Source organism: Saccoglossus kowalevskii, chromosome 15, assembly GCF_978046115.1.
Source record: "Saccoglossus kowalevskii chromosome 15, keSacKowa6.1, whole genome shotgun sequence".
NCBI lineage: Eukaryota > Metazoa > Hemichordata > Enteropneusta > Harrimaniidae > Saccoglossus > Saccoglossus kowalevskii.
Window position 1 is genome coordinate 2,474,968 of NC_140655.1, and position 72,089 is coordinate 2,547,056.

The 72,089-nt window shown below is 32.9% G+C and overlaps 2 protein-coding genes across 2 annotated transcripts; one reads left to right on the plus strand and one right to left on the minus strand.

The window, feature by feature from the left end:
- Positions 1-30,607: 30,607 nt before the first annotated feature.
- On the plus strand, positions 30,608-49,857 carry LOC146733856 (uncharacterized). The gene is made up of 2 exons (XM_085490803.1): positions 30,608-30,655; positions 46,407-49,857. The coding sequence occupies exon 2, from the start codon at positions 46,422-46,424 to the stop codon at positions 47,619-47,621; it is 1,200 nt and encodes a 399-aa protein (XP_085346929.1). The 5' UTR covers positions 30,608-30,655; positions 46,407-46,421; the 3' UTR covers positions 47,622-49,857.
- A 6,194-nt stretch (positions 49,858-56,051) lies between these two features.
- Positions 56,052-65,149, minus strand: LOC144347737 (phospholipid scramblase 1-like). Its single transcript, XM_085490804.1, has 10 exons — positions 64,942-65,149; positions 64,180-64,224; positions 63,101-63,227; positions 62,716-62,793; positions 59,858-59,934; positions 59,405-59,535; positions 59,066-59,186; positions 58,147-58,252; positions 57,913-57,971; positions 56,052-57,791 (listed from the first exon to the last, which is right to left on the minus strand). The coding sequence occupies exons 2-10, from the start codon at positions 64,183-64,185 to the stop codon at positions 57,753-57,755; spliced, it is 744 nt and encodes a 247-aa protein (XP_085346930.1). The 5' UTR covers positions 64,186-64,224; positions 64,942-65,149; the 3' UTR covers positions 56,052-57,752.
- Between the last annotated feature and the right edge of the window lie 6,940 nt (positions 65,150-72,089).

Below are 72,089 nucleotides of genomic sequence, written 5' to 3' on the forward strand. Positions count from 1 at the left end.
AGTTAACATTTTCTTTCTACCTTTATCGCATGGTGTGTCCGAAATTTGAGATGTTGCTGGCGTTGCTGTAATTCTAATTATAGATATTTATCATTGATGTTAAATACTAAAATTGTGTGTGGTGTAAAGCGAATAGATTTGCAGGCAATACATCTACCAATTTGCCATTACTCGAGCCCATCATCTGACTGATTGTATACTACATGGTGTTAACAGTTGTCAATTTCTCACGTGGTGAACAGAGTACACAGTGCGAGTAGGCAAATATGAAAACATGTATCGTCAATTAATAACTTTATTTACCACAACTTTCCATTTCTGGAGGGAGAGGTAAAACAAACAAAAAAACATTCAGACAATTGCACAGCAACAAAGTATTCTCTAAGATAGTACATTTGATAAAGGTATGATCTAACCCGGTGAGCAATATCAGATGGAGGATCCATGATAAAGTAGAATGTGGGTGTTGTTCAACATACTAAATGTGGGATAAAAGGAGACAATTGTGTTGAAGAATTTATCCCTTGTCGGGTTGAGTTTGGTACTCTCAGTGACGAAATGATATTTGTACAAAATATATGTATGAAAACTTACAGGGGGATAGAAGGATTATGCCTCATTGCGCAGTTTAGTAAGAATTGCCCTGTGGGATGGGTTTTCAATAGCATTAAGATATTCACTAGGTTTACAGTTGTAATTACAAATATTTCTATAAATCTTTAGTTTGCTCTTGTTTTTCAAATGGGAACTGCAGAGCTGCAAGTACTGGTCTTTCAGTCTATATTTAATTATGTTCAGATAGTTATTCTCATTGAAAGTGCCATTAGTAATATCAGTCGGAATTTTAGACCAGAAACTGCTGAGTCCTAGTTTATGCAACAAAAGTTTAATATTGTGTGCCCAGCTTTTAATCCCTTTTAAGTTGAAAAATGCTCAGAGTTTTTATAAATTTTGTAAAGAATAGAGTCTTGAGCAGAGGAGATTAAACAAACCAATATTTAAAGACATTCAAGTAAATTTTATGAATAATTGGTAAACGACCGAGTTCCATCCTCATAGCAATATTAGATAATCTAATTTTAACTCCTTAATAAGTATTTTTACAGTATTTTAAGTGCAAAATGTCATACTTGATTTTGTCAATATTGTTCATGTTATAATTCTCAAAAGCCCCCTCCCCCAAATTTCAGATGAAGATGAAAGAATAGGTTGAATATAAGAATCAAAGACTATTGAAGAAATTTTGGTTAAATAATTGAAGTCAAAATTAGGCTTTCCTTGATTTCCCTAAAAGATTATTTTTACCTAACTTGAAGGATCCATTATTAGAGAAGATTAAATCTAAGTATGTGTATGAGGTAACCTCCTCATTTGTATTACCTTGAAAAACAAAAGGATTATGCAGTAGTTTTTTTGAAGTTTGGGAAAAAATTAAAATTTTGGTTTTAGATATGTTTATTTCCAATTTATTTTTAAAAGCGATTTCTGCCAGTACATTAAGTTGCTGCTGTAGTGAATTTTCATTCAATGCTAGAATGACAAGATCATCCGCATACATTAATGAATCTTTTTTCTACCTCAGGTACTGACAAAGATTTAGCATTATTTTCAATGGTTCCAAGTATATCATTAACATATAAGTTAAACAAAATTGGGCTCATAGGGCATCCTTGGCGTACACCTGTCTTGCATTCAAAAAATATTCAAAATAAGTTTCACAGATGCAGTACACTTATTGTAAAGACTAGTGAGGAGGTGTAGAATGTTATCAGTGATTCCATATTTATGCAATTTTTCAAATAAAAGATCAAAGGGAACAGAATCAAAAGCTTTTTTGAAATCAACAAAACTCTTAGTGTACTTGTGAATGAGGGAAGTCAAAATAAAGATGTGATCTGCTGTCCGAGATTTAAATCCAATTTGATTTTCATGAATAATATCATAACCATAGCTGTAGTTAGATATTCTGTCTGCAATAATTTGACAGAAAAGTTTGCCAAGACAACTCCCCACAGAGATACCGCGATAATTTGATGGGTTATTAGGATCACCAGGTTTAAATATAGGTGTAATAGTACTAGAGGCCCAAACGGAAGGAAAAGTTTCAAACTTAAAGACCAGATTAAAAAGTTTTTGTAAGGAGGAAGTTCTGTTAATAATGACATTCAACTCATTCTCAATCGTGATTTTGAATTTGAAATACCACTTTTAATATTGTATAATAATAATAATAATAATAATAATAATAATAAAATTAAAATAATTCCAATGACTTTTGGAAAACTGTATTAAGCCACCTTAAAATTTGAACATGTGACGATACCCGGAAACACTGTGTTAGTTACAACGGTATATGGTGGGATGATGTCACTTACTCATATTATGCTTGACGCTAATTATTAAATGGCGAAACAAAGTGAAATATTCTACCAATCACTCAAACCATGGCGCTGGAAACCCTGGTAATCGGCGACAAGTTATGCAAATGAGACAGGGCTCTATGATGTCTTAAAACTCATTTACAAAATTCGAGCTGGGTTTTGTTTTATGGGATAAACAGTAATTTGAATTTGTGATGTGTTGTAGTCTGACCTCCTCCATGCACACAGAGGGACTTGCAATGTTTTCCATCCATCCAATGTTATTGTGGTATGAAATATAATCTCACCATTTAAACCAGTGTAAAATTTTCAAACCTTGTTAACATTTTTGTAATCTATATGGCAATTCTAAATCCTGCCGTTTACAAAGTCTAATTTTAATCATGATATTAAATTACATCCCAGAGTACTCTAATATATATTCAAATTTGTGTCATAAATATTTTTATACCATGAATATTCTTTTAACGTAGGTGTTTGGGGAGGAGTGACACTTTTCGTGTGATATGAAATGATTAATATCACTCGGATTTGAAGCAGAGAAATGAAAGTTCGTTAAAAGCAGGGGACGATAGACCCAACGTGTTGATTGTGTCTATTTCGATGTCAAAATGACCTGTGCTCATGATACTGTCAGATTGACTAAACAATACATGAATAAATGTATGCTATCCTGTTAACCATTTGCTAGGGTTGTACATTGAACAAGTACCGAAAAGGTTTCACTCGCCTCGTCATAAATAACTGTGTTATTTGTGAGATCAAACTAAAAGTACCGGTAAACGTTTTCTATACTTTATTAACAAAACAAATACATTGTCAGTGTCAATGTTCATAAAGATAGTTCTTGACCGATTAATAATTATGCATTATTTATTTGTTTGACAAACTCGTACAATGACATGTCCAGTATACTAGTATACGCTACCAAATCAGACGTTCAATGTCACTTAGATAAAATTCTCAAGACATAATTTCTTTGCAATATTTCAACGCGATTCATAAATGCAACTATTATTGTAACGAGTGAATATTAATGTGTTTGTTTTTTTTCAAAAAGGGTAGTTCATTATTTTTCTTTATAAAGGCTGATTCCCTTACTGTAAAATTTTTCACAAATTCAAATTTAAAGCCTCAATGGCTGCAACTATTGATGTTTTTTCTCTGAGTTATTTTTAATAAAACATTTCTTGTGTCATTAGTGTAACGGCCATCGAAAGTGATGGTTTTTAATACTGGCAACAGAATCCAAAAAAATCAAAATTTCTCAATTAATAACCAAAATATTACTTATACCAGTGGGTGAATTCTGATATTTAGGCACTATATTCACACCAAATGGAAAATTTAAATCAAATTTATTAATGTTAAAAAACAGAGCAATGAAAGCTTTATTCTCTATATGACCAACCATATTAAATCACCAAATGGTGTCCCCTTCACTGTGTTTAAAGTTATTTGACCAACTAATTTCACCAATGTTAATGTACGGGGCAGAAATCTGGGCTTGTGATTTATTAAAAGATGACAATGATCTTGAACACACCTGTAATCAATTTTATCGTTTCATACTTGGTGTAAGTAAAACTACATCAATAATCGGTATTAAAGGAGAACTTGGCAGAACGCCAATAAGAATAAAGGCGTCAACATTAATATTGGTTCAGGCTAAATACCCTACCTGATAACCAAATACTTAAATGTGCTCTCGATGAAGCAGTTAAGAATAATTCTAGCTGGATAAAACATATTAAAAATATAATGGGCCACAATGACTTTGAAACAAAATTAAACCATAAGGTGAATAACATTGATCAAATCTCAAATGTTGTTAAAATAAAACTCACAAAAGATTATGAAAAATTATGGAAAGAAAGCTTAAATTCTCCTCACAGTAAAAATGGTAAAGATGGCAATAAAATGAGAACATATAAATTGTTTAAATCGTTTTTGAAAATAGAAACTTACCTGACCGAAATAACAAACTTCAGCCGTCGGAGAATTGTAAGTAAATTTAGGCTTAGTGATCATAATTTAGAAATTGAAAGAGGCAAACAACAACGACCAAAAATTCCTGCGGATGAGCGATTTTGTGAAAAATGTCATACAAATTCAATTGAGGACGAACAACATTTTATCCTAGATTGTGAATTTCTCGATAAAGAAAGAGGGAAGCTTTTTCAAGAAATAGGAATTAAAAATAAACTAAATAAAACAGACAATTTCATTAAAATAATGACGTGCTTCATACCCCTGGCAAAGTTTCTAAAAAGGGCAAAACAGAAATCAGGTATATGATAGCTATCACCTCTACATTGGGAGAATCCTGTAACTATCATTAATTTGTTTTTCCTATTAAGCTTTTACCATCTTTTATTTTTAATTTTATCTTATAGTTTAGTTACTCTATTTTTTTTCTTATGATTTGTATTTTATTTACCATACTGCGCCCTCTGATGGCATAGTAGAGTAATAAAGTTATTATTATTATTATTATTATTATTATTATTATTATTATTATTATTATTATTATTATTATTATTATTATTATTATTATTATTATTATTATTATATACCGACGTTGCACATTAAATTACTTACAAGTGAAAAACTATGGACGCAGGTTGAGATCCAGATCTCCAAAACAATGGACGCGGGTTGGGGTTCAGATCTCCAAAACTATGGACCGGGTCGGGGTCCAGATCTCCAAAACTATGGACTCAGGTTGGGTCCAGATCTCCAAAACTATGGACGCGGGTTGGGGTCCAGATCTCCAAAACTATGGACGCGGGTTGGGGTCCAGATCGCCAAAACTATGGACGTGAGTTGGGGTCCAGATCGCCAAAACTATGGACGCGGGTTGTGGTCCAAATCTCCTAAACTATGGACTCGGGTTGGGGGTCCAGATCTCCTAAACTATGGACTCGGGTTGGGGTCCAGATGTCCTAAACTATGGACTCGGGTTCGGGTCCAGATCCCCAAAACTATGGACCGGGTTGGGGGTCCAGATCTCCAAAACTATGGACGCAGGTTGGGGTCCAGATCTCCAAAACTATGGACGCGGGTTGGGATTCAGATCTCCAAAACTATGGACGCGGGTTGGGATCCAGACCTCCAAAACTATGGACGCGGGTTGGGGTCCAGATCTCCAAAACTATGAACGCGGGTTGGGATCCAGATCTTCAAAACTATGGACGCAGGTTGGGATTCAGATCTCCAAAACTATGGACGCGGGTTGGGATCCAGATCTCTAAAACTATGGAAGCGGGTTGGGATCCAGATTTCCAAAACTATGGACGCGGGTTGGGATCTAGATCTCCAAAACTATGGACGCGGGTTGGGATCCACATCTCCAAAACTATGGACGCGGGTTGGGATCCAAATCGTCAAAACTATGGACGCGAGTTGGGATCCAGATCTCCAAAACTATGGACGCGGGTTGGGATCCAGATCTCCAAAACTATGGACGCGGGTTGGGGTCCAGATCTCCAAAACTATGGATGCGCGTTGGGATCCAGATCTCCAAAACTATGGACGCGGGTTGGGATCCAGATCTCCAAAACTATGGACCGGGTCGGGGTCCAGATCTCCAAAACTATGGACGCGGGTTGGGGTCCAGATCTCCAAAAATATGGACGCGAGTTGGGGTCCAGATCTCAAAAACTAAATACGAGTCCATGATCCCAAGAAGGAGGGGGAAAACCTGTATAAGGCCGCGCGACCTTGAAATGAAGGAAAGATGAAATCCAATGCCCAAACGAGGGACACGAGCTGCTAGTGGAGCGAAGTGACCCCCATGAAATAAACACATCACATACATATTTATTTATTTATTACTAAATATAAACATTAATAGGCTTGTGTTGTGTAAAGAATAACAACAATTATACGTTTTTGAAACTATTAAAGTCATTTACTTATATGCACAAACCATTAACACGTCGAGTTGACCTGCACATAATAGAATGAATGGCGGCGACAGTGCAGTACACAGCTGCTTTCGTAAGGTCGCAACAATATCACCAGGTTTATTTAGGATAACTTCCGGTTTCCTTCATTCCTCGGGAAATCTAAAATGTATTCGGTCCAAGTTGTTGCTTCTTTAACGAACTTACCACCTATCACATGCTCCTGATATAGTATAATTGAATCGTTGAATGAGGATGCGCGACACAAGTGTATATAATATAATATTGTTCATCTTGAACACCGTTGTTTCCGGAATATAACTCAACCAGAAGTAGCAACTAAAATTATTGTTCAATATTATTTTTATACTGTATTTCTATTTCTTAACAGTGGAATTACACGTAATGTCGCACACATGTTAGATGGCATTTTGTATTGAGGCTCTATGAATAGATTAATAGCTATAAAAATGAATATATTGATGATGGGAAATTAACACCTGTCCAATGATGCGTCATCCATTGATAATGACACCGTGTATATTTCCTTTCGATTACTAAACTTATACAGGTGCAGGGTATGCTACGCACCAAATACATGAATATAGAAAGTGTTTTTATTATTAAAAATACAAAAATCGATATCAATTTATCACTAAATACACAGTATGTCTGCTGACAATGGTGACGTGTGTGAGTATTTTTTCTAATACATATGCTGCATAGACATTGTGGCCATTATAGATGCGTAACATAGACTGCATAGAAAGTGATAATAGACATTGTGGCTATTATAGATGCGTAACGTAGACTGCATACAGTTGGTAATAGACATTGTGGCTATTATAGATGCGTAACGTAGACTGCATAGAAAGTGATAATAGACATTGTGGCTATTATAGATGCGTAACGTAAACTGCATAGAAAGTGATAATAGACATTGTGGTTATTATAGATGTGTAACGTAGACTGCATAGAAAGTGATAATAGACATTGTGGCTATTATAGATGCGTAACGTAGACTGCATAGAAAGTGATAATAGACATTGTGGTTATTATAGATGCGTAACGTAAACTGCATAGAAAATGATAATAGACATTGTGGCTATTATAGATGCGTAACGTAGACTGCATAGAAAGTGATAATAGACATTGTGGTAATTATAGATACGTAACGTAGACTGCATAGAAAGTGATAATAGACATTGTGGTTATCACAGATGCGTAACGTAGACTACATACAGTTGGTAATAGACATTGTGGCCATTATAGATGCGAAACATAGACTGCATAGAAAGTGATAATAGACATTGTGCTTATTATAGATGCGTAACGTAAACTGCATAGAAAGTGATAATAGACATTGTGGCTATTATAGATGCGTAACGTAGACTGCATAGAAAGTGATAATAGACATTGTGGCTATCATAGATGCGTAACGTAAACTGCATAGAAAGTGATAATAGACATTGTGGCTATTATAGATGCGTAACGTAGACTGCATAGAAAGTGATAATAGACATTGTGGATATTATAGATGCGTAACGTAGACTGCATAGAAAGTGATAATATACATTATGGCTATTATAGATGCGTAACGTAGACTGCATAAAAAGTGAAAATAGACATTGTGGCTATTATAGATGCGTAATGTAGACTGCATAGAAAGTGATAATAGACATTGTGGCTATTATAGATGCGTAACGTAGACTGCATAGAAAGTGATAATAGACATTGTGGTTATTATAGATACGTAACGTAGACTTCATACAGTTGGTAATAGACATTGTGGCTATTATAGATGCGTAACGTAGACTGCATAGAAAGTGATAATAGACATTGTGGCTATTATATATGCGTAATGTAGACTGCATAGAAAGTGATAATAGACATTGTGGCTATTATAGATGCGTAACGTAGACTGCATAGAAAGTGATAATAGACATTGTGGCTATTATAGATGCGTAACGTAGACTGCATAGAAAGTGATAAGGTACATTGTGGCTATTATAGATGCGTAACGTAGACTGCATAGAAAGTGATAATAGACATTGTGGCTATTATAGATGCGTAATGTAGACTGCATAGAAAGTGATAATAGACATTGTGGCTATTATAGATGCGTAACGTAGACTGCATAGAAAGTGATAATATACATTGTGGCTATTATAGATGCGTAACATAGATTGCATAGAAAGTGATAATATACATTGTGGCTATTATAGATGCGTAACGTAGACTGCATAGAAAGTGATAATAGACATTGTGGCTATTATGGATGCGTAACGTAGACTGCATAGAAAGTGATAATAGACATTGTGGTTATTATAGATACGTAACGTAGACTGCATACAGTTGGTAATAGACATTGTGGCTATCATAGATGCGTAACGTAAACTGCATAGAAAGTGATAATAGACATTGTGGCTATTATAGATGCGTAACGTAGACTGCATAGAAAGTGATAATAGACATTGTGGCTATTATAGATGCGTAACGTAGACTGCATAGAAAGTGATAATAGACATTGTGGCTATTATAAATGCGTAATGTAGACTGCATAGAAAGTGATAATAGACATTGTGGTTATTATAGATGCGTAACGTAGACTGCATAGAAAGTGATAAGGTACATTGTGGCTATTATAGATGCGTAACGTAGACTGCATAGAAAGTGATAATAGACATTGTGGCTATTATAGATGCGTAATGTAGACTGCATAGAAAGTGATAATAGACATTGTGGCTATTATAGATGCGTAACGTAGACTGCATAGAAAGTGATAATATACATTGTGGCTATTATAGATGCGTAACATAGATTGCATAGAAAGTGATAATATACATTGTGGCTATTATAGATGCGTAACGTAGACTGCATAGAAAGTGATAATAGACATTGTGGCTATTATGGATGCGTAACGTAGACTGCATAGAAAGTGGTAATAGACATTGTGGTTATTATAGATACGTAACGTAGACTGCATACAGTTGGTAATAGACATTGTGGCTATCATAGATGCGTAACGTAAACTGCATAGAAAGTGATAATAGACATTGTGGCTATTATAGATGCGTAACGTAGACTGCATAGAAAGTGATAATAGACATTGTGGCTATTATAGATGCGTAACGTAGACTGCATAGAAAGTGATAATATACATTGTGGCTATTATAGATGCGTAACGTAGACTGCATAGAAAGTGATAATAGACATTGTGGCTATTATAAATGCGTAATGTAGACTGCATAGAAAGTGATAATAGACATTGTGGTTATTATAGATACGTAACGTAGACTGCATACAGTTGGTAATAGACATTGTGGCTATTATAGATACATAACGTAGACTGCATAGAAAGTGATAATAGACATTGTGGCTATCATAGATGCGTAACGTAAACTGCATAGAAAGTGATAATAGACATTGTGGCTAATATAGATGCGTAACGTAGACTGCATAGAAAGTGATAATAGACATTGTGACTATTATAGATGCGTAACGTAGACTGCATAGAAAGTGATAATAGACATTGTGGCTATTATAGATGCGTAACATAGACTGCATAGAAAGTGATAATAGACATTGTGGCTATTATAGATGCGTAACGTAGACTGCATAGAAAGTGATAATAGACATTGTGGTTATTATAGATGCGTAACGTAGACTGCATAGAAAGTGATAATAGACATTGTGGTAATTATAGATACGTAACGTAGACTGCATAGAAAGTGATAATAGACATTGTGGTTATCACAGATGCGTAACGTAGACTGCATACAGTTGGTAATAGACATTGTGGCCATTATAGATGCGTAACATAGACTGCATAGAAAGTGATAATAGACATTGTGCTTATTATAGATGCGTAACGTAAACTGCATAGAAAGTGATAATAGACATTGTGGCTATTATGGATGCGTAACGTAGACTGCATAGAAAGTGATAATAGACATTGTGGCTATTATAGATGCGTAATGTAGACTTCATAGAAAGTGATAATAGACATTGTGGCTATTATAGATGCGTAACGTAGACTGCATAGAAAGTGATAATAGACATTGTGGCTATTATGGATGCGTAACTTCGACTGCATAGAAAGTGATAATATACATTGTGGCTATTATAGATGCGTAACGTAGACTGCATAGAAAGTGATAATAGACATTGTGGCTATTATAGATGCGTAATGTAGACTGCATAGAAAGTGATAATAGACATTGTGGCTATTATAGATGCGTAACGTAGACTGCATAGAAAGTGATAATAGACATTGTGGTTATTATAGATGCGTAACGTAAACTACATAGAAAGTGATAATAGACATTGTGGCTATTATAGATGCGTAACGTAGACTGCATAGAAAGTGATAATAGACATTGTGGCTATTATAGATGCGTAATGTAGACTTCATAGAAAGTGATAATAGACATTGTGGCTATTATAGATGCGTAATGTAGACTGCATAGAAAGTGATAATAGACATTGTGGCTAATATGGATGCGTAACGTCGACTGCATAGAAAGTGATAATATACATTGTGGCTATTATAGATGCGTAACGTAGACTGCATAGAAAGTGATAATAGACATTGTGGCTATTATAGATGCGTAATGTAGACTGCATAGAAAGTGATAATAGACATTGTGGCTATTATAGATGCGTAACGTAGACTGCATAGAAAGTGATAATAGACATTGTGGTTATTATAGATACGTAACGTAGACTGCATACAGTTGGTAATAGACATTGTGGCTATTATAGATGCGTAACGTAGACTGCATAGAAAGTGATAATAGACATTGTGGCTATTATAGATGCGTAACGTAGACTGCATACAGTTGGTAATAGACATTGTGGCTATTATAGATGCGTAACGTAAACTGCATAGAAAGTGATAATAGACATTGTGGCTATTATAGATGCGTAACGTAGACTGCATAGAAAGTGATAATAGACATTGTGGCTATTATAGATGCGTAACGTAGACTGCATAGAAAGTGATAATGTACATTGTGGCTATTATAGATGCGAAACGTAGACTGCATAGAAAGTGATAATAGACATTGTGGCTATTATAGATGCGTAATGTAGACTGCATAGAAAGTGATAATAGACATTGTGGCTATTATAGATGCGTAACGTAGACAGCATAGAAAGTGATAATATACATTGTGGCTATTATAGATGCGTAACGTAGACTGCATAGAAAGTGATAATAGACATTGTGGCTATTATAGATGCGCAACGTAGACTGCATAGAAAGTGATAATAGACAATGTGGCTATCATAGATGCGTAACGTAAACTGCATAGAAAGTGATAATAGACATTGTGGCTATTATAGATGCGTAACGTAGACTGCATAGAAAGTGATAATAGACATTGTGGCTATTATAGATGCGTAACGTAGACTGCATAGAAAGTGATAATATACATTATGGCTATTATAGATGCGTAACGTAGACTGCATAAAAAGTGATAATAGACATTGTGGCTATTATAGATGCGTAATGTAGACTGCATAGAAAGTGATAATAGACATTGTGGCTATTATAGATGCGTAACGTAGACTGCATAGAAAGTGATAATAGACATTGTGGTTATTATAGATACGTAACGTAGACTTCATACAGTTGGTAATAGACATTGTGGCTATTATAGATGCGTAACGTAGACTGCATAGAAAGTGATAATAGACATTGTGGCTATTATATATGCGTAATGTAGACTGCATAGAAAGTGATAATAGACATTGTGGCTATTATAGATGCGTAACGTAGACTGCATAGAAAGTGATAATAGACATTGTGGCTATTATAGATGCGTAACGTAGACTGCATAGAAAGTGATAAGGTACATTGTGACTATTATAGATGCGTAACGTAGACTGCATAGAAAGTGATAATAGACATTGTGGCTATTATAGATGCGTAATGTAGACTGCATAGAAAGTGATAATAGACATTGTGGCTATTATAGATGCGTAACGTAGACTGCATAGAAAGTGATAATATACATTGTGGCTATTATAGATGCGTAACATAGACTGCATAGAAAGTGATAATATACATTGTGGCTATTATAGATGCGTAACGTAGACTGCATAGAAAGTGATAATAGACATTGTGGCTATTATGGATGCGTAACATAGACTGCATAGAAAGTGATAATAGACATTGTGGTTATTATAGATACGTAACGTAGACTGCATACAGTTGGTAATAGACATTGTGGCTATCATAGATGCGTAACGTAAACTGCATAGAAAGTGATAATAGACATTGTGGCTATTATAGATGCGTAACGTAGACTGCATAGAAAGTGATAATAGACATTGTGGCTATTTTAGATGCGTAATGTAGACTGCATAGAAAGTGATAATAGACATTGTGGCTATCATAGATGCGTAACGTAGACTGCATAGAAAGTGATAATAGACATCGTGGTTATTATAGATACGTAACGTAGACTACATACAGTTGGTAATAGATATTGTGGCTATTATAGATGCATAACGTAGACTGCATAGAAAGTGATAATAGACATTGTGGCTATCATAGATGCGTAACGTAAACTGCATAGAAAGTGATAATAGACATTGTGGCTATTGTAGATGCGTAACGTAGACTGCATAGAAAGTGATAATAGACATTGTGGCTATTATAGATGCGTAACGTAGACTGCATAGAAAGTGATTATATACATTGTGGCTATTATAGATGCGTAACGTAGACTGTATAGAAAGTGATAATAGACATTGTGGCTATCATAGATGCGTAACGTAAACTGCATAGAAAGTGATAATAGACATTGTGGCTATTATAGATGCGTAACGTAGACTGCATAGAAAGTGATAATAGACATTGTGACTATTATAGATGCGTAACGTAGACCGCATAGAAAGTGATAATAGACATTGTGGCTATTATAGATGCGTAACGTAGACTGCATAGAATGTGATAATAGACATTGTGGCTATTATAGATGCGTAACGTAGACTGCATAGAATGTGATAATAGACATTGTGGATATTATAGATGCGTAATGTAGATTGCATAGAAAGTGATAATAGACATTGTGGCTATTATAGATGCGTAACGTAGACTGCATAGAAAGTGATAATAGACATTGTGGTTATTATAGATACGTAACGTAGACTGTATACAGTTGGTAATAGACATTGTGGCTATTATAGATGCGTAACGTAGACTGCATAGAAAGTGATAATATACATTGTGGCTATTATAGATGCGTAACGTAGACTGCATAGAAAGTGATAATAGACATTGTGGCTATTATAGATGCGTAACGTAAACTGCATAGAAAGTGATAATATACATTGTGGCTATTATAGATGTGTAACGTAGACTGCATAGAAAGTGATAATAGACATTGTGGCTATTATAGATGCGTAACGTAGACTGCATAGAAAGTGATAATATACATTGTGGCTATTATAGATGCGTAATGTAGACTTCATAGAAAGTGATAATAGACATTGTGGCTATTATAGATGCGTAACGTAGACTGCATACAGTTGGTAATAGACATTGTGGCTATTATAGATGCGTAACGTAAACTGCATAGAAAGTGATAATACACATTGTGGCTATTATAGATGCGTAACGTAGACTGCATAGAAAGTGATAATAGACATTGTGGCTATTATAGATGCGTAACGTAGACTGCATAGAAAGTGATAATAGACTTTGTGGTTGTTATAGATACGTAACGTAGACTGCATACAGTTGGTAATAGACATTGTGGCTATTATAGATGCGTAACGTAGACTGCATAGAAAGTGATAATAGACATTGTGGCTATTATAGATGCGTAACGTAGACTGCATAGAAAGTGATAATAGACATTGTGGCTATTATAGATGCGTAACGTAGACTGCATAGAAAGTGATAATAGACATTGTGGCTATTATAGATGCGTAACGTAGACTGCATAGAAAGTGATAATAGACATTGTGGCTATTATAGATGCGTAATGTAGACTTCATAGAAAGTGATAATAGACATTGTGGCTATTATAGATGCGTAACGTAGACTGCATAGAAAGTGATAATATACATTGTGGCTATTATAGATGCGTAACGTAGACTCCATAGAAAGTGATAATAGACATTGTGGCTATTATAGATGCGTAACGTAGACTGCATAGAAAGTGATAATAGACATTGTGGCTATTATAGATGCGTAACGTAGACTGCATAGAAAAGTGACATACACATAAACACTTATAAAACATGTTTAGACGGGTGTTTCTGTTTGAAACATTGTTTTTTTTTAAGGTGCTTCAAAATAAAGCGGTTTGAAAGAAAAGTGTTTTAGTGTCTTACACTTTAGCACTTGGTTAAACATTTATAGTTGGTGATTTTGCTTTCTGAAGAAGTGAGAATGCTCATTACTTTTAACTCAATTGTGTTAGCACTGCGTGTATAATATTGGTTGCATAAATTAACAAATGTCTTATCAATAAACACTTTAATGACACATTCATGACCCTGTAAAACACTCAGTGTTTTATTTTGAAAAGGTGTATTTGTTAAATTTTCATCAAAAGAGTTTTAAATACTCCGACAAACACACAAAAATTATAAAATACTACTGTTTTCATAGAAAATACACGTGTTTTATAATATAATACACTTGTTTTTAATTTCAACAATGTGCTGTTAATTGAAACAGTGTGTTTTAATTAAAAACATGAAAGTGCTTCCAAAATTTACAATGAAAGAATGCCATATGGAACTGGACGCAGCACGACACTTCAATCACTACCACTATTGTCAAAGTTATACAAAGTGGGTCTTATTAATGCCAGCTAGTTGGCCTCCGGAATTAAAAAATAGTATCACCCACCAGGTACACGGTACTTACGAGTAATACCTTGATGACCATTGTCATTTACGTTTGATATAAAAAGGAAAAATTACATTGAACATATCATCCAACACACTTTGTTATCGACAAATCGCCATTGATAAAGCCTCGATGATTTGATTTAATTCTAAACACCATTGACTACTTCTCGGTTAGTTATTTCTTCATGGTTAAACACTTATAACACGTTTATATCGATATCGCCTAAAACCAAATATGATCTATTGATAACGCTTCTTGCTAAACACTTGTGCAATCGTTATCGCTTCCCAGCTAAACACTGTTTAATTGTTAACGTCGATATCGCCATTTAGTAACAACTCCAAGTCGATATCGACTTTCAGTCTAAACACTTGTTACCCCACCATGTCAATAACGACCCAGTGATGTCGTTATCGCCTAATTAACAGCGTTATCGCCAAACGCTTCTCAATAACGCTGTGTTATTTTTTGCACTAACGGCGCATAAATATCGATAACGATGTTAGGACAACGATAACGACAAATACACATCGATAACGACATTTGGGCATTCTGACTGGGTAATTTTAGTCGATATCGTCTTATATTTTTGTCGTTATTGCCATCGCTTAGTCGATATCGACGCATGCTATTTATTGCACTAATGGCCCACCATAGACGTGTAGTGGCGTGAAGCTAGGCGATTAGGTGCCGTACGCGAGCGCCGGTTCGAGTCACGCACGCAGTACGTGTTTACTATAATTAGACATAGTCTTTACCTTGCCGTTTATTCGGTGTTATTTGCTTACTTGACAAAATGATGCACATTTTGTAAACGGTAGATCAAGTGAGGATAATGATGCAAATTTTACTTGTGTTAATCATAAGGGACAAGTGTGGTTGATGACGTCATTGTCTGTACTAACTAGTTAATATACGGAAATAGTTTAATGTATTGCTGCCTACGAAATCTTATCATTTACCACTAGTGTGCAACTATCAGTGTAGTGGCAGGAGAAATAGATGTTATTGGGGTCCATCATAAAAAATAGACGTGATGGTAAACATGGAAACAAAATGCGCAATAAAAACAATTGAGAGGAAAACAAACCACGCAAACTCTACGCAAGATTCCAAATAGGAGTATAGACAAAGACATGTATATATTGCAATAAATATAGACAAAGACATGTATACATTGCAATAAATATAGACAAAGACATGTATACATTGCAATAAATATAGACATAGACATGTATATATTGCAATAAATATAGACAAAGACATGTATATATTGCAATAAATGTAGACAAAGACATGTATATATTGCAATAAATATAGACAAAGACATGTATTCATTGCAATAAAAAGAGACAAAGACATGTATATATTGCAATAAATATAGACAAAGACATGTATTCATTGCAATAAATATAGACAAAGACATGTATTCATTGCAATAAATATAGACAAAGACATGTATATATTGCAATAAATGTAGACAAAGACATGTATTCATTGCAATAAATATAGACAAAGACATGTATTCATTGCAATAAATAGAGACAAAGACATGTATTCATTGCAATAAATATAGACAAAGACATGTATTCATTGCAATAAATATAGACAAAGACATGTATATATTGCAATAAATATAGACAAAGACATGTATTCATTGCAATAAATATAGACAAAGACATGTATATATTGCAATAAATATAGACAAAGACATGTATATATTGCAATAAATAGAGACAAAGACATGTATTCATTGCAATAAATATAGACAAAGACATGTATTCATTGCAATAAATATAGACATAGACATGTATACATTGCAATAAATATAGACAAAGACTTGTATACATTGCAATAAATATAGACAAAGACATGTATACATTGCAATAAATATAGACATAGACATGTATACATTGCAATAAATATAGACAAAGACATGTATTCATTGCAATAAATATAGACAAAGACATGTATTCATTGCAATAAATATAGACAAAAACATGTATACATTGCAATAAATATAGACATAGACATGTATACATTGCAATAAATATAGAAAAAGACATGTATTCATTGCAATAAATATATACAAAGACATGTATACATTGCAATAAATATAGACAAAGACATGTATTCATTGCAATAAATATATACAAAGACATGTATACATTGCAATAAATATAGACAAAGACATGTATTCATTGCAATAAATATAGACATAGACATGTATACATTGCAATAAATATAGACAAAGACATGTATTCATTGCAATAAATATATACAAAGACATGTATACATTGCAATAAATATAGACAAAGACATGTATTCATTGCAATAAATATAGACATAGACATGTATACATTGCAATACATATAGACAAAGACTTGTATACATTGCAATAAATATAGACTAAGACATGTATACATTGCAATAAATATAGACATAGACATGTATACATTGCAATAAATATAGAGAAAGACATGTATACATTGCAATAAATATAGACATAGACATGTATACATTGCAATAAATATAGAGAAAGACATGTATACATTGCAATAAATATAGACAAAGACATGTATTCATTGCAATAAATATAGACAAAGACATGTATATATTGCAATAAATATAGACAAAGACATGTATACATTGCAATAAATATAGACATAGACATATATATATTGCAATAAATATAGACAAAGACATGTATACATTGCAATAAATATAGACAAAGACTTGTATTCATTGCAATAAATATAGACATAGACATGTATACATTGCAATAAATATAGACATAGACATGTATACATTGCAATAAATCTAGAGAAAGACATGTATACATTGCAATAAATATAGAGAAAGACATGTATTCATTGCAATAAATATAGAGAAAGACATGTATACATTGCAATAAATATAGAGAAAGACATGTATACATTGCAATAAATATAGACAAAGACATGTATACATTGCAATAAATATAGACAAAGACATGTATACATTGCGATAAATATAGACAAAGACATGTATACATTGCAATAAATATAGACATAGACATGTATTCATTGCAATAAATATAGACAAAGACATGTATTCATTGCAATAAATATAGACATAGACATGTATTCATTGCAATAAATATAGACAAAGACATGTATATATTGCAATAAATATAGACAAAGACATGTATATATTGCAATAAATGTAGACAAAGACATGTATATATTGCAATAAATATAGACAAAGACATGTATTCATTGCAATAAAAAGAGACAAAGACATGTATATATTGCAATAAATATAGACAAAGACATGTATTCATTGCAATAAATATAGACAAAGACATGTATTCATTGCAATAAATATAGACAAAGACATGTATATATTGCAATAAATGTAGACAAAGACATGTATTCATTGCAATAAATATAGACAAAGACATGTATTCATTGCAATAAATAGAGACAAAGACATGTATTCATTGCAATAAATATAGACAAAGACATGTATTCATTGCAATAAATATAGACAAAGACATGTATATATTGCAATAAATATAGACAAAGACATGTATTCATTGCAATAAATATAGACAAAGACATGTATATATTGCAATAAATATAGACAAAGACATGTATATATTGCAATAAATAGAGACAAAGACATGTATTCATTGCAATAAATATAGACAAAGACATGTATTCATTGCAATAAATATAGACATAGACATGTATACATTGCAATAAATATAGACAAAGACTTGTATACATTGCAATAAATATAGACAAAGACATGTATACATTGCAATAAATATAGACATAGACATGTATACATTGCAATAAATATAGACAAAGACATGTATTCATTGCAATAAATATAGACAAAGACATGTATTCATTGCAATAAATATAGACAAAAACATGTATACATTGCAATAAATATAGACATAGACATGTATACATTGCAATAAATATAGAAAAAGACATGTATTCATTGCAATAAATATATACAAAGACATGTATACATTGCAATAAATATAGACAAAGACATGTATTCATTGCAATAAATATATACAAAGACATGTATACATTGCAATAAATATAGACAAAGACATGTATTCATTGCAATAAATATAGACATAGACATGTATACATTGCAATAAATATAGACAAAGACATGTATTCATTGCAATAAATATATACAAAGACATGTATACATTGCAATAAATATAGACAAAGACATGTATTCATTGCAATAAATATAGACATAGACATGTATACATTGCAATACATATAGACAAAGACTTGTATACATTGCAATAAATATAGACTAAGACATGTATACATTGCAATAAATATAGACATAGACATGTATACATTGCAATAAATATAGAGAAAGACATGTATACATTGCAATAAATATAGACATAGACATGTATACATTGCAATAAATATAGAGAAAGACATGTATACATTGCAATAAATATAGACAAAGACATGTATTCATTGCAATAAATATAGACAAAGACATGTATATATTGCAATAAATATAGACAAAGACATGTATACATTGCAATAAATATAGACATAGACATATATATATTGCAATAAATATAGACAAAGACATGTATACATTGCAATAAATATAGACAAAGACTTGTATTCATTGCAATAAATATAGACATAGACATGTATACATTGCAATAAATATAGACATAGACATGTATACATTGCAATAAATCTAGAGAAAGACATGTATACATTGCAATAAATATAGAGAAAGACATGTATTCATTGCAATAAATATAGAGAAAGACATGTATACATTGCAATAAATATAGAGAAAGACATGTATACATTGCAATAAATATAGACAAAGACATGTATACATTGCAATAAATATAGACAAAGACATGTATACATTGCGATAAATATAGACAAAGACATGTATACATTGCAATAAATATAGACATAGACATGTATTCATTGCAATAAATATAGACAAAGACATGTATTCATTGCAATAAATATAGACATAGACATGTATTCATTGCAATAAATATAGACAAAGACATGTATATATTGCAATAAATATAGACAAAGACATGTATACATTGCAATAAATATAGACATAGACATGCATATATTGCAATAAATATAGACAAGGACATGTATACATTGCAATAAATATAGACAAAGACTTGTATACATTGCAATAAATATAGACTAAGACATGTATACATTGCAATAAATATAGACATAGACATGTATACATTGCAATAAATATAGAGAAAGACATGTATACATTGCAATAAATATAGAGAAAGACATGTATTCATTGCAATAAATATAGAGAAAGACATGTATACATTGCAATAAATATAGAGAAAGACATGTATACATTGCAATAAATATAGACAAAGACATGTATTCATTGCAATAAATATAGACAAAGACATGTATACATTGCAATAAATATAGACAAAGACATGTATTCATTGCAATAAATATAGACAAAGACATGTATTCATTGCAATAAATATAGACAAAGACATGTATACATTGCAATAAATATAGACAAAGACATGTATACATTGCAATAAATATAGACAAAGACATGTATACATTGCAATAAATATAGACAAAGACATGTATACATTGCAATAAATATAGACAAAGACATGTATATATTGCAATAAATATAGACAAAGACATGTATACATTGCAATAAATATAGACAAAGACATGTATTCATTGCAATAAATATAGACAAAGACATGTATTCATTGCAATAAATATAGACAAAGACATGTATTCATTGCAATAAATATAGACAAAGACATGTATACATTGCAATAAATATAGACAAAGACATGTATATATTGCAATAAATATAGACAAAGACATGTATACATTGCAATAAATATAGACAAAGACATGTATACATTGCAATAAATATAGACAAAGACATGTATACATTGCAATAAATATAGACAAAGACATGTATACATTGCAATAAATATAGACAAAGACATGTATACATTGCAATAAATATAGACAAAGACATGTATACATTGCAATAAATATAGACAAAGACATGTATACATTGCAATAAATATAGACAAAGACATGTATTCGTTGCAATAAATATAGACAAAGACATGTATTCATTGCAATAAATATAGACAAAGACATGTATTCATTGCAATAAATATAGACAAAGACATGTATTCATTGCAATAAATATAGACAAAGACATGTATACATTGCAATAAATATAGACAAAGACATGTATATATTGCAATAAATATAGACAAAGACATGTATACATTGCAATAAATATAGACAAAGACATGTATACATTGCAATAAATATAGACAAAGACATGTATACATTGCAATAAATATAGACAAAGACATGTATACATTGCAATAAATATAGACAAAGACATGTATACATTGCAATAAATATAGACAAAGACATGTATACATTGCAATAAATATAGACAAAGACATGTATTCATTGCAATAAATATAGACAAAGACATGTATTCATTGCAATAAATATAGACAAAGACATGTATTCATTGCAATAAATATAGACAAAGACATGTATTCATTGCAATAAATATAGACAAAGACATGTATTCATTGCAATAAATATAGACAAAGACATGTATTCATTGCAATAAATATAGACAAAGACTTGTATACATTGCAATAAATATAGAGAAAGACATGTATACATTGCAATAAATATAGACAAAGACATGTATACATTGCAATAAATATAGACAAAGACATGTATATATTGCATTAAATATAGACATAGACATGTATTCATTGCAATAAATATAGACAAAGACATGTATACATTGCAATAAATATAGACAAAGACATGTATTCATTGCAATAAATATGGACAAAGACATGTATTCATTGCAATAAATATAGACAAAGACATGTATTCATTGCAATAAATATAGACAAAGACATGTATACATTGCAATAAATATAGACAAAGACATGTATTCATTGCAATAAATATAGACAAAGACATGTATTCATTGCAATAAATATAGACAAAGACATGTATACATTGCAATAAATATAGACAAAGACATGTATACATTGCAATAAATATAGACAAAGACATGTATACATTGCAATAAATATAGACAAAGACATGTATACATTGCAATAAATATAGACAAAGACATGTATACATTGCAATAAATATAGACAAAGACATGTATACATTGCAATAAATATAGACAAAGACATGTATTCATTGCAATAAATATAGACAAAGACATGTATACATTGCAATAAATATAGACAAAGACATGTATTCATTGCAATAAATATAGACAAAGACATGTATACATTGCAATAAATATAGACAAAGACATGTATATATTGCAATAAATATAGACAAAGACATGTATACATTGCAATAAATATAGACAAAGACATGTATACATTGCAATAAATATAGACAAAGACATGTATTCATTGCAATAAATCTAGACAAAGACATGTATACATTGCAATAAATATAGACAAAGACATGTATACATTGCAATAAATATAGACAAAGACATGTATTCATTGCAATAAATATAGACAAAGACATGTATTCATTGCAATAAATATAGACAAAGACATGTATTCATTGCAATAAATATAGACAAAGACATGTATTCATTGCAATAAATATAGACAAAGACATGTATACATTGCAATAAATATAGACAAAGACATGTATATATTGCAATAAATATAGACAAAGACATGTATACATTGCAATAAATATAGACAAAGACATGTATACATTGCAATAAATATAGACAAAGACATGTATACATTGCAATAAATATAGACAAAGACATGTATACATTGCAATAAATATAGACAAAGACATGTATTCATTGCAATAAATATAGACAAAGACATGTATTCATTGCAATAAATATAGACAAAGACATGTATATATTGCAATAAATATAGACAAAGACATGTATACATTGCAATAAATATAGACAAAGACATGTATACATTGCAATAAATATAGACAAAGACATGTATACATTGCAATAAATATAGACATAGACATGTATACATTGCAATAAATATAGACAAAGACATGTATATATTGCAATAAATATAGACAAAGACATGTATACATTGCAATAAATATAGACAAAGACATGTATACATTGCAATAAATATAGACAAAGACATGTATACATTGCAATAAATATAGACATAGACATGTATACATTGCAATAAATATAGACAAAGACATGTATATATTGCAATAAATATAGACAAAGACATGTATACATTGCAATAAATATAGACAAAGACATGTACGACGAGGACGAGGACACTGAACCAAAAATAACCCCTATTAGCAGGCCAAAATTAATTCTCAAAATTAGCAATATCACCTTGTCCGCACCGATATTTTCTCTTAAAATCTGAAAAGTATATATTATCAAAATCCAGTGAATAAGGTATTTTGATATTGTTGTTATAAAGTAACGCAAATGTAATGTGAAAACGAAATTATGACCACATACCATTAACACGATTTGAACTGCATTTCTCTGTTAAATTCTGCGACATTTCTATGATTTTATTTGGTAATGCAGATCATGTCTGCAAGGAAGTTATGCAGTATGGAATTCGCTGGTTCTGTAAATGCATGAACTTCAGTTTAATAATTTGTCCCGTACATAAAGAAATGAATGGAGGCCGCTGCAAATACCAATGCAGTACCTGACGCTAGCTCTATCAATTACACTTTCCACACGTTTCGTAACGGAGTAACAATATACCTTCAGGATTATTTAGGATAACTTCATCTTCCCTTTTTTCCGCAGAACATCTAAAAGTTATCATTCAGTCCAAGTTGTTGTTTTTTAGCGTGTTATAATTATATATTAAAGAAGGTATCTCAAAATATTTGCGAAGTAGTAGCAAACTAAATTATTATTTAATATTTTTTAGTTGTGTCTGTATTTTGGTTCATATTGTATTTATTGTAACAATGAAATTTCTAGATAACAGTTAATCGGATATGTATTATTAGAGCCTTAGAGGAGCTCGTTTAAATTATACCCAAATATGCACTGGTGTGTGGTAATCACATAATTAACATTGAGACTTCGCCAATAGAATTATAGCTATGAGAAAATAAATCTAATGATTAGATCGCAGGGAATTATTGCCTGTACTTGCGTTGTGTCATCAAGCTTACTATCTGAGCATGGATAACAACATCGTGCATGTTTATGTGCATGGGTACAATGTACATATACGCTGTCTTTTTTTCTTTTTTTTTTTTTCTTTTTTTCAACTATTATTGAATGTTGATGCGTTGAAGGCGGAGGGTTACATGTATCAGGAATGTAAGAAGTACCAGACACACACATGTTTTATATCATCGATTGAATCCTTGCAGTTCTATATATTTATAAATAGATTATTTATTTTATTTATACTTAATAGATTGTACGTTGCAAGCACAGCGTATTATTAATGTATTTATTAATAGCTCGTACGCATTGCTTTGTAACATGGGCGTACTAACATTGGCATAGTGCAGCGTATTTATATTTATTTACTAACTCTTTGTTACATGAACGCTGTGTATTTATTTATTTATTTATTTATTTATTTATTTATTTATTTATTTATTTATTTATTTATTTATTTATTTATTTATTTATTTATTTATTCATTCATACGTTGCAAGCATTGCGTATTTATTGGTGTGAGAGTTTAAAACGTTATTAGTAAGTATAATTACAATAAATAATTTAACATAAGTATAAATAACTACTAGGCCAAATCAATAAAAAACTATAACAATTACCGGGGTGTCAAATGGTGACAGACTCTTGCCCACCGTGTATATCTCATACATATTACAATTATCTGATGTTGGAAGTCACAGGATTTTTTAAAATATAGATATCAAAGATACTTGTAATAATGAAAACTATCAGGAATACCTACAATACAACTATAAACAAAATACAATAACCAAGCAATATCACGAGCACCTGTATTTGTGTGCGAGTTTATAAGACGTGGAAGTTCAACATGCAAATACTGAACGTGTTATTTTCTTTAAAGGATTGACATTAGTTTGCTTGACGTTGTACATACCGGTAATACGTGTCGCGTTGTTATGGTAATTCAACTATTCTCTTGTTTTACTAAAATAAAATGTGTAATCATTTTCTCTTCTAGTTACCTTTTATTGATGATTCCACGAACACCTCAAGAATGACCACGTAATATTTGTTTACCAAACATGAAAAAATATTTTCTAAAAATAAGGAATAGTTGATGTCGTCACAAAATGACAAAAAAATATTACAGATACCAACATACCTACCAAGTATTAAATCAATTGAGCTGGTAGTTTTTGAGACGTCGTCGAAAGTAGCTGTTTTGACTAAAATACAGTATAACAGTATAATATGATGAAATTGTTTACACGTATCTGTTGATCGACTTAATTAGCTGATTACTAGCGAATGGCTGTGTTATGTCTGACATCGTTTAGGCCCATGCGAGGTTCTGAACGGAACTTGGTTCAGTGATTTGGAACTAATTACGATATAACCGTCGCTATTCGGACTACTAATTCTGACAGTTTGTATTCGCAGTTACTAATATAGTGAACGATTAATCAAAAGCTATGACGTGTTCAGTACTTAGTGTGATTGGCTGTATGTGTCAGGGGCGGATCCAACAAAATGTATTGGGGGGGGGGTCCAGGCCTATAGGTCGAATACACGAGACCGTGCGATTCGGACGATGCTATGCGTAATCCAGATGCATTTTCATGCGTTTGGAGGGTGACATGGCCCCCTTGGCCCCCTCTGGATCCGCCACTGGTATGTGTGAAGGTTACGCCCTAGAGTCTTTAAACTGCTTTGTAATTGGTTAAGGTTTTGAAAATGAATAAAGTTGTTTTAGTTGGTCTTGGCGAGTACACATAGAGAGAGACAGTCTAGAGTCTAGTCTTGAGACGCAGTCTTGGGAGAGTCTTGGGTCAGCCTTGCGATAGTCTTGGGAACTTTTCCCCAGGGCGCTGTGTCTTATAGAGTGCTCTACTGACTGACTAAAGACGAGAGTTGAAATGTATTTCGTTGCGTGTGTCTATTTGACTGTAAAGTTTAAGTGACGTTCCCGAGATAGAGAGACAGAGACGAGATTCCCCCCTGACACGTGTGGAGAATCCCAGAAGAGAAAATTTTACCCCTGATAATAACACAAAATCTGAGAGAAATCCACAAAAGGTACTTGTATACTAAACATCAAAAAATGAGGCTACTATTTTCCAAGAGAAAGATGAAATGCAATTGTTGACGGTCGGACGAATGACAGTTAGTCAGTATATGATCAGCTTTGTTGCTGTGGCACCTTCGATAACAGCGGAGCAAACAGGTTAAAAATTAGTATTCTAGGGCCAGAATTTTATTATCCCTTGTTTCGCGAACCCGCCGAATGAACAGGAGCCGAAAATGAAATAAAAATAAAATTGTATTTCAGCGTAATTTCTCGCTAAAAAAAAACTTATTTTTATCTTCATTTTTTTTTTCCGCCCGCCGCATAACAAACCCAAGCTGCATTTTCGTGGAAGTGTCATGATCAAAGTACTCGCGCAGATGAGAAACAAGGTTATACATGGAATAAAATTTTATTTCATTTCTTCTCTCCGATCAATGATCTCACTCACAATTCTTTGAGAATCACACAAATCTAATAGAAAAAAAGAATTTATTTTATTTTTTCCGCTCTCCTCAAAAAATTGTCTTATAAAAACTCGAGAAACAAGGAATATAAAAAGTCTGGCCTAGTCGCAAATAGAAAAAAAACTTGTTATAATCAATGGTTATTTTGTCAATGAAATAATGTAAAAGTATATATATATATACTCAGCCAAACACCATTTACGCAGCCATGGAAACATGTCGAATACGTTGTTGTATTGTTTGATTAGAATTGGCTTACTGATAATATATACATAGAGAGAGCAACCACCCACCCTCCATCACAAAGAATATACCGGCAGGAATCAACAAACGATTGTCATATCTTTCATCAGACGAAAAACACTTTGATCTAGCCGCGCCACCTTACCAGACAGCTCTAAATCAAAGTGGATATGATTATCACCTCAAATTCGAACCCCCCACGGAAAGAAGAAGAACAAACAGACCTCGTAACAACATCCTCTGGTTTAACCCTCCCTTCAGTAAAAATGTCACTAACAGCGTCGGGAGAAGATTCCTCACCCTGGTTGATAAGTGTTTCCAACAGGGAAACAAACTCAGGAAAATTTTCAGCCGTAACACCATCAAATTGAGCTACAGTTGTACGAATAACGTGAAGCAAATAATCTGCAATCAAAACAAACAACAGCTTACAGCGGCCAACACCAATACACCCAGTACCGAGATCAACAGATTATGTAACTGCCGTAAGAAATCTGAATGCCCCTTAGACGGAAATTGTTTACAATCGGCCTTGGTTTACCAAGCTAATATCAGACGGCAAGACAACAACAAGTGTGAAACATATGTGGGACTAACAGGAAATGAATTTAAAACCCGGTACAGAAACCACACAGCATCGCTACGCAACCAATCATTGAGAAACGCAACAGAGCTCAATAAATACGCTTGGTCATTAAAAGACAATAACATCGATTACGACATCAAATGGAGAGTGTTATCGCGTGCTGCACCATACAATACTTCAAGCAAACGTTGCAACTTATGTATTAGAGAGAAATATATTATAATTTTCCAACCACATTACTGTAGTTTAAATAAAAGAAATGAGCTTTTTTCTTCCTGTAGACACAGAGCCAAATCGTTGCTATGCAACAACTAGTTTTAATATCGTAAACACACTCCATTGTTATGCAAATCTGTAGCGCTTATAACGTAGTCTGTTTCGGTGGTTTATTTAATAAAGTCTTAACTCCTGATGAGTGAGGTACTCCATGTATCTTACGAAACAGTACTGTAGAGTGAACTTTACTCATGTAGTCGTGTCTTAATTTCTCTGTCCACGTATGTATATATATATATATATATATATATATATATATATATATATATATATATATATATATTATCAGTAAGCCAATTCTAATCAAACAATACAACAACGTATTCGACATGTTTCCATGGCTACGTAAATGGTGTTTGGCTGAGTATGTACATTCAATATTATTTTATCAAAATGACTTACAACAAACCATGATGATCCTTGTTTCGTCATGTATTTCTGTTATTTTATCTTTAAACACATTGTTTTAGCACCATATATTCATTTGTCACTATAAGACTTATTTTAATAACTTGATTATACATCTGCTAAAGTAGTGCACCATTTACGTTCGACAGGACAGTCCCAAATATTCCGAATTTTACAATGACATGTATGCAATAATATCTACACGTTGTGCATATGTCTTCGACAAGCATTATTCTTAGTAGAACACCGGGAAGTATATCACATCGGAACTAATATCGTACGTTAACGTGTAACAATAAATCCTGACTTGATTCGTGCAATCGCGTTACACGTACCCAGAAGATTTGTGGCAGGGGAAGTGTTGCATTGAAATGCTTGCAGCAAAACGCCCTCTATCAGTGCCTTTATGGGCGCAGGTGTAATGCATTCCATGTGCTGAGATTAATCATGGTGGACAACAGTAATTCAACGGTAGCAGTTGAACGGGAATATATTATTTAATGTGTGATATTGGTTGATTCTTAAACACAAATTATCAAATATATTAAAGAACTGTAAAATGTAATTAATGTAAATTGTAAATTTGTTTTATCTGTAAACTGTAAAAACCTATTTTTTTAACTGTAAATCAAAATTTCATTTTATTTCCTTTAAAAACGTAAAATGCTTTTTTTATTTGCTGTAACCTGTACAAGCGAGCGCCATGCCCACCCTCCTTTCACTCCTATAACAATAGCAATCAGTGGATAGCACACTTACATGTATGATAAATGTGATTATTACCGATATATCCGAAACGACACGAAATTAAATGTTTCGACACTGTTTCGAGCCACCCATTCCACTCCCGTGTACGAATCACACAATGGAAAATAGTCCCGATTATATTGTACCACACCCAGCGTTTATTTGTCATGTTGATGAGTGGCCTATTACTTGTTCTAATTAATCTGTTTATTCTGTTTACTATCACGTGATTCATTCACATTATTAGTCAAGTTGGGATAACTAGTCACGACTTCGCGGATTGACACAGGGGGTGAAAGGGAAAAAATTGTGCTGTAGAGTAGGACAATTCACTGACGATGTGGACACCGTCAATTAAACCGAAAGTCGCTTACTAGTCGCACACTATTACCCCTGAGCAGTGTAACTAGATTATCCCTGTGTGTGTGGCATATACAAATTTGGTTGTTCAGGGTTACTTCAAAGCTGAGTTTGTGCTGTTTTCTTGAAATTAGCTATTTTCACCGGTTCTTCGACTGACGTTCGAACAGAGCTCATAGAAATACATGGTACAGTGGTGCGCGTCTTAGCGGCAATGTGAAACGTCTTGTGATGTAGCTCCGCCCCCGAGGATTTACATGTGAAGTTCGCGTTTCAGAGGTCAGCAGTGAATGACATTGCCGTGAGTACCTTTTAACCTTAGTGCGATCAACAAGTGGCGTTACTGTGAATACCTCATGTATATTGCATACATCATGTGTACCTCTTATTTCAAATGAAAGCAAACGAACGTGCATCACGTAATGCAAACACAGCGAACATATCATATTACCGTGATTTATCAAAATACGAACATTCGAGAGAAAAACTAACCACATCACCAAAAGGTAAATGCACATATCTATTCAGATTGAAACAAAATGTATGGTTGAACGCAGTTTTCTTACTATATCCAATCCACCAACTACAACTAGGTTTAAGCTATCCAATAAACGAAAAAACATTGATCGTTCTAAAACACATGACGAATAGAAGGGGACCAACCGGTCAAAGTTGTAAGAAGTGTTCCAAGCTGCGATCCCTGAGAGAGTATTTAAGTGCAATAATCATGAATAATAATGTCAATATGCCACTATAGAAAGACTTGCTGGCTAAAGACATGTGTTGAGCTTCTAAATCTATATAAATTATCAAAATATATGTTTGTTTTGTTCGGTTGTAAAATCTAGAATATGCAGGGAACAATGAGTCGATCGTTTCAATAGTATGCTCTGCTATCAAGAGACTATGCTTCGCGGAAATTCACACCTTAGACAATAGCCGTTTCCAGGCCGGGGATAGAGGGACAGTGGTAAAATACAACCCATCCATATTTGCTAACAAGTTGTTTGTATTAATCGCCGAAGTCGAAGTGCTTGATTGTGTGGTGTGTGACCGCACGTGGACGTCGATATTGCTACACAGTCCTGACATTCCCGTAAGGACCGTTGTGGACATTGTGTACTATGTTAGTGAACTCTTGTTATCAATAATTGCAAGTTGTCAATAATTGCATAGATTAGTGAATTCTTGTTATCAATAATTACATAGATTAGTGAAGTCTTGTTGTCAATAATTGCATAGATTAGTGAATTCTTGTTATCAATAATTGCATAGATTAGTGAATTCTTGTTGTCAATAATTGCATAGATTAGTGAATTCTTGTTATCAATAATTGCATAGATTAGTGAACTCTTGTTATCAATAATTGCATAGATTAGTGAAGTCTTGCTGTCAATAATTGCATAGATTAGTGAAGTCTTGTTGTCAATAATTGCATAGATTAGTGAATTCTTGTCAATAATTGCATAGCTTAGTGAAGTCTTGTTGTCAATAATTGCATAGATTAGTGAATTCTTGTCAATAATTGCATAGATTAGTGAACTCTTGTTATCAATAATTGCATAGATTAGTGAGCTCTTGTTATCAATAATTGCATAGATTAGTGAACTCTTGTTATCAATAATTGCATAGATTAGTGAAGTCTTGTTATCAATAATTGCATAGATTAGTGAGCTCTTGTTATCAATAATTGCATAGATTAGTGAGCTCTTGTTATCAATAATTGCATAGATTAGTGAACTCTTGTTATCAATAATTGCATAGATTAGTGAAGTCTTGTTATCAATAATTGCATAGATTAGTGAACTCTTGTTATCAATAATTGCATAGATTAGTGAAGTCTTGTTATCAATAATTGCATAGATTAGTGAAGTCTTGTTATCAATAATTGCATAGATTAGTGAGCTCTTGTTATCAATAATTGCATAGATTAGTGAAGTCTTGTTATCAATAATTGCATAGATTAGTGAACTCTTGTTATCAATAATTGCATAGATTAGTGAAGTCTTGTTATCAATAATTGCATAGATTAGTGAACTCTTGTTATCAATAATTGCATAGATTAGTGAACTCTTGTTATCAATAATTGCATAGATTAGTGAACTCTTGTTGTCAATAATTGCATAGATTAGTGAACTCTTCTTATCAATAATTGCATAGATTAGTGAACTCTTGTTATCAATAATTGCATAGATTAGTGAACTCTTGTTATCAATAATTGCATAGATTAGTGAGGTATTGTTATCAATAATTGCATAGATTAGTGAGGTCTTGTTATCAATAATTGCATAGATTAATGAGGTCTTGTTATCAATAATTGCATAGATTAGTGAACTCTTGTTATCAATAATTGCATATATTAGTGAACTCTTGTTATCAATAATTGCATAGATTAGTGAACTCTTGTTATCAATAATTGCATAGATTAGTGAACTCTTGTTATCAATAATTGCATAGATTAGTGAACTCTTGTTGTCAATAATTGCATAGATTAGTGAATTCTTGTTATCAATAATTGCATAGATTAGTGAACTCTTGTTATCAATAATTGCATAGATTAGTGAAGTCTTGTTATCAATAATTGCATAGATTAGTGAAGTCTTGTTATCAATAATTGCATAGATTAGTGAAGTCTTGTTATCAATAATTGCATAGATTAGTGAACTCTTGTTGTCAATAATTGCATAGATTAGTGAACTCTTGTTATCAATAATTGCATAGATTAGTGAACTCTTGTTATCAATAATTGCATAGATTAGTGAACTCTTGTTGTCAATAATTGCATAGATTAGTGAACTCTTGTTATCAATAATTGCATAGATTAGTGAGCTCTTGTTGTCAATAATTGCATAGATTAGTGAACTCTTGTTATCAATAATTGCATAGATTAGTGAACTCTTGTTATCAATAATTGCATAGATTAGTGAAGTCTTGTCAATAATTGCATAGATTAGTGAACTCTTGTTGTCAATAATTGCATAGATTAGTGAACTCTTGTTATCAATAATTGCATAGATTAGTGAAGTCTTGTTATCAATAATTGCATAGATTAGTGAACTCTTGTTGTCAATAATTGCATAGATTAGTGAACTCTTGTTATCAATAATTGCATAGATTAGTGAACTCTTGTTATCAATAATTGCATAAATTAGTGAAGTCTTGTTATCAATAATTGCATAGATTAGTGAACTCTTGTTATCAATAATTGCATAGATTAGTGAGCTCTTGTTATCAATAATTGCATAGATTAGTGAACTCTTGTTATCAATAATTGCATAGATTAGTGAACTCTTGTTATCAATAATTGCATAGATTAGTGAACTCTTGTTATCAATAATTGCATAGATTAGTGAAGTCTTGTTATCAATAATTGCATAGATTAGTGAACTCTTGTTATCAATAATTGCATAGATTAGTGAACTCTTGTTATCAATAATTGCATAGATTAGTGAACTCTTGTTGTCAATAATTGCATAGATTAGTGAACTCTTCTTATCAATAATTGCATAGATTAGTGAACTCTTGTTATCAATAATTGCATAGATTAGTGAACTCTTGTTATCAATAATTGCATAGATTAGTGAAGTCTTGTTATCAATAATTGCATAGATTAGTGAACTCTTGTTATCAATAATTGCATAGATTAGTGAACTCTTGTTATCAATAATTGCATAGATTAGTGAACTCTTGTTGTCAATAATTGCATAGATTAGTGAACTCTTCTTATCAATAATTGCATAGATTAGTGAACTCTTGTTATCAATAATTGCATAGATTAGTGAACTCTTGTTATCAATAATTGCATAGATTAGTGAGGTATTGTTATCAATAATTGCATAGATTAGTGAGGTCTTGTTATCAATAATTGCATAGATTAATGAGGTCTTGTTATCAATAATTGCATAGATTAGTGAATTCTTGTCAATAATTGCATAGCTTAGTGAAGTCTTGTTGTCAATAATTGCATAGATTAGTGAATTCTTGTCAATAATTGCATAGATTAGTGAACTCTTGTTATCAATAATTGCATAGATTAGTGAGCTCTTGTTATCAATAATTGCATAGATTAGTGAACTCTTGTTATCAATAATTGCATAGATTAGTGAAGTCTTGTTATCAATAATTGCATAGATTAGTGAGCTCTTGTTATCAATAATTGCATAGATTAGTGAGCTCTTGTTATCAATAATTGCATAGATTAGTGAACTCTTGTTATCAATAATTGCATAGATTAGTGAAGTCTTGTTATCAATAATTGCATAGATTAGTGAACTCTTGTTATCAATAATTGCATAGATTAGTGAAGTCTTGTTATCAATAATTGCATAGATTAGTGAAGTCTTGTTATCAATAATTGCATAGATTAGTGAGCTCTTGTTATCAATAATTGCATAGATTAGTGAAGTCTTGTTATCAATAATTGCATAGATTAGTGAACTCTTGTTATCAATAATTGCATAGATTAGTGAAGTCTTGTTATCAATAATTGCATAGATTAGTGAACTCTTGTTATCAATAATTGCATAGATTAGTGAACTCTTGTTATCAATAATTGCATAGATTAGTGAACTCTTGTTGTCAATAATTGCATAGATTAGTGAACTCTTCTTATCAATAATTGCATAGATTAGTGAACTCTTGTTATCAATAATTGCATAGATTAGTGAACTCTTGTTATCAATAATTGCATAGATTAGTGAGGTATTGTTATCAATAATTGCATAGATTAGTGAGGTCTTGTTATCAATAATTGCATAGATTAATGAGGTCTTGTTATCAATAATTGCATATATTAGTGAACTCTTGTTATCAATAATTGCATAGATTAGTGAACTCTTGTTATCAATAATTGCATAGATTAGTGAACTCTTGTTATCAATAATTGCATAGATTAGTGAACTCTTGTTGTCAATAATTGCATAGATTAGTGAACTCTTGTTATCAATAATTGCATAGATTAGTGAACTCTTGTTATCAATAATTGCATAGATTAGTGAAGTCTTGTTATCAATAATTGCATAGATTAGTGAAGTCTTGTTATCAATAATTGCATAGATTAGTGAAGTCTTGTTATCAATAATTGCATAGATTAGTGAACTCTTGTTGTCAATAATTGCATAGATTAGTGAACTCTTGTTATCAATAATTGCATAGATTAGTGAACTCTTGTTATCAATAATTGCATAGATTAGTGAACTCTTGTTATCAATAATTGCATATATTAGTGAACTCTTGTTATCAATAATTGCATAGATTAGTGAAGTCTTGTTATCAATAATTGCATAGATTAGTGAACTCTTGTTATCAATAATTGCATAGATTAGTGAACTCTTGTTATCAATAATTGCATAGATTAGTGAACTCTTGTTATCAATAATTGCATAGATTAGTGAACTCTTGTTATCAATAATTGCATAGATTAGTGAACTCTTGTTATCAATAATTGCATAGATTAGTGAACTCTTGTTATCAATAATTGCATATATTAGTGAGCTCTTGTTATCAATAATTGCATAGATTAGTGAGCTCTTGTTATCAATAATTGCATAGATTAGTGAACTCTTGTTATCAATAATTGCATATATTAGTGAGCTCTTGTTATCAATAATTGCATAGATTAGTGAGCTCTTGTTATCCATAATTGCATAGATTAGTGAGCTCTTGTTATCAATAATTGCATAGATTAGTGAACTCTTGTTATCAATAATTGCATAGATTAGTGAAGTCTTGTTATCAATAATTGCATAGATTAGTGAGGTCTTGTTATCAATAATTGCATAGATTAGTGAGGTCTTGTTATCAATAATTGCATAGATTAGTGAACTCTTGTTATCAATAATTGCATAGATTAGTGAAGTCTTGTTATCAATAATTGCATAGATTAGTGAGCTCTTGTTGTCAATAATTGCATAGATTAGTGAACTCTTGTTATCAATAATTGCATAGATTAGTGAACTCTTGTTATCAATAATTGCATAGATTAGTGAAGTCTTGTCAATAATTGCATAGATTAGTGAACTCTTGTTGTCAATAATTGCATAGATTAGTGAACTCTTGTTATCAATAATTGCATAGATTAGTGAAGTCTTGTTATCAATAATTGCATATAATAGTGAGCTCTTGTCAATAATTGCATAGATTAGTGAACTCTTGTTATCAATAATTGCATAGATTAGTGAGCTCTTGTTATCAATAATTGCATAGATTAGTGAAGTCTTGTTATCAATAATTGCATAGATTAGTGAGCTCTTGTTGTCAATAATTGCATAGATTAGTGAACTCTTGTTATCAATAATTGCATAGATTAGTGAAGTCTTGTTGTCAATAATTGCATAGATTAGTGAACTCTTGTTATCAATAATTGCATAGATTAGTGAGCTCTTGTTGTCAATAATTGCATAGATTAGTGAACTCTTGTTATCAATAATTGCATAGATTAGTGAACTCTTGTTATCAATAATTGCATAGATTAGTGAAGTCTTGTCAATAATTGCATAGATTAGTGAACTCTTGTTGTCAATAATTGCATAGATTAGTGAACTCTTGTTATCAATAATTGCATAGATTAGTGAAGTCTTGTTATCAATAATTGCATAGATTAGTGAACTCTTGTTATCAATAATTGCATAGATTAGTGAGCTCTTGTTATCAATAATTGCATAAATTAGTGAAGTCTTGTTATCAATAATTGCATAGATTAGTGAACTCTTGTTATCAATAATTGCATAGATTAGTGAGCTCTTGTTACCAATAATTGCATAGATTAGTGAACTCTTGTTATCAATAATTGCATAGATTAGTGAACTCTTGTTATCAATAATTGCATAGATTAGTGAACTCTTGTTATCAATAATTGCATAGATTAGTGAGCTCTTGTTATCAATAATTGCATAGATTAGTGAACTCTTGTTATCAATAATTGCATAGATTAGTTAGCTCTTGTTATCAATAATTGCATAGATTAGTGAAGTCTTGTTATCAATAATTGCATAGATTAGTGAAGTCTTGTTATCAATAATTGCATAGATTAGTGAAGTCTTGTTGTCAATAATTGCATAGATTAGTGAAGTCTTGTTGTCAATAATTGAATAGATTAGTGAGCTCTTGTTATCAATAATTGCATAGATTAGTGAAGTCTTGTTATCAATAATTGCATAGATTAGTGAGCTCTTGTTGTCAATAATTGCATAGATTAGTGAACTCTTGTTATCAATAATTGCATAGATTAGTGAACTCTTGTTATCAATAATTGCATAGATTAGTGAACTCTTGTTATCAATAATTGCATAGATTAGTGAAGTCTTGTTATCAATAATTGCATAGATTAATGAACTCTTGTTATCAATAATTGCATAGATTAGTGAACTCTTGTTATCAATAATTGCATAGATTAGTGAGCTCTTGTTATCAATAATTGCATAGATTAGTGAACTCTTGTTATCAATAATTGCATAGATTAGTGAGCTCTTGTTATCAATAATTGCATAGATTAGTGAAGTCTTGTTATCAATAATTGCATAGATTAGTGAAGTCTTGTTATCAATAATTGCATAGATTAGTGAGCTCTTGTTATCAATAATTGCATAGATTAGTGAAGTCTTGTTATCAATAATTGCATAGATTAGTGAGCTTCTGTTATCAATAATTGCATAGATTAGTGAACTCTTGTTATCAATAATTGCATAGATTAGTGAGCTCTTGTTATCAATAATTGCATAGATTAGTGAAGTCTTGTTATCAATAATTGCATAGATTAGTGAAGTCTTGTTATCAATAATTGCATAGATTAGTGAGCTCTTGTTATCAATAATTGCATAGATTAGTGAAGTCTTGTTATCAATAATTGCATAGATTAGTGAGCTTCTGTTATCAATAATTGCATAGATTAGTGAACTCTTGTTATCAATAATTGCATAGATTAGTGAACTCTTGTTGTCAATAATTGCATAGATTAGTGAACTCTTCTTATCAATAATTGCATAGATTAGTGAACTCTTGTTGTCAATAATTGCATAGATTAGTGAACTCTTGTTATCAATAATTGCATAGATTAGTGAGCTCTTGTTGTCAATAATTGCATAGATTAGTGAACTCTTGTTATCAATAATTGCATAGATTAGTGAACTCTTGTTATCAATAATTGCATAGATTAGTGAAGTCTTGTCAATAATTGCATAGATTAGTGAACTCTTGTTGTCAATAATTGCATAGATTAGTGAACTCTTGTTATCAATAATTGCATAGATTAGTGAAGTCTTGTTATCAATAATTGCATAGATTAGTGAACTCTTGTTATCAATAATTGCATAGATTAGTGAGCTCTTGTTATCAATAATTGCATAAATTAGTGAAGTCTTGTTATCAATAATTGCATAGATTAGTGAACTCTTGTTATCAATAATTGCATAGATTAGTGAGCTCTTGTTATCAATAATTGCATAGATTAGTGAACTCTTGTTATCAATAATTGCATAGATTAGTGAACTCTTGTTATCAATAATTGCATAGATTAGTGAACTCTTGTTATCAATAATTGCATAGATTAGTGAAGTCTTGTTATCAATAATTGCATAGATTAGTGAACTCTTGTTATCAATAATTGCATAGATTAGTGAACTCTTGTTATCAATAATTGCATAGATTAGTGAACTCTTGTTGTCAATAATTGCATAGATTAGTGAACTCTTCTTATCAATAATTGCATAGATTAGTGAACTCTTGTTATCAATAATTGCATAGATTAGTGAACTCTTGTTATCAATAATTGCATAGATTAGTGAAGTCTTGTTATCAATAATTGCATAGATTAGTGAACTCTTGTTATCAATAATTGCATAGATTAGTGAACTCTTGTTATCAATAATTGCATAGATTAGTGAACTCTTGTTGTCAATAATTGCATAGATTAGTGAACTCTTCTTATCAATAATTGCATAGATTAGTGAACTCTTGTTATCAATAATTGCATAGATTAGTGAACTCTTGTTATCAATAATTGCATAGATTAGTGAGGTATTGTTATCAATAATTGCATAGATTAGTGAGGTCTTGTTATCAATAATTGCATAGATTAATGAGGTCTTGTTATCAATAATTGCATAGATTAGTGAATTCTTGTCAATAATTGCATAGCTTAGTGAAGTCTTGTTGTCAATAATTGCATAGATTAGTGAATTCTTGTCAATAATTGCATAGATTAGTGAACTCTTGTTATCAATAATTGCATAGATTAGTGAGCTCTTGTTATCAATAATTGCATAGATTAGTGAACTCTTGTTATCAATAATTGCATAGATTAGTGAAGTCTTGTTATCAATAATTGCATAGATTAGTGAGCTCTTGTTATCAATAATTGCATAGATTAGTGAGCTCTTGTTATCAATAATTGCATAGATTAGTGAACTCTTGTTATCAATAATTGCATAGATTAGTGAAGTCTTGTTATCAATAATTGCATAGATTAGTGAACTCTTGTTATCAATAATTGCATAGATTAGTGAAGTCCTGTTATCAATAATTGCATAGATTAGTGAAGTCTTGTTATCAATAATTGCATAGATTAGTGAGCTCTTGTTATCAATAATTGCATAGATTAGTGAAGTCTTGTTATCAATAATTGCATAGATTAGTGAACTCTTGTTATCAATAATTGCATAGATTAGTGAAGTCTTGTTATCAATAATTGCATAGATTAGTGAACTCTTGTTATCAATAATTGCATAGATTGGTGAACTCTTGTTATCAATAATTGCATAGATTAGTGAACTCTTGTTGTCAATAATTGCATAGATTAGTGAACTCTTCTTATCAATAATTGCATAGATTAGTGAACTCTTGTTATCAATAATTGCATAGATTAGTGAACTCTTGTTATCAATAATTGCATAGATTAGTGAGGTATTGTTATCAATAATTGCATAGATTAGTGAGGTCTTGTTATCAATAATTGCATAGATTAATGAGGTCTTGTTATCAATAATTGCATATATTAGTGAACTCTTGTTATCAATAATTGCATAGATTAGTGAACTCTTGTTATCAATAATTGCATAGATTAGTGAACTCTTGTTATCAATAATTGCATAGATTAGTGAACTCTTGTTGTCAATAATTGCATAGATTAGTGAACTCTTGTTATCAATAATTGCATAGATTAGTGAACTCTTGTTATCAATAATTGCATAGATTAGTGAAGTCTTGTTATCAATAATTGCATAGATTAGTGAAGTCTTGTTATCAATAATTGCATAGATTAGTGAAGTCTTGTTATCAATAATTGCATAGATTAGTGAACTCTTGTTGTCAATAATTGCATAGATTAGTGAACTCTTGTTATCAATAATTGCATAGATTAGTGAACTCTTGTTATCAATAATTGCATAGATTAGTGAACTCTTGTTATCAATAATTGCATATATTAGTGAACTCTTGTTATCAATAATTGCATAGATTAGTGAAGTCTTGTTATCAATAATTGCATAGATTAGTGAACTCTTGTTATCAATAATTGCATAGATTAGTGAACTCTTGTTATCAATAATTGCATAGATTAGTGAACTCTTGTTATCAATAATTGCATAGATTAGTGAACTCTTGTTATCAATAATTGCATAGATTAGTGAACTCTTGTTATCAATAATTGCATAGATTAGTGAACTCTTGTTATCAATAATTGCATATATTAGTGAGCTCTTGTTATCAATAATTGCATAGATTAGTGAGCTCTTGTTATCAATAATTGCATAGATTAGTGAACTCTTGTTATCAATAATTGCATATATTAGTGAGCTCTTGTTATCAATAATTGCATAGATTAGTGAGCTCTTGTTATCCATAATTGCATAGATTAGTGAGCTCTTGTTATCAATAATTGCATAGATTAGTGAACTCTTGTTATCAATAATTGCATAGATTAGTGAAGTCTTGTTATCAATAATTGCATAGATTAGTGAGGTCTTGTTATCAATAATTGCATAGATTAGTGAGGTCTTGTTATCAATAATTGCATAGATTAGTGAACTCTTGTTATCAATAATTGCATAGATTAGTGAAGTCTTGTTATCAATAATTGCATAGATTAGTGAGCTCTTGTTGTCAATAATTGCATAGATTAGTGAACTCTTGTTATCAATAATTGCATAGATTAGTGAACTCTTGTTATCAATAATTGCATAGATTAGTGAAGTCTTGTCAATAATTGCATAGATTAGTGAACTCTTGTTGTCAATAATTGCATAGATTAGTGAACTCTTGTTATCAATAATTGCATAGATTAGTGAAGTCTTGTTATCAATAATTGCATAGAATAGTGAGCTCTTGTCAATAATTGCATAGATTAGTGAACTCTTGTTATCAATAATTGCATAGATTAGTGAGCTCTTGTTATCAATAATTGCATAGATTAGTGAAGTCTTGTTATCAATAATTGCATAGATTAGTGAGCTCTTGTTGTCAATAATTGCATAGATTAGTGAACTCTTGTTATCAATAATTGCATAGATTAGTGAAGTCTTGTTGTCAATAATTGCATAGATTAGTGAACTCTTGTTATCAATAATTGCATAGATTAGTGAGCTCTTGTTGTCAATAATTGCATAGATTAGTGAACTCTTGTTATCAATAATTGCATAGATTAGTGAACTCTTGTTATCAATAATTGCATAGATTAGTGAAGTCTTGTCAATAATTGCATAGATTAGTGAACTCTTGTTGTCAATAATTGCATAGATTAGTGATCTCTTGTTATCAATAATTGCATAGATTAGTGAAGTCTTGTTATCAATAATTGCATAGATTAGTGAACTCTTGTTATCAATAATTGCATAGATTAGTGAGCTCTTGTTATCAATAATTGCATAAATTAGTGAAGTCTTGTTATCAATAATTGCATAGATTAGTGAACTCTTGTTATCAATAATTGCATAGATTAGTGAGCTCTTGTTACCAATAATTGCATAGATTAGTGAACTCTTGTTATCAATAATTGCATAGATTAGTGAACTCTTGTTATCAATAATTGCATAGATTAGTGAACTCTTGTTATCAATAATTGCATAGATTAGTGAGCTCTTGTTATCAATAATTGCATAGATTAGTGAACTCTTGTTATCAATAATTGCATAGATTAGTTAGCTCTTGTTATCAATAATTGCATAGATTAGTGAAGTCTTGTTATCAATAATTTCATAGATTAGTGAAGTCTTGTTATCAATAATTGCATAGATTAGTGAAGTCTTGTTGTCAATAATTGCATAGATTAGTGAAGTCTTGTTGTCAATAATTGAATAGATTAGTGAGCTCTTGTTATCAATAATTGCATAGATTAGTGAAGTCTTGTTATCAATAATTGCATAGATTAGTGAGCTCTTGTTGTCAATAATTGCATAGATTAGTGAACTCTTGTTATCAATAATTGCATAGATTAGTGAACTCTTGTTATCAATAATTGCATAGATTAGTGAACTCTTGTTATCAATAATTGCATAGATTAGTGAAGTCTTGTTATCAATAATTGCATAGATTAATGAACTCTTGTTATCAATAATTGCATAGATTAGTGAACTCTTGTTATCAATAATTGCATAGATTAGTGAGCTCTTGTTATCAATAATTGCATAGATTAGTGAACTCTTGTTATCAATAATTGCATAGATTAGTGAGCTCTTGTTATCAATAATTGCATAGATTAGTGAAGTCTTGTTATCAATAATTGCATAGATTAGTGAAGTCTTGTTATCAATAATTGCATAGATTAGTGAGCTCTTGTTATCAATAATTGCATAGATTAGTGAAGTCTTGTTATCAATAATTGCATAGATTAGTGAGCTTCTGTTATCAATAATTGCATAGATTAGTGAACTCTTGTTATCAATAATTGCATAGATTAGTGAACTCTTGTTATCAATAATTGCATAGATTAGTGAACTCTTGTTATCAATAATTGCATAGATTAGTGAAGTCTTGTTATCAATAATTGCATAGATTAGTGAACTCTTGTTATCAATAATTGCATAGATTAGTGAAGTCTTGTCAATAATTGCATAGATTAGTGAACTCTTGTTGTCAATAATTGCATAGATTAGTGAACTCTTGTTATCAATAATTGCATAGATTAGTGAAGTCTTGTTATCAATAATTGCATAGATTAGTGAACTCTTGTTATCAATAATTGCATAGATTAGTGAGCTCTTGTTATCAATAATTGCATAGATTAGTGAACTCTTGTTATCAATAATTGCATAGATTAGTGAACTCTTGTTATCAATAATTGCATAGATTAGTGAGCTCTTGTTATCAATAATTGCATAGATTAGTGAACTCTTGTTATCAATAATTGCATAGATTAGTGAACTCTTGTTATCAATAATTGCATAGATTAGTGAACTCTTGTTATCAATAATTGCATAGATTAGTGAACTCTTGTTATCAATAATTGCATAGATTAGTGAGCTCTTGTTATCAATAATTGCATAGATTAGTGAAGTCTTGTTATCAATAATTGCATAGATTAGTGAAGTCTTGTTATCAATAATTGCATAGATTAGTGAAGTCTTGTTGTCAATAATTGCATAGATTAGTGAAGTCTTGTTGTCAATAATTGCATAGATTAGTGAGCTCTTGTTATCAATAATTGCATAGATTAGTGAAGTCTTGTTATCAATAATTGCATAGATTAGTGAGCTCTTGTTGTCAATAATTGCATAGATTAGTGAACTCTTGTTATCAATAATTGCATAGATTAGTGAACTCTTGTTATCAATAATTGCATAGATTAGTGAACTCTTGTTATCAATAATTGCATAGATTAGTGAAGTCTTGTTGTCAATAATTGCATAGATTAGTGAGCTCTTGTTATCAATAATTGCATAGATTAGTGAACTCTTGTTATTAATAATTGCATAGATTAGTGAAGTCTTGTTATCAATAATTGCATAGATTAGTGAGCTCTTGTTGTCAATAATTGCATAGATTAGTGAACTCTTGTTATCAATAATTGCATAGATTAGTGAGCTCTTGTTATCAATAATTGCATAGATTAGTGAGCTCTTGTTATCAATAATTGCATAGATTAGTGAGCTCTTGTTATCAATAATTGCATAGATTAGTGAAGTCTTGTTATCAATAATTGCATAGATTAGTGAGCTCTTGTTATCAATAATTGCATAGATTAGTGAAGTCTTGTTATCAATAATTGCATAGATTAGTGAAGTCTTGTTATCAATAATTGCATAGATTAGTGAACTCTTGTTATCAATAATTGCATAGATTAGTGAACTCTTGTTATCAATAATTGCATAGATTAGTGAGCTCTTGTTATCAATAATTGCATAGATTAGTGAACTCTTGTTATCAATAATTGCATAGATTAGTGAACTCTTGTTATCAATAATTGCATAGATTAGTGAAGTCTTGTTATCAATAATTGCATAGATTAGTGAACTCTTGTTATCAATAATTGCATAGATTAGTGAACTCTTGTTATCAATAATTGCATAGATTAGTGAGCTCTTGTTATCAATAATTGCATAGATTGGGGAAGTCTTGTTATCAATAATTGCATAGATTAATGAACTCTTGTTGTCAATAATTGCATAGATTAGTGAAGTCTTGTTATCAATAATTGCATAGATTAGTGAAGTCTTGTTATCAATAATTGCATAGATTAGTGAACTCTTGTTATCAATAATTGCATAGATTAGTGAGCTCTTGTTATCAATAATTGCATAGATTAGTGAACTCTTGTTGTCAATAATTGCATAGATTAGTGAACTCTTGTTATCAATAATTGCATAGATTAGTGAGCTCTTGTTATCAATAATTGCATAGATTAGTGAACTCTTGTTATCAATAATTGCATAGATTAGTGAACTCTTGTTATCAATAATTGCATAGATTAGTGAACTCTTGTTATCAATAATTGCATAGATTAGTGAAGTCTTGTTAATAATTGCATAGATTAGTGAACTCTTGTTATCAATAATTGCATAGATTAGTGAGCTCTTGTTATCAATTGCATAGATTAGTGAACTCTTGTTATCAATAATTGCATAGATTAGTGAAGTCTTGTTATCAATAATTGCATAGATTAGTGAGCTCTTGTTATCAATAATTGCATAGATTAGTGAACTCTTTTTGTCAATAATTGCATAGATTAGTGAACTCTTGTTATCAATAATTGCATAGATTAGTGAGCTCTTGTTATCAATAATTGCATAGATTAGTGAACTCTTGTTGTCAATAATTGCATATATTAGTGAACTCTTGTTGTCAATAATTGATATTTAGTTTACTCTTGTTTACTGTTGGCTGTTGTTTATAATTGTGCATTATTGCAAACTAAAGTGTATGTTGAGGTTGCCCATAGTATCACCCTGTACAGGAATCCGTTTTCCCCATTTACATGCAAGGTTGAATAAATGCTAGTGACCTTTGACATATATCATATTACTCTCGTTCTTGGCCAATCATTGTGGTGTGTTACGCTTCATTGCATTAATTTAGTTATCCAAATATCACATCGGTCGCCCTGTGCTACGTTTCTAAATTAATTTGGGAACTAGTGTCTTTTGTCAACCTACCTTACAACTTATGTGGGTCACATTGTTTTCACATTGTGCATCTCAAATAGCAGACACGTATTACTTGCCAATGCTTTTTGTTTGAACTTGAAGGTTAATTTTAAGTTTTTAAAACTGTTTTAATATGCCTCCAATACATCTCTCAGCACACAGGGGTTCTTTCTAAGCTTTCTTTGATTATTGTTATTCTTCCTGGAAAATTGTGCGCAAGTTTCCTTTTTCTGCTGTATGTAAAGTTTTTTTTTTTTTTTTTTTTTTGGAGTGGCGGGGTTCAATTTGTAGTTGTGCCTCATTTTATTAGAATGTGAAGTGGACAAAGAGGTATTGTATTCTTCGTGAATATATGAGTAGTATTTATGGCTACGCAACAAACAGCTGAGTTTTGCTGAAAATGTACACATCGCAGTGTGTTTGAGACAAGAATGTGTTCATGAACAATATTGCAACAATAATAAACAATAAGTTTGATGGCTTTGTCTGCGCCATTGTGGTGGGAGGCAGTGTGCTATATTTTGAGTATGTGCGGTGTCACACGCAACATAATATTATTGTAATTGGTATAGTACAGGTGTGATGGTTCAAATACCAAAATGGCAACAGTAACAAAAAGACTTCCCTGGCGGCGATGATAACATACGAACACGGAGCCAACAGATGAGGTTTCAACTGGTACTGGTATTATTATACTCTGTAAACATCAAGTACAATAACGCGGTAAAACTCCACTACTCCAATAACTAGATACTTAAACTCCAATACAATTCAACGAGATCTCCGATCTGATCTCAGTGCTGAACAACTCCCCTATATATACCCCCACTGTCTATAAATAGACCATTACATCAGCATACATAATGAGTCTGGAACTTAGTACAAATTTCTAGAATGTTCCATTACCTTCTATTGCCTCCTACAGTGTTCTATTACCTATTCAACCAGTTTCTAAAAAAAAAACTAGAATATTCCACCCAGACACAGTACGGTTCTAGAACATTCTCAGTGACACGGAAGTGGTAAATAAGTCGTATGCGACATGCGGTTGTGAAAGTTGTGAATATAGTATCGACATGTCCCTTATCCGCCTCTATTGTTACAAGTGTTACATGGCGTGGCAAGGCTGCATTGTTGATGACATTTTTTTTATTTGATTTTTTATCGTCAATGACATGCATGTAAACATCCTTTCATGTATGTGAGCAACATACACTTTTCATCATCACTTTTTGTATTGTGGATAACATCATTATCTATTCTTTGTTTTGTTTTCAGAAAGCTACATTTAATATGAAGAGTGTTACTAAGCTAAGCAAGCAAGCGGTACGTGTGGTTGCCATAGTAATTGTTTTGATGTCAACATTATTTCTGGTACGAACTAGAATGTGTAATATTATAAACCATGATGGTCTCCAGCACAAAAACTTTGCAGATGTCCATTTTTACAATGTACCAGTTCAGCAACAGAACAAGACGATAATGTGCACAACAAACACAACAAAAACAACATGTCCTCAAATTTCCACTTGTGGGGCAGCCTTGGAAGTGTATGATACCACGATGGCAAAACAAGGTCACAAGTGGTGGTACTGTCCGAAAATTCATGACATTCTGTGGGCATGCTTAAAACCATCAAGGGAAGGTAGATTACCGCTACCTAATTTCTATCTTGAGAACAAACCAGATCGTCAAGAATACCTCAAAGCAAATTTAGCTTTCATACACATACCAAAATGTGGGGGTACATCAGTGAATAATCTCGTGTATGATGCTGCGCATTCGCGTAATGTGAAAGACATAAGACATTGTGATCAGTTTAGACAACTAGCTTATGACATAGGACTAACTAAATCACGAATATTTATGGTGTCAAAGCGAGTGTACGGTCTTCATGAATTCGCTACTCCAAATCGACCATTTCTTTATTTTGTTTGGTTTCGCAATCCTTTGAAAAGATTTGAATCACAATTTTACTATTTGAAGAATTTTCCCAATGAGTATAGAAATATTATTAAAAATAAAACCTTGACAGAATTCCTGCAAAAACATGAAGGACAGTGTTTACACTACTTTGACAACTTTGCTGTGCGTCTACTACAATTTGGTGATCATCGTGAAATTGATGATTCATATGAAATGCGAGATGGGAGTTCCTTACCTGGCTTTGCACAAGCACCCTTAGTAACCGAGGAACACTTTTTATCAGCGAAACGCAATCTGCTGAACAATATTGGATTTGTGGGAATATTAGAAGACTTCGAAACATCACAAAAAATGTTGTGTTTTCTATTAGAGTTGAAATGTCCAGATGTCCCAATTTACAAAAACAAAAACGAAAAAAAAGTACATAAACAGCTGAGTGAGTACGAAATCCAAGAAATTGTGAAACGAAATGAATGGGATCTAAAACTATACCAAATAGCACTCGATATCTATGAAAAACAGAAAATTAAGTATTTAGGTATGAAAAACAGAAAATTAAGTATTTAGGTATGAAATAATGAATCGTTTTTTTTTATTCATACTTTGAAGTTGTCTTCCCTTCAATATATTCTTGTTATGTGACAATTATTAATTTGTGGCCTAACAAATCATGTTTAGATAGTTTCACACAATGTTATTGTATCCAAATTTTGGTTGGTAATATAAACCAAACATGAGTAAAATATCAAGTTTCAATGATGTTTGCAAATGAAGAATTCTCTTCGATTTTTTAATTCTTGTTCAGGCGCAGTCTGAAGGGGGCTAATTGAGGCTAAGGTATGTGACATTTTCTCAGAAATTCTGCAGCAGATGAACAACTTTACAAGTTCTCTGCATTTTTTTTTCGAATTTGACTATCTGCAATCTGAAAACCCCTTAAACCACTGCACATACCCAGTTACGGTAAGTTCTAAAAATAGAAAGAGATTCATAAATCAGTCATGAATTCAATGATGTGGGTTTGGGATGAGTGTATGCGTGATCTGAAAGTCTGACTGTGTGTACATGTTATGAACAGAAAATACAATTGTCATCAAATCAGATAGACCTGTGGAAAATTGTGGCAAAAATATATCACTGAAAATATTTATAAATTATATGAATTAAGAGACAACATGCTTTGTCAGAAAACTGAATCCCAATCTTTTAAATTCATACCATATGTGTATTTTTTTAATCAAACTAACTTTCAATTATAATCTCAATGTGTTTCTTTCATTTGTGCATATCCCTTGGAAAATTTTACAGGATCATCAAGTCAATTTATAGTAGCACTAAATATTGTGTTAAATTAAATCTTAGTGTAACGCCATATTTCGTTTCACATCGAGGAGTAAAACAAGGCTGCAATCTCAGCCCAAGTTTATTTAATATCTTTGTGAATGATATTTGTGACAAAGTTAAAGGGGCACCTTCCAGTTAAGCTTAATTTCACAACAAATTTACTTTCTGGATTAAAATAACAATGGATAACAAAAGATAGATTAACATTGTAAACAACATAAACAATAGTGTTCCATGATTTTTTGGTGCAATCCATGGGATTGAGCGGTTCCCCTTTAATAATTGTGTTAATAACTGTTGACATGCCGATGACCTGTTACTTCAATCAACCAGTCATGAAAGGTTACAGTTAACTATTTGGGAATTATCTTTGATTGTAATGGGAAGTTTGATGTGGGTATTGCTCAGTTATATGACAAATCACGCACTTTTCAAGATTTACAGAATGTTATGAGATAACAATGATTGTTACTCTGTGCGGTTAGCAGGTAAATTATTTGACACATTAGTAAAACCAATTATGCTTTACAGTTCCGATATCTGGGGTAGTTTTATGTTCAATTTATTTCATGGCACAGGAAATAACAGACTTGTAATTACCAATGACAAGTTTCTTTTCAGATTATTTAGTGATAAAATGCTTATTGAGAAATTGCATATTAATTTTTGCAAACAAGTCTTGGGAGTAAACACAAAAGCTTCAAATAATGCTTGCAGTGGGGAATTGGGTATATCCAATTATTATCAATGCCTGTACTACAGTTATGAGTTATTTTCAAAGATTGCATTGTAAGAAAACAAGCAATTCTATTTTAGAAGTCGCTTTTAACTTTAGCAAGTCTAGTAGTTGTGATTCATGGTACATCTATGTCAAACAACTATTACAAGTTACACAGCTTACAGTTGATGACCTTAATCAGAATGACTTTGGTGAGATGTTCAAAGAAAAAATGGAAAACATTTACCTTAAGTTAGTAAATGGAAGAAGGAAATCAACAAAACAGATAATAACAAACTTTGAACTTATAGCACTTTTAAATCTTGTATTAAATTTGAACAATATTTAGAAAACATAATATATATACCAGTCGAAAAAGGTCGACCTAGAGGCATTAAAAGAGAAGACAGATTCTGTCATCTGTGTAACTGTAATGAAGTTGGTGATAAAAAACATTAACTTTTCAGATGTAACCATAACAAAATTAGGGAATTAAGAAATTCATTATTTACAGCAATCTATGTTTATGCCCCTAACCTACAATAATTTGTTAGAGATGATATTTTTGTTTTGATTTTTTTTAGGTTCTGATTTTTTTATTTGTAGTAGTCTAGCAAAATTAGTTTTTCATGTTTTAGAATTGTTTTAGCTTATTTTGTTTGTGTTATTTTGGACTTTACACTAAGCTCTGTATTGTGTACCGGTACTGCCAAATAAAATATTCTAACCTATCCTATCCTATTTTACCTTGGAAGGTCTGATTTATTCTGTATTTTCCTAAGTCAGTGTTACCGTCAAATCTGTATTAGAAGCCAGAGCTTCCATTGTTGCATTGTTTCATTTCTAATGCAGATTTTACAGTCAAACATTTAAATAAGTATTTTTTTATAACAGTTAATGATTGCTTGAATAAATCATTGTGTAGTTGAATCATGTTTACTGAATCAACGAATCTGAAGGTGATGAATCCACAGGCAACACTTGCACGACTTCGAGTACTGTGTAATATGTTTTCTTTGTCCCACAATGACATTGGGTCTGTGGCCACGCACGGATTTAGGAGGAGCTGTGCCAGGTGCCCCCCCCCCCCCAGCCTGCAAAAATAAAATTGACAAACGCAGCCCACCTTCGTTGACGTCAATAGGAGCCCCCCCCCACCCCCCAATTTGAAGTAATTCATCAATTATTAAGAGTTAAATCCAGGAGTGTTTACCAAGGTAGGTTTTTTATTGTCATATCAAATACTAAGGTGACAATGCAGTGTAGGTAGCAACCATTCACATTGATTTATTAGCTGTAGAACCGACAAGCCTGTTTTTTCATTGCTTTCAATCAAAGAACCCAATTTCTAAAGGGCCCCCTAGTTACCTTGTCAATGACTATTGAGTTTTTAGCTTAATTACCACCTAGTTTGACTAGTCTTTCGTGAATGTTTTAGAAATGGCCGTGCTTGTCAATAGCCAACGCACTCCACGTGATAATAGCTTTTGACACGCCCTGAACGTTTGTTGTGTGTTTAGGTGTTTTCAGCGTAGAGGAAATAAATGTACAACTACAAGATGTAATGCAGTACAGTTCAAATATACGGCACGCATCCGCGAGATATATGGGTCTCATATAAACAAAGATGGTGACTTTGACTGCTGCACAGATAAACGAGTACTGACTGAGACGTTACCAAGATATTTTTTTAGGTGATAGGAAGGTGTCGAAGGAGTCACTGGCGGTAATTAGTGCAAGTCGCGCCCAGGTTAAATCTTTCCCTTGTGATTTCAATTAGAAAAGCACATTGGATTGTGGGAAAATCAATGTTTATCACACAAATGTCGCACATGCGCAGCACGACGACCACCACCCTTTAATTAAGATGTCATCCAGATTTTATACTTCAAAAAATGAAAACTGCACTAAAGCAACCATGTACGTGAGAGCAGTGAGGTCACAAGGTGAAACTGCATGAATATTATATAGATGCTAAATTGTTACTGACATCGTATTTTACAGTATAATGTTATTTTACTGGTTCTACTGATATTGTAATAACATTCAATAAACATTTAGATTCATTACAAAGCAAGTTAGAAATCAGTATGTGCATTATATAGTCAGTATGTACCTATGTACAGGTTTTATTAACGCATGGATTTGCATTTATTTCGGATTATATAGGCCGTCCCTGGGTAGCTTAGATTAACTATATATTTATAGATAACTGTTTTAAAATATTGTACAAGCCCCCCCCCCCCCCCCCAGTTTGCACTATTCGCAATCAATTGTGATGTGAAATAGACATGTCCCAGTGTGAGAATAAATTCTAACTTAATTCATACAATCTAGTTATATTATATTAACTAGTTTAAGGCATTTTAATAAGGTAATATCGAAACAATGAATATTTTGTCACAATTGCAATTTGTAATATATTAGGCTGTGTCGGAGAGTCTCCCAGGCGCCAACTGCATGTGTCACAGAGTACTCAGGCTACTGATTAATATCAATATTCATCACATTTCAACATGAATTTGGGGGTTTACAGTTGGGTCTGAATGATCAAATCATGTTTATTAAAGTTTTTTAATGGATTTGATGTTTTGGGTGATAGCAATCCTGCAAAAACCTTAACATACATCTCTGATTAGATTGAACGCGTGGGCTTTTGTATGTGATATCGCGTTCTACCACATTAACTCAACGTGTTAAAGGGGAACCGCTCAATCCCATGGATTGCACCAAAGAATCATGGGACACTATTGTTTATGTTGTTTACAAAGTTAATCTATATTTTGTTATCCATTATAATTTCAATCCAGAAAGTAAATTTGTTGTGAGATTAGGCTTAACTGGAAGTGCCCCTTTAACTAAACTATAACATGCATCTCCAATCAAGATTGAGATGTCGTCCATGTCATCCCGTCTACCACAGTCCTGTGCGTCTACATTGGTGCTATTACTGTCAGACTTGTTGAATGTATGTTGTATGTTCAGAGGCGGATCTAGGATTCTGGAATAGGGGGGGGGAGCGATAAGTTGACCGAAGGCCTAGTTCGTGAGCGCCGATGGCGCGAAGCCCTTGCGGGGGGGGGGGGGGGGGGTAAAAATAGGGGGGCCGAGGCCCCCTCGGCCCCCTCTAAATCCGCCACTGATATTGACCTCATTGGAAGAAAACCATTTGTAGCAAATTCGCAGTGTTGAGTCATATTACTTGCGTTCTCTATGTCTCGTCACTGCCAAATTATGCTGTATTATTAATTTTACTGTCATCCATCAATCAAGTTAATGCCTAGACGGCTGGGTCTCGGTGCTATACATATTTCATGTGAAGGTTCCGAGATCAAATTAAACCAACTTTCATCTCAGCGACAGTCTTGTCGTAATTAAATATGCAATGATTAGTATGTATATATCAAGATGTTGGAATTAACATCAATTTGACTTTCCCTCCAGGAAAACTAAGATCAGCAAACTTAAAGGGGAGTAGAGGTCTGGCTTTTGACACTCTGTACATGAAATTTGAGATCTAAGAATGAATTCTGTCGATAAAAACAACTTGTATGTGCTGCGAAATGCCCTAAATATCGGGTATAAAACGGGCCGTGAAGCAGACGACAAACGTCCGCTTTGCCTTGGCATAATTTCGCCTCAAGAGGGCCAGTCAATGATGTCATCAGTGAACACTGATAATTCCCATAATTCCCAATTCAATCCCATAGAAATGCTACTATGAAAGACCTTGTTAACTGACAATTTAAAAGTTGAACAATGGAAAGGTGTTGTGCGTATGAATGCCATAACGATTCATGTTAAGTTTCTTGAAATCACAAATAAAAAATCACGTTGTTGGTTGCGAGAAATCGGCAGAAGAACTAACCTGAAAGTGAAGACACGTACAGCGTTATGGCTATAGTAAACAGTGAGTGAATAAATATTGTATTGTAACATCACTTGAACTACAGTACTCATTTCGCCCAACTTCCCACTTTTTAATCGATCGCTTGACGTTAGCGTATTTCTAATTTAGTTTCAACTCGTACACTATTTACTAAGATACTAGATTAAGTATACTTTGAAAACAGGGAGCTTATCCTTTTCAACTGGGTCTCAGGTTTAGTATGTTCACCTAATTTCTTATTAGGTAAAACGCTATTTACATGTGTAAATTCTATACCATGGTTGCCAGGGCAATCTCAACGGCTCACAGAAACTGGTTTTGCGGTCACACGACTTTCGCGTTCACGCGTTTACGCAATTTATATTTATTTTTCAAGAATTTTTCATCGGAATCGCAACAGACTGCAAGCAAGTCTAGCGATCACGCTAAAACGACTCAAAACACAGTCCATCCACTGCGGAGGGACTGTGCTTAAAACAATTAATTATTTCGTTTTGTAAAACAAAAAAGAAGTCTCGACTTTGCCAGTCTATTACCTCCCCTTCTGGTAGACAAATTGACTTTCAATCCAGGCATCTTGTCTCCACCTCTATAAACTAGTTTTTAAAAGTTTGCTTAAATTTTTGCTCAACCACTGCTTTGCCTTGTTTCCTAACTGTGGGCTGTTAACACTTTTATATTAGTTCAATTACCCCCATACTCCGTCCTCTATTTGAGCTAGTGTGTGTTAATTTCATCTGGAGACAATATCTTTATGAGCATCTTTCTAAGCAACTATCTGACTCTTTCCCCACTTAAGACATTGAAATATAGCTCACGCAGATAGTTAATCTTACTTTATGATCATTTGATACATAGAGTAGGACTTGTGAGGCTTCCAACTAGTTTTTGAGAAACACCTATCAGTTACTTAAACTGGTAAAGGTGGAGCACATTTTGTCTTGCTCTTATTGCAACATTTGTTCCTAAAGGAGTGGATACTACCCTCGTAATCTCTGACCTTTAGTTTACTTTACCATACGTACATATAATTGGGTCACGTGACATTGCAGTATTATTTAGGAATAACAACTAGCATGTTTAAGGTAGACATTATAAACATTCATTGTTTTATAAATTCATTGTTTATTAATTGTTTTCAGCAATGGCAATTTCACAATGCTTTGATCTTCGAGATGCATCTCTAGTAATCACGTGATCATCCTTTTGTAGCACCCGTCTCCAGTCCTACCCCTTAGCTTCAGATCATCTTGATGGCTCCCAGTTCTGAGCCTTGCCCGTGGATGGTGAGACGTTTGCTGTTACTATGCTTCCCCCTTTAACATAGTTAAATTAGTTGTCGGGTTTTGATGACAATTATATAGGTGTGACTAGAATTAGACCATGAGCTAATTACAAATCGGGGGTTTAACCACTGGTTGTAGTTTAAAGAACGGTAGTCATCGCGCCACGCATGCGAGAGATATAAGGGTCTCGTATAAACAAAGATGCGACTTTGACTGTTGCACAGATCATCGAGTACAAACTGAGACGTCTCCAATGCTTTAATTGCGTATTTTAAGGTATCATCGGCTATAGTTAGTGCAAGTCGCACCCAGGTCAAACCTCATACTTGTGATTTACATTAGAAGAGTGCATTGAATTATGGGAGAATCAACGTTTATCAACACAAATGTCGCACAGTGCGCGGCGCGACGACTACAGCCCTTTAATTAGTAGACGTTTCCATGTAGAAATAAAGCTCATGTCGTGTTTATGTACATCATAAATCGTGATGCATGTAATTCCTGACACTATTCTGTGCAAAACGATTGGGTAATCTCCAAGTATAAGACTATTCATTGTTTTGTATTTTCTTATTAAAAACCCTAAAATAGATAGCATGTCCAAGTCGTACGAATTCAGTTTTCAGAAATCAAATTAGTACATAATTTTAATACAGCGCAGGCACACTTACCAACCCTCCCATCAACCATCTTTTATCTCAAATTATGGCGGTACACTACCAGTATACTGGAATACTCTTAGAAACGCCAAGTACAGCCTATTATATAACATTGCAATTAAGGCAGAATATTCATATTTTGGTATTTTTTTGTTTAAACTTTAAACTGGTAAGTATGTGTAGGTTGCATTACTAAATCAAAAACTTTACACGTTTTTATTTTTTAGACAGTAGGGTTATTGATACTACAATGTATCAGTAGAACATTAAACACACCGTCTCATGTCAATATTGTTGTTATAATGGCATGCCCCAGTATAAATTTATGTTGTCAAATCAGAAATCTATGCAGTATTATCAATTGAAATATGACACGATTTATTACGACACATATTTAAAACTTGTAGAGCTCGGATAGAATTAGCTACACGGGTCACTAACACCTGTTTAGACAACGATTTGTATAATGTCGTGTTTATATTGTAAATTATAACGTTTTTTTTCAATATGCTATACTAGTGCAAGCTGAATTGTGATCGGCAGACTCATTCATTTCAGATGTTCTTTTGTTTCTGCTCACTGTCATGCTAGTTGCCATGCCAGCTAGGTCAGTTTTAGTCAGTGTACTCCTGCACCTTTGTGTTCATTTGTGTTCGTTGGCTGGCCACATTGTTAAGTTTGGAAAACAGTGAACAGTCTTTGCATGTATTTGGTCTCGGAAGACGTCACTATCCAAGAACTGCACTTTCGTATATTATCGTGTCGAATCGTATTGTATTGCATCGTATTAGATCGTTAGTAATGATATTGGTATGGAATAATGGTATGCGATGTTGTTCGTGATAATTGCTGTAGGATCCATGTAAATATTGTTACCATATAGACTTTATAGTAGGTTCAGGGTTTGAATCCTGTGAAAGCAGCGTTGTCATGGAAATTACAAAGTAGTCACTTAAAAAGACTATTTAGAGAAGTATAAACAAGTAAATTTAAGCCCATATAAATTGCCTTATAAACGCCACATGCCTATATTCGTAATGCAATGAAAATTAAAAGATTATAGGATGATATCACAATACCAATGAAATCATTATTACAATATCGGTTGAGAAAAGTTTCGTTTTTTTATTACATTATCGTTGGTCGAACTATTACATTACGAGTTAAAATTAGTACATTAGAAGTGATTATTACATGTAGATATACATTGTGTTACGTGAGGGTTACCCTTTTTAAGACATATACTGGTAGCTACCACGTGAGGGTTACCCTCTTTAAGACATATACTGGTAGCTACCACGTGAGGATTACCCTCTTTAAGACATATACTGGTAGCTACGACGTGAGGGTTACCCTCTTTAAGACATATACTGGTAGCTACCACGTGAGGCTTACCGTCTTTAAGACATATACTGGTAGCTACCACGTGAGGGTTACCCTCTTTAAGACATATACTGGTAGCTACCACGTGAGGGTTACCCTCTTTAAGACATATACTGGTAGCTACCACGTGAGGGTTACCCTCTTTAAGACATATACTCGTAGCTACCACGTGAGGGTTACACTCTTTAAGACATATACTGGTAGCTACCACGTGAGGGTTACCCTCTTTAAGACATATACTGGTAGTTACAACTAAGCTAGACTATCAGAATGTACACGTGACTATACAAATTAATAATGAATGAAATAAAACTGTGACGTCATATATGCAATAATAATCAATCAAAGCCATTGGCTCTGCAACAGTGACGTAAATAATATCATTCCAGCAACACTCCTGCTTTCATACATAGACTACAATTTTTATTACTGCGTTATATACTATGTTTTTAAATTGAAGATTTTCAGACATTTCGCTTTAATAAAACAAGACTGCATCTTATAAAGAAGTTATTTGCATAAGTTGCATCATTTGCGAGTGTCAATATTAAGATAAATAACAGTATGCTTTTAACGGATATTTATATACTCCACGTATTTCTTTTAGCATGGAATAACTACGCCGACGAATTGACGTGCATGCGACATGCACAAATGTGTTGGATTTGATTCTATAAATTCGAAGCGACAACCCGAAAATCTTCATTCCACCCAAGTTACGGTAGCAAAACATGGCTTCAACAGAATTTGAATCAGTGTTGAACACACACACATAATAACAATTCGTGTTTTGATCTTTTAGGCTTGGTAATAACAGAGAGGGACTAAAAATGTGTTCATTATTGCGGCCTGTAATATTGTTTATATACCCGGTTATGAATAGCTACTAACTATAGATTACATATGATATGTAGATATCATGTAGATATGTAGATGGTTGCAGTAATTATAAAATGACCATAGATAATGATGTGTCAACAATTCCATAATACTAAACTCATTCGAGGAATCTTAAAAAATCGCATTCTGTGACCAGGTGGAATCATGCATATCTTATGACGCCACTAAATGAATCACTAATGAGGCATAACAAAATAGTATCCGTGCGTTAGAATCACGTTAGCGATTCAAAAGTACGTGAATTCTGTCGTATTTGCATCTATGCTTATAGAATCTTAGCTTAACAGTTTCAGATCTGATTTGCAATCTTTTTACATCCTCTCGTTTTTTCTTCAGATTTAAACTTATCATTGAAAAATAACATAAATCAAATTGATCGTTATGAAGTCATAGTGATGAATCAAACTGGTTGTAATGACGTCACAATGGCGAGTTAATTATAATGATACATGGAATTCAAATAAATGTGTAAATAATTTGTAAAGTTTTAAATATTATGAATTACGTTTTGTTGCATGGTTATTTGTTTTTGTTGGTTGATTCGAAGTACATAAAATCCTGCAAAGAAAAAAAATTGAAACAGTGACATTGAATAAATAAAATAAATGCTGTATATGATATCGTACAAGTGAGAAAAATTATTGTTGTTACTATGGATACTAAATTAATGAAGACTTACAATCAGGAAAGTGGCACCAATCAAAGTGGCTTTCATATTGATATCCATGTCTCTTGGAACTAAAATAGAAAATATACAATCACATATATATAATGTCTCGCGTCCATGAGATACCATGGTTACATAGAAGAACGGAAATGAAACACTAAGGGCGATCTCTGTGGTAACTTGTGCCTAAGACTTTGCAGGACATAACAATCAGAATGCAATCTGAGTATATCTGATCATACTTACAAAACACGCCAAAGTTGTCAGCATCTGTGAAGAAGTCTCTGACTACACCTGCCCATTGCTTGGAGATTTTACCAATAGTTGCGGATTTGTTACTTCGTTCGTATACCTGTTAATACAAAGTCGTTAAGTGACGTGTACAAGGCTCTTCACTTGCAATGCTCATTATGCTGGTATATGCCCTGTGCTAGTCCATCATTAAATTGTATTGTAGAAACCGATTAATATATTCCATGTTGACTTAAAACAAGTTTGAAATAGACCTATATTTCGACAAAAATGATAAATGCATTTGGACACAGTCCAGAGGGATTGTGATTTGGAGAACTTATGGAGGGCATTTTGTCTGTTGTATTGAAACTCATTCCATATCTCAGACTAGTGACATAGGGTGAACAAATTATATGTAGTCACTAGTAAATTTGTAATTCTGCATTATTTTAATAAACTCTGCTTTTATGCTTTACATTGTGCTCTACAGAAATGTTCTGATAATTTTTGAATATACTGAGTATTCTGGCTTGTGTTTTCAACATACAGCTCTGTTATACACAAATCTTGGGTCATGTTACAACAAAACTATAGCTTCAGTAAAGCACACAAACTAACTCATTCCATTATTTGGAAGCTTCTAAACGGACGCTTCACGACGACTTAGTCACGCATGCGCGTACGACTCATACAATGCACGATGTACAGCGATTGTGACACGCACGTTGTATGATAACCGAAATACTAGTATGCTCGCTGCACGGCGACTGACATGCACGCGGCATGACACATGCATATGATTTACAACTGTTGCACGCACGCTGCATGGAGATTAAGTGTTACACTTGGCTAGTGTTATTGTGTGAAGTCACAGCTGTACTCGGTATCAATGTAAGGACCATGTCTCATCCCAACACATGTAGCTACATACCTTGAAATCTATGTCACCTCTGCAACAAATTGCCTGAAAACCACAGCAAGGTCCCCACGTTGTCAGTATGTGGTCCTTGAACACATCCAATATTTGATAATGTGGTTTCCAAAAACTTTTCCTACAATAAAGACATTCTCGACTCTTAGCGACACATGACCTGTGTGACTGTCCCAAATCATGCACGTTTCGTTAAATGTCAAATATATGTATATTTTTTAATTAGCTATAGTGAGTCATATACGTTTGAAGAAGTGTTTTGGATTGTAAAAATAATATTAGAAAAAAAATATCATGTTTCTCTTCTCGCTACCTGAATTTTAAGCACTAGTTACTTACGCCTGTCTAACATAACCCACGGGGGTTCCTACAGGGGCCTCTACACACACTTCAAAAGCACAGCAGTCCACGTCAGCGCACCAACAACAACCAGCAAAACATTTGAACTCACGGCTTACCCGCATAACTTCCTGCAACAACAAATTTGAAAAAAAAAATACATGAATTATAAGGCACTCCGAGAATGTGAACCCCCACTGCAGCTACAAAACACTTATTATAATGGCGCTAACTAGCAAAGACAGAGAAGCCTTCAAAAAAATATTATATTTGGTCCGTCATCGTCCGTCAATAAAAATATTGATTTTATAAATTTTTAAATGATAAACACAAGTATAACCATACAAAATCGTGTAAGTCATTGCTTTCTCCCTTCTACGTCACAGAAGAGTTTGCAATCACGTGTTACTGAAATGAACGAATTGTTAATTGTGTTAACAATACAATACTTACATTCCCGGAATTATCCGATATGTGTATGATAAAACTTCTGTTATTTCCACAGCACATGCGCATACACGCTCCCGACTCTGTGATAAATTTATAAAGGTTGAATGCTGGAGTGATGGAGCATAGGAAATCATAGGCATAATGATGTAAACGCCAAGTACATCATGTCCATGCTACCACTGTGAGAGTTCGTCTAATGTATGAATCGTGTAGTCATTCTATTGCATGTTGCCTTGACATTGACAATATTTTGTCATTTCTTAGTGCTAAATTTCCGACAAAATTATTTAATATCCATATTATGTATTGTTTCAATTATTAAATGTACATAGTAGATGAACAGTGCACATATTAACTGTGTGACAACCCTACCATTACTAACATTTAGTGTACATAGTAGATGAACAGTGCACATATTAACTGTGTGACAACCCTACCATTACTAACATTTAGTGTACATAGTAGATGAACAGTGCACATATTAACTGTGTGACAACCCTACCATTACTAACATTTAGTGTACATGGTAGATGAACAGTGCACATATTAACTGTGTGACAACCCTACCATTACTAACATTTAATGTACATGGTAGATGATCAGTGCACATATTAACTGTGTGACAACCCTACCATTACTAACATTTAGTGTACATAGTAGATGAACAGTGCACATATTAACTGTGTGACAACCCTACCATTACTAACATTTAGTGTACATAGTAGATGAACAGTGCACATATTAACTGTGTGACAACCCTACCATTACTAACATTTAGTGTACATAGTAGATGAACAGTGCACATATTAACTGTGTGACAACCCTACCATTACTAACATTTAGTCTACATGGTAGATGAACAGTGCACATATTAACTGTGTGACAACCCTACCATTACTAACATTTAGTGTACATGGTAGATGAACAGTGCACATATTAACTGTGTGACAACCCTACCATTACTAACATTTAATGTACATAGTAGATGAACAGTGCACATATTGACTGTGTGACAACCCTACCATTACTAACATTTAATGTACATAGTAGATGAACAGTGCACATATTAACTGTGTGACAACCCTACCATTACTAACATTTAGTGTACATAGTAGATGAACAGTGCACATATTAACTGTGTGACAACCCTACCATTACTAACATTTAATGTACATAGTAGATGAACAGTGCACATATTAACTGTGTGACAACCCTACCATTACTAACATTTAATGTACATAGTAGATGAACAGTGCACATATTAACTGTGTGACAACCCTACCATTACTAACATTTCATGTACATAGTAGATGAACAGTGCACATATTAACTGTGTGACAACCCTACCATTACTAACATTTAGTGTACATAGTAGATGAACAGTGCACATATTAACTGTGTGACAACCCTACCATTACTAACATTTAGTGTACATAGTAGATGAACAGTGCACATATTAACTGTGTGACAACCCTACCATTACTAACATTTAGTGTACATAGTAGATGAACAGTGCACATATTAACTGTGTGACAACCCTACCATTACTAACATTTAGTGTACATAGTAGATGAACAGTGCACATATTAACTGTGTGACAACCCTACCATTACTAACATTTAGTGTACATAGTAGATGAACAGTGCACATATTAACTGTGTGACAACCCTACCATTACTAACATTTCATGTACATAGTAGATGAACAGTGCACATATTAACTGTGTGACAACCCTACCATTACTAACATTTAGTGTACATAGTAGATGAACAGTGCACATATTAACTGTGTGACAACCCTACCATTACTAACATTTAGTGTACATAGTAGATGAACAGTGCACATATTAACTGTGTGACAACCCTACCATTACTAACATTTAGTGTACATAGTAGATGAACAGTGCACATATTAACTGTGTGACAACCCTACCATTACTAACATTTAGTGTACATAGTAGATGAACAGTGCACATATTAACTGTGTGACAACCCTACCATTACTAACATTTAGTGTACATAGTAGATGAACAGTGCACATATTAACTGTGTGACAACCCTACCATTACTAACATTTAGTGTACATAGTAGATGAACAGTGCACATATTAACTGTGTGACAACCCTACCATTACTAACATTTAGTGTACATAGTAGATGAAGAGTGCACATATTAACTGTGTAACAACCCTACCATTACTAACATTTAGTGTACACAGTAGATGAACAGTGCACATATTATCTGTGTGACAACCCTACCATTACTAACATTTAGTGTACATAGTAGATGAACAGTGCACATATTAACTGTGTGACAACCCTACCATTACTAACATTTAGTGTACATAGTAGATGAACAGTGCACATATTAACTGTGTGACAACCCTACCATTACTAACATTTAGTGTACATAGTAGATGAACAGTGCACATATTAACTGTGTGACAACCCTACCATTACTAACATTTAGTGTACATAGTAGATGAACAGTGCACATATTAACTGTGTGACAACCCTACCATTACTAAAGTTTAGTGTACATAGTAGATGAACAGTGCACATATTAACTGTGTGGCAACCCTACTATTACTAACATTTAGTGTACATAGTAGATGAACAGTGCACATATTAACTGTGTGACAACCCTACCATTACTAACACAATTTGAAGATTACATCTCAAAGTGTTCTGAATATAAATCCATGTCCTAGTTTAATACGTATTCATCCGCATCCCTAAACAGATTGAATATTCATCTCTGTTCTAGTTGTAGTACATATTCATCCGCATTCCTAAGTGGTTTGAATATTCACAAAGGTCATATTTCCTATACTTGTTTAATGCTATTTTGAGGAATGCTTACCTTCTTCGGCATAATAAAGTTGCTCACCCTCTTGGTTTTTTAGTATATATCGATTGATGGTTTCGTATCCTGTCAGTACTAGTATGTATTGAGATAAAATTATGAAAGCTCGCATGAAAATGTCATATGTAAATTACATTATGACTGTTCAGTTTGTAATCGCTAACAGTGTCAACATTATTCTATGTTTAAAAATGTGGTTTCGAATTATACACAATGCGTCAGTCATTGATCGAGTTACTAGAAAAAAGTGTGATATCAAACGGGAAACATACCGTTTGGAATTCGTTTCAGAAACACAGTGTGTTACAAATTATTTATGCTATCGTTCTTGAAATACACTTATCATAACCACAATGCGATAATGTACATGAAGGCACACTACCTTCTAGAAGTTCCACCTTTTGGTGCACCACTATTTGTTCTAAATCCGCCAGGGCTTCCAATCCAGGAGGACAGAAGCGATTACCTCCAATTAGCCGTGCCTTGCCGGTAGGTTGCGACACGATGACCTGTATAATGGTAGTTATAAGCCATTGTCAGTGTGGTACCGGACGCATAATCTAGATGCAAATATATTATGTAGGTACGAAATATCGAGGCATTGATATATCGCGAAAATTTCGTCGAATTTGTCCAAAAACCTTGACAGTAATATATTCACAATATACCGTACATATCCAGGCCCTACCAACAAATATCAAATATCTATACTATGTCAGTAACATTCGAAAAAACTATTTAAATATCAACGAAATACAATTGAAGTTAATAAAGTATTTAGACAATAATATATCAGAAACAAAAAGCTGAACTCCAACAAACGACACCAGTTAATCTGCCAGTCGCTCGACTGTGGCCATTTTTGTATTGTTTTGATCATTTACAAATACGCGAATAATATAATGGTATTATTTACGCTGTTTAGTATATGTTGTGATATACCATGGCATGTAATTGTTTATTTCTTAAATAATTGTCTTTGTTCAGCTGCAATGAACTTGAGTAATAATACGCTATGAATGCATGTGGAGAAACCTTCACAATGTAATTACAACCTGCAAGATATCGCGCCCATTGGTGTAGATTGGGTTTGCCGCCATTGTAAATAACTCTCTCAAAAACACTAAAATGTTATTTATGTCAACTCATGACTATAATGAAAACTAACCAAAATTATTGAGCGATACGGATCCCTAAGTCTTTATTTGTCTCCCAGAATTGCAATTACAAATGATGTTTCTATTCGGAGGACGGCTACGCACGCATTCAAAAACAATGTCAAGAAAACTATTCCTTTGTGAAATCGACGTTTTAGCATTTCCTGGCAACACTGAGATTCAACATAACAATGAGCACGTATTTGTTTTTTGTTTGTTTTTTTATAAACATAGCATTTAGATGCTGATGTTATTTTATTTATCCAAAGTGAAAAAAAAGTCGTTAACTACCAACATCACTCACCGCCATTGTTATTCTCTTCTTGATGCAATCGTTACCTCCCGGAACCTGTATAGTTATAACAAAAAATGGAATTAGTATTTGAGGACTAAATTACGGCAATTTTACACCAATTTGCACTACATAGTTTTAACAATTTGCTGGGACATGGGTTCACAAAATTATAATAAGCACAAAAAAGGATTGGGTACCCAAACTGATCTCAGTGGAAACAATGAAATGTCGATTTCACTGTAGCGTTATAGCCTACTTCGGCAGCCATTTTAAAAAAGCAAAATGTGTACATTTGATATTTATAATTAAGTTTTATTCAATCTCTAACACATTTTCAGGAAATCTGTGTACCAAATTATACTAGCGTGACTATCTTTGATAATCATGCGCGTTTGAGATTTTTTCGATTTCAATAACGGAAATAAGTATCGCACCGCATGAGGGCGATATGAACTGCATTTGTTAAGGCATTGGAGGCCATCGCGTCGTGTTGGATTGTCTCCCATACACAGTATGTACGAGCATGGAACTATAAACTATAGTTCCATGGTACGAGTGTCATATACATTGTTTTCAGGAAATTCGAAAGCGCGCTGTACAATTAAAACAATCCGAATATTACAGTGTGTTAACAAGGACTATCAACATGCAAGGATTAAGAAATAAAAATGAATTAGTTGACAATACGACACGTCTCGGTTACGTAATGACACCGGTTGAGATAGACATCACATGTTTCAATATAAGTAGAACTACATCATTATTACATACCTTAGATATACCGATGTGTCCAAAGAAGAGTACACTTGTTGACGTGGTTTCCTGTAAACGATAGCTGCAGAAATTTGCATAGAGCGCCTAATGCGATTAGTTGCCTGACATTTCACATTAAAAAAACGTATAAATATACCTTCTTATATTTGCATGTCTTGTGTTTTTTTAGTTTTCAGATCGTCGTCAAACAATTTCCATCAACTAAGATACATCAGATTCAGTTATGTTAAGAACAATTTGAATTGCGAGTCGATTTTATACGCGTATCAGTACCCGTACTTAAGAGACCGGTTTACATAAATAGACATGGCATTAGGGATTTCATGTTGTACATATTTCTAAATGCGTGCATATAAATAAATTCATTGACCTATGAACTTTTAAGCTCCGGTATAGAAAACCTGTTGGAACAACAACAACTAATAATAATAATAACTTTATTTAATTAAGCGCAACAATTCCAACATATGAATATCAAAGGCGCCGATACAATAAACAATCAGTCAAATATTAAAAGCACATTTAAATAAGTGCGTTTTCAGTCTGGATTTAAAAATGTCTACTGAAGGACTAGAACGAACAGACGGAGATAATTCATTAAAAAGTTTAGGACCTAAATTTTCAAAAGCACGGTCTTTGTATAACACCTTGGACTTTTTACTACTCATCTGACGAGTTTTAATAAGAAACTTCGATTCAGATCTTAAACTACGACTAGGTACATAAAATTCGATTAATTCACATAGATAATTTGGGGCAAAACCATACAAAGATTTATACACTAGTAAAAGTAATTTGAAATTGATTCTTTGTACAACTGGTAACCAATGAAGTTTAATAAAAATGTCTGTAATGTGGTCATATTTTCGAGCACGAGTAACAAGGCGTGCTGCTGCATTTTGTACACGAATAAGAGGTTTTATCTTAGTTACAGGGAGACCAGACAATAATGAATCACAGCTGTCTAAGCGAGAAGATATGAAAGCATGTACCAACTTTTCAGTATCAGATTGGGATAATGATTTACGAATACGATTAATATTTCTTAGATGGGAATATCCAGATCTACAAATAGTAGAAATGTGTGTTTCCATAGATAGCTGCGAATCAAACAAGACACCTAAGTTTCTAGCACTTGACGAAGCACTAACCAATTCTTCACCAATTGCGATACTAGACAAAGGACACGAGTCTTGTGAGAATCTCCGAGACGACATGGCATGTATGTAAATGTGTCGAAATGGGCTTAGTGCGAGTGGCTAGTGCTTGTAGCACTTAAATCCAAAAAAGTACTAGATCTAGTGCTAAAATGGCACTAGATCTAGTGCTAAAATGTGCACAGTGCGAGTGGCATTGTTATCGCATTGTCAACGACGTCGAATAATAGGAGGGGCATCAACAACCACTTTCATATGCAAACTACAAACAGTATAAAACATCGGCAATATGCGCAAGATGTCCATAATAATACTTTCTTTATATAATACCGGATTCTGCCGTAAATTCGCCCATCCCAAAAATTGCCCTGGGGATTTCACGGCTGATGGGCGCTTATTTGGGGTTCAAAATTTAAAAAAATAATTATCAAATATTTAATATTTAATATTTTGGGGGGAAATTTTCATTGTATCCAACTACACAGACTTTCTATGCCGTCAGTTGGGCCACCCAAGACGAAAGAAACTATTGCAGAATCAACAATAATTAATAATTCTTGCTGAATTAAAAAGTAGACCACCTGGAATGTCATTACAGTGTCGCCCAGTGTCATTTTTCAAATACATTTGTTTTTATTTTATTGGTAACAAAAGTATATTTTAAATGACGTTTCTAATAAAAAACGAACACAAGTGCATTGCGTAGCAGCAAGCGATCACATATGCTCAATCCGGACAAGCTACGTTTCACAAACGTTGAATATTACTCAGTAGTGATTATAATAACGCACAAAAAATAAATTCGTTGATTCAAATAAAATTCAACTTAGTTTCATCGTACGCAAATGATTCCGATTGCATATAAACGCTCGATGCGGTAGGGTATCCACAGTGTTTCTCTTGCGTGAGTTGAGCTAATAGGTCAAATCGCTAATTAACCAATCAAAATGCTGGATGATGCCAACGCGTTCAAATCACCATAGCTCATTTAAATATGTTTATGTTATTGAACGCAACGCGGAAGAGATTTGCCGATGTTGTAGTATCGGGGGTACGCTCTTTTGGCTTGGATTTTGATGGGAAAATGGCATGATTTGTTTTAAATAAAAAAATAGTTGTTTTCAAAGATGAACTTAGCATAAGAATAATAATTTAACATTGTTTACAGTGATAACAGCTCTTTGTCCAAACGGAGCTTACGCTAGTCACAATAAACACGATCTTGAATAAAAACTTAAATAGACTGATTTAGGCGTCAGGAACGATTGAAATGTCCGATAAATTACGACAAAATGTTTTAAAAAAATAAATTTAAAAACTGCCGGAAAATCGCCCTGGACGATTTCTTGGTCCCATTTTTTTAACGCGACCATACACTGGGTTTGTTTAGCTGTGAAGGGTAAAAATACGTATTTCACAACCGGAAATTCAACAGACGAACTAGTTACTTCACATGTTTTAATTATTAACAACTGTAACAAGACAAGATTTCGAGAGTCTACAACAAAAAATCCTAAGGGCTCCTAAAAAATATTTTTGCAGAGAAAGTGTCTGGACATATATAATATGGTCACGTTAAAAAATCAAAAAATCGGCGAGGTTGCATCATATTCCGTTAGTTTCTCCATGACACAATGTAACAACAGGATTGCGTGAAAATGTATATGCCCATTCACAGGACGCAGTACACACAAAATCCACCAAGCTTTACAGGGACCTCGGAGTTAGACTAGGAGTATACCAATTTTTTATTTAGTTCACATATGGCATCATAATTTCATTTTCGAAGATCTATTTTCATTAAGTGTGGCGCCGACCAGAAATAAAACGGCACATCAGCGATTTAAAAAAAATCAACGCTGAATTCCACCATTTACATAAAGTTTCCATTCGCCAAAGTTGAAAACACAAACTTCCTCACAATACCATTTCATACAGTATATCTATTCACAATTTGTAAAAATTTCGAAGTTCGACCTGCAGTTTCACTGTTTCAGCTAGTTTCCCGGCCGATCGCGTTGTTCCAACTGTCTATTACGACAAACGTGGACAATGACATTCTCAATTTTCCCACTGTAGCACATTTCCAATGAATGAAAGATACAACAATTTTACGTAAATATTAATTTATTTTCAGAGAATTACGGGATGTCTTGACGTCGTTGACAACGCGATATCAATGTCACTCGCACTATGTACATTTTAGCACTAGATCTAGTGCCGTTTTAGCACTAGATCTAGTGCCGTTTTAGCACTAGATCTAGTAGTTTTTCGGATTAGTGCTACTAGCACTAACCACTCACACTATGTTCATTTCGACACATTTACATACCTCGACATGGACACAAATTCAGTTTTAGACACATTCAAAAGTAGGAAATTACAAGACATCCAATCGCTAACATCTTGAATACATGTCTGAAGTATCACCCGGGCGCGAATTTGATCATCTTCAGAAACCGATAAATAAATCTGTGTGTCATCGGCGTGAAAATGATATTTTACGCCGTGACGTCGCAATAACTCGCCCAATGGACGCATGTATATTGAGAACAATAATGGCCCTAAAACGGAGCCCTGTGGAACACCGGTTTCTAATATTAGACGTCATATCAGAAAATACATTTCCAATTTTCACTTTTTGAATGCGGTTACTCAAATACGACTCAAACCATTTAATGATGAGACCATTTAAACCAAAATTTGATCTCAACCTATCGATGAGAATCCTGTGATCCACAGTATCAAAAACAAGTCCGTCTTTACTGCGTTGCTACGGACAACGGTTTGTCGTGAAACAACTGCCCATAGAAAATGCGTGTACTGGTAATGTGTGGTAGAACAGAGAAATGAGTTTTTTTTATTTTCAGAAGATGTTATGTAGAACTCCCCTAAAAATGCATGTATATTTAAAAGCATTATTTAAAAAATGTTAAAAGTTGAACATACAAGACTCTTGTCCTAATTCATATAATTCACAAAACTTAAGGTTTTCTTCAGTACTTCAGATAGCATAGTTAATCGCACGAGTTCAAGTAGTGCGTTTACAACTGTCTATGAATTTACAGATTAACGAATTATACCACGAATTGAAAAAGTCAGCAATCAGTTGTATTTGACCTTTCTAACACCCATTTTTTCGGAAACCTTCATCGGTAACCCAAAAGCCCAGTCGTCTGTCTGCCTACCGATCGTATCGTTCGTCAAAGCAATGTAGGATAGTCGCTACAATAACCTTAACATAATAATTATAGGATTACGTGTATGTTTGTGTACAATAACTAATGCCGCAAAACGTATTCAAATCCTGAGTAGACATTTCACACGTCCCTTTGTGAGAGAAAGCTAAATAGCACGTAGCATTATTGGCAATAGTAACATGGTAGCATACACAACTATTGGTAATAGTAACATGGTAACATACACAACTATTGGTAATAGTAACACGGTAGCATACACAACTATTGGTAATAGTAACACGGTAACATACACAACTATTGGTAATAGTAACATGGTAACATACACAACTATTGGCAATAGTAACATGGTAGCATACACAACTATTGGTAATAGTAACACGGTAACATACACAACTATTGGTAATAGTAACATGGTAGCATACACAACTATTGGTAATAGTAACATGGTAGCATACACAACTATTGGTAATAGTAACACGGTAACATACACAACTATTGGTAATAGTAACATGGTAGCATACACAACTATTGGTAATAGTAACATGATAGCATACACAACTATTGGTAATAGTAACACGGTAGCATACACAACTATTGGTAATAGTAACACGGTAGCATACACAACTATTGGTAATAGTAGCATGGTAGCATACACAACTATTGGCAATAGTAACACGGTAACATACACAACTATTGGTAATAGTAACACGGTAGCATACACAACTATTGGTAATAGTAACACGGTAACATCCACAACTATTGGTAATAGTAACACGGTAACATACACAACTATTGGTAATAGTAACACGGTAGCATACACAACTATTGGTAATAGTAACATGGTAGCATACACAACTATTGGTAATAGTAACATGGTAACATACACAACTATTGGTAATAGTAACACGGTAGCATACACAACTATTGGTAATAGTAACACGGTAACATCCACAACTATTGGCAATAGTAACACGGTAGCATACACAACTATTGGTAATAGTAACACGGTAGCATACACAACTATTGGTAATAGTAACATGGTAGCATACACAACTATTGGTAATAGTAACACGGTAGCATACACAACTATTGGTAATAGTAACACGGTAGCATACACAACTATTGGTAATAGTAACATGGTAACATACACAACTATTGGTAATAGTAACACGGTAGCATACACAACTATTGGTAATAGTAACATGGTAACATACACAACTATTGGTAATAGTAACACGGTAGCATACACAACTATTGGTAATAGTAACACGGTAACATACACAACTATTGGCAATAGTAGCATGGTAACATACACAACTATTGGTAATAGTAACACGGTAGCATACACAACTATTGGTAATAGTAACATGGTAACATACACAACTATTGGTAATAGTAACACGGTAGTATACACAACTATTGGCAATAGTAACATGGTAACATACACAACTATTGGTAATAGTAACATGGTAACATACACAACTATTGGTAATAGTAACACGGTAGCATACACAACTATTGGTAATAGTAACACGGTAGCATACACAACTATTGGTAATAGTAGCATGGTAACATACACAACTATTGGTAATAGTAACACGGTAACATACACAACTATTGGTAATAGTAACATGGTAACATACACAACTATTGGTAATAGTAACACGGTAGCATACACAACTATTGGTAATAGTAACATGGTAGCATACACAACTATTGGTAATAGTAACATGGTAACATACACAACTATTGGTAATAGTAACACGGTAGCATACACAACTATTGGCAATAGTAACATGGTAACATACACAACTATTGGCAATAGTAGCATGGTAACATACACAACTATTGGTAATAGTAACACGGTAGCATACACAACTATTGGTAATAGTAACATGGTAACATACACAACTATTGGTAATAGTAACATGGTAACATACACAACTATTGGCAATAGTAACATGGTAACATACACAACTATTGGTAATAGTAACACGGTAGTATACACAACTATTGGCAATAGTAACATGGTAACATACACAACTATTGGTAATAGTAACACGGTAGCATACACAACTATTGGTAATAGTAACACGGTAGCATACACAACTATTGGTAATAGTAACATGGTAACATACACAACTATTGGTAATAGTAACACGGTAGCATACACAACTATTGGTAATAGTAACACGGTAGCATACACAACTATTGGTAATAGTAACATGGTAACATACACAACTATTGGTAATAGTAACATGGTAGCATACACAACTATTGGTAATAGTAACATGGTAACATACACAACTATTGGTAATAGTAACACGGTAGCATACACAACTATTGGTAATAGTAACATGGTAACATACACAACTATTGGTAATAGTAACACGGTAACATACACAACTATTGGTAATAGTAACACGGTAGCATACACAACTATTGGTAATAGTAACATGGTAACATACACAACTATTGGTAATAGTAACACGGTAGCATACACAACTATTGGTAATAGTAACATGGTAACATACACAACTATTGGTAATAGTAGTATGGTAACATACACAACTATTGGTAATAGTAACACGGTAACATACACAACTATTGGTAATAGTAACATGGTAACATACACAACTATTGGTAATAGTAACACGGTAGCATACACAACTATTGGTAATAGTAACACGGTAGCATACACAACTATTGGTAATAGTAACACGGTAACATACACAACTATTGGCAATAGTAACATGGTAACATACACAACTATTGGTAATAGTAACAC

Excerpts from the sequence above, each read along its gene's own strand:
- LOC146733856 (XM_085490803.1), top strand. The coding sequence starts at position 46,422 with ATGAAGAGTGTTACTAAGCTAAGCAAGCAAGCGGTACGTGTGGTTGCC.
- LOC144347737 (XM_085490804.1), bottom strand. Across the intron at positions 62,794-63,100 it reads AAAGGTGGAACTTCTAGAAG|TACTGACAGGATACGAAACC; the intron begins GTAGTGTGCCTT and ends AATACATACTAG. Across the intron at positions 57,972-58,146 it reads TGACAACTTTGGCGTGTTTT|TTCCAAGAGACATGGATATC; the intron begins GTAAGTATGATC and ends TTTCTATTTTAG.